At 33.6% G+C, this 72089-nt stretch overlaps 6 protein-coding genes, 1 long non-coding RNA gene and 1 other non-coding gene across 15 annotated transcripts; 4 read left to right on the top strand and 4 right to left on the bottom strand.

Moving 5' to 3' along the window:
• Nucleotides 1-615: 615 nt before the first annotated feature.
• Nucleotides 616-9810, top strand: LOC102661915 (uncharacterized). 6 transcript variants are annotated; one of them, XR_413220.4, is made up of 8 exons: nucleotides 872-944; nucleotides 1019-1540; nucleotides 2562-2920; nucleotides 3009-3269; nucleotides 3813-3982; nucleotides 9028-9173; nucleotides 9249-9440; nucleotides 9529-9810. It is a non-coding gene; the product is annotated as an uncharacterized lncRNA (long non-coding RNA). The 6 variants fall into 6 exon arrangements; XR_413219.3 differs by having other exon boundaries at nucleotides 616-1540; XR_413225.3 differs by lacking the exon at nucleotides 872-944 and having other exon boundaries at nucleotides 951-1530.
• Nucleotides 9811-12910: 3100 nt separating this feature from the next.
• Nucleotides 12911-15930, bottom strand: LOC102670264 (protein MAIN-LIKE 1-like). The gene is made up of 5 exons (XM_014772243.2): nucleotides 15856-15930; nucleotides 14677-15066; nucleotides 13904-14545; nucleotides 13171-13800; nucleotides 12911-13087 (listed from the first exon to the last, which is right to left on the bottom strand). The coding sequence occupies exons 1-5, from the start codon at nucleotides 15928-15930 to the stop codon at nucleotides 12911-12913; spliced, it is 1914 nt and encodes a 637-aa protein (XP_014627729.2).
• Nucleotides 15931-25653: 9723 nt separating this feature from the next.
• LOC100780033 (putative disease resistance protein RGA4) lies at nucleotides 25654-30511 on the top strand. Of its 3 annotated transcripts, none has more exons than XM_014768155.3 (4): nucleotides 25654-28323; nucleotides 29091-29261; nucleotides 29996-30064; nucleotides 30149-30511. In XM_014768155.3, exon 1 carries the CDS (start codon nucleotides 25687-25689, stop codon nucleotides 28285-28287), a length of 2601 nt encoding a protein of 866 aa, XP_014623641.1. In that variant the 5' UTR covers nucleotides 25654-25686; the 3' UTR covers nucleotides 28288-28323; nucleotides 29091-29261; nucleotides 29996-30064; nucleotides 30149-30511. The 3 variants fall into 3 exon arrangements, with proteins under 3 accessions (XP_014623641.1, XP_014623640.1, XP_040863577.1); XM_014768154.3 differs by having other exon boundaries at nucleotides 29987-30064; XM_041007643.1 differs by having other exon boundaries at nucleotides 29947-30064.
• Nucleotides 30512-38759: 8248 nt separating this feature from the next.
• LOC100788235 (zeatin O-glucosyltransferase) lies at nucleotides 38760-40950 on the top strand. Its single transcript, XM_003519026.5, has one exon. The coding sequence runs from the start codon at nucleotides 38922-38924 to the stop codon at nucleotides 40305-40307; it is 1386 nt and encodes a 461-aa protein (XP_003519074.1). The 5' UTR covers nucleotides 38760-38921; the 3' UTR covers nucleotides 40308-40950.
• A 1320-nt stretch (nucleotides 40951-42270) lies between these two features.
• On the bottom strand, nucleotides 42271-47044 carry LOC100786801 (probable glycosyltransferase STELLO2). The gene is made up of 3 exons (XM_003519023.5): nucleotides 44918-47044; nucleotides 43695-43821; nucleotides 42271-43047 (listed from the first exon to the last, which is right to left on the bottom strand). Exons 1-3 carry the CDS (start codon nucleotides 46597-46599, stop codon nucleotides 42577-42579), a joined length of 2280 nt encoding a protein of 759 aa, XP_003519071.1. The 5' UTR covers nucleotides 46600-47044; the 3' UTR covers nucleotides 42271-42576.
• A 4891-nt stretch (nucleotides 47045-51935) lies between these two features.
• On the top strand, nucleotides 51936-54228 carry LOC102669988 (uncharacterized). The gene is made up of 4 exons (XM_041007380.1): nucleotides 51936-52068; nucleotides 52179-52401; nucleotides 53167-53549; nucleotides 54024-54228. The coding sequence occupies exons 1-4, from the start codon at nucleotides 51956-51958 to the stop codon at nucleotides 54121-54123; spliced, it is 819 nt and encodes a 272-aa protein (XP_040863314.1). The 5' UTR covers nucleotides 51936-51955; the 3' UTR covers nucleotides 54124-54228.
• A 10309-nt stretch (nucleotides 54229-64537) lies between these two features.
• LOC102669862 (uncharacterized) lies at nucleotides 64538-65143 on the bottom strand. The gene has a single exon (XM_006575939.1). It carries the CDS (start codon nucleotides 65141-65143, stop codon nucleotides 64538-64540), a length of 606 nt encoding a protein of 201 aa, XP_006576002.1.
• Nucleotides 65144-71690: 6547 nt separating this feature from the next.
• Nucleotides 71691-71873, bottom strand: MIR10407C (microRNA MIR10407c). Its single transcript, NR_161673.1, has one exon. It is a non-coding gene; the product is annotated as a microRNA MIR10407c (primary transcript).
• Nucleotides 71874-72089: the final 216 nt, after the last annotated feature.

Here is a 72089-nt window from a genome sequence, read left to right as displayed (position 1 = left end):
AATTAAGATAACTTTCATTTAAAAATATTTTTTTTATATTATTATTTAGAGTGATTTTATACTTATTTAATAAATTAAGGTTATAAAAATATTTTTTTTATCCAACATCATTCCTTTAAAAAGATTGATTTTATATGTTTCATTATTTAGAGTGATCTCATAAAAATTAAATAATTCAAGGTCATAAAAATAACTTTTTTTAATCCAACATCATCCAATTGATTACATCTTACAAAATTAATGTATTTTTTCTTTAAAAAATTGATTTTATATCATAGACAATAATGTACTTTGTTATCACGTTTTGTTACTAACACTTACTTGAAACACATTCAAAGCAGGATCTAGGAGCTTTACCATTGTGGAATTTTAGAAAAAAATCATGTAAAAAATGAGAGGCACCTTGAAAATATAAAACACTTTAGTTTCAAAAAGATACAAATGGATATTTGAAAACTAAAATATCAATTATAATAAAACTTTACATATCCAACAATAATCTATGTTTGATATGTGCACCACTTGAGGATAACGTCCAAAGGAGCTGTTCCATGCATCTTCATTCGTGTGAGAGATAATATTTAGGAAGAATAGGGAGAATGAGGAATGTAAGATAAAATGCATGCACGGAAGACTATATATAGTATCTATATCCGCAGTATAGTAAAATTACTGGTGTGCCTATGCTTAAAAATTAGACAGCATCCCTTTTAATGGTTTTTTGTCATTTTGGGTGTGCAATTCCCACTCCTCTGGTTGTGCCACGTTGGTTTGTTTCAGCCATTTTTCATTTTGTGGGTGTGCCACATTGCTTGGTGTTTTAAGCTTTCCGGTGGGTTGAGATTTTTTTATTGTTCTTTGCATTTGTGTGTCCAATTCCAACTGCCATGCTTTTCATTTTTGGGTTGTGCCACGTTGCTCTGTTTGCTTCTGGATTCTGAGTTGTGAGTTTTAAAATTCCCGTAGATGCCTGTGTTACCTTCCAGGGCGTTTGTTTTATTGTTTTTTGTTGTGCCAGGGTGTTCGATGCTTAAAGCTTTCCAATGGTTTGGTGTTTTGTATCATCCTGTTATCGTGGTTTGCGGGTGTTGGGAATTTTTGTGCATGTGTGTGTTATGTTTTTTCAGTGCTTTTTGGTTTCATTTTGGTTGGCTTGATTTTCCAGTTCTCTTGCATGGATGTTTCTTTTGTCTTTGTTTGTTTGTTGACGCGTAGGTTGAGGGAGCTGGTGCCGGAGCAAGCAAAAAGCCATGCCTCAACTACGCGGTTGCCTCATAGGTTCCGCTATTGTTCAAATTCAGGTTTTCCCTTTCTTCTTCTTCTTATTATTATTACCCTAACCCTAACCTTAGCTATTCGAATTCCACTCCTCTTCGCGAAATCATGGCGACGACTTTGGTGAGCTCTGTGGGTGGGATGCTTGCAATGCTGAACGAGCCACATCTCTCGGTGAAGCTTCACGCTCTCTCCAACCTCAACAACTTGGTCGAGACCTTCTGGCCTCCTCTGGTGGATTCACTCAACTATGCTGTAAGTGCAGGTAAATTTGAGTCCTTTTGCTTTGAATTTCATCGATTCATTTGTTTTGGGGGGATTGGATGCTGCAAAGGGTAGTTTTGGGGATTATGATTTTGGGACATGTTCATATTGATTATGTTTTCAAAATCAGAGATCTTTTTGGGTTTTAATTTTGATGTAATTAATCTCGTGGGGGGTTCCTATTGTAATTTTAAGGTTTGGTCTTATTTTTATTTTCCCTTCCCAGGATTTTCTAGTTTTAATTTAAGTCCTAATGTTAGATGCATGTGGTTCTTGAGATTTAAGGTGATAGATTTGATAGCTAGCACTGCAAAGTTGGGTTCTCTTTTGTTAATGTGAACGACCCATTTGTTGCTTTTCATTTGGGGTGAGATAAAGGTTGGTTTTTTGGTTCTGGGGTTTTATTTTTTTACTATCCTTTGGTTTTTCCCCTTTGTAAATCTTGAAACTTTGTGCATGGGTATGTATGGACTCTAGGTAATTTTAGTGTGTGATAGGTCTAAATTTATTGTTGTTGTGGTTTTTGGTTTAGGGATTTTGATTTTGATTTGGGTTTTGGATTGTGTGTGGCACACCACACAGAATTGACATTTTACCTACAGCTAGGAATACCAAGTATGCTGAAAACCCTCACAAATTGGCAAATTTCCTTATTGTATGTAATTACTTGCTTATATAGAAATAAATATGAACTTCAAATATGAAACTTGGAGCTCAAACTACAATGGTACATGGACTTTATTTCTTGAACAATTAACAAGATATTGAAATCATCGAAGTTGTGTACTCAACTTAACAATGATCATTGACCATAATCTGTAACTTAGGGTAACAGATGTATCAAAAATAAAATACAGGTAACACACAACAATCTAAACTTGCTTTCTAATTGCTACAATGGTTGATTCCATTCAGAACAACAAAAGTACAATACTAAGGGATTGTAGCAACTATACAAACTGGAGAATTTAATAAACTGAAAAAATTTAAGAGGGGGTTGATGAATATCAAAATTGGAACAGGTATGCATATTCCAAGGGAATCCAGAAACTCAAGGACTCAAAGCAACTTCAGCGAATATCAACAATGATCAGTTTGGTCACAAATTTGAAATTTCATGCAAAGCACCAATGAAAAAAGGTGGGGAAATAAACAAAAACAAGTGAAGGCAATTTGTACCAAATATCAGTGTTGATCAAAGAACCCAATACAGCAAAGCACCAAGAAAGGAAACATTGGTCGGAGGCTGTGAAAACCTGATAGTGTCATCATATCACAGGCTTAAGGTTGGAAAACAATCTCCGAGGTGCTTCTGATATGTGATGATTGAGGACAAAATTGGCTTTATCCTGTGCTGAGTTGTACACATAACTTAAAAATGGTATGCAAATAAAAATATTATATATATATATATATATATATATATATATATTTCAGCTTCTAAAACTGTGATACTAATTCGTTGACAGAATGTAAGATTATTCCTGATGTGGTGAACCTTCTCCAACAAATACAGCTGGTAGTTTGGGCTGAGGCAGGCCAATTTCATTACCTAACATCATAACTACAGATGACATGTTTGGCCTGTCATGTGGATGATGCTGCAGACACAGAAGACTGATATGGATGCAGCACAGAGCTTCGGAGAGATTGCAAGAATCTGTTCAGCATTCACTAATCAATTCTAAAGGCCTCCCTTCTTACCACAAATCCCATGCCTAGAACACAAAGTAATGTATCATTCACTGGAATGTAAATTTATTGATTTTATATTATCATCCTGTCATAAACTGACATGTGTAGTAAATTTATTGATTTTTTTAATCATTACCTTAAAAGTTATATCATATTTTTAATTGATTGACAATATTTTTTTCCCACTAACAGTTCATAGAAATTAAACTTCAAATAAAATAACAGTTTATTAATGATTTACACGTACATGTCCAATAATGTTTCTATTTTTATCTTGTTGATTGCTTCCTGCATTTTTATTTACATAATATATTTCTGATTTTCTGTGTATTTTAATTATTTCCCTTTATATTTATGGGTGAAAACAAATTATACTCAAAATTTCTTTTTTCCTACTTTCTGAACTTGATATGTTGTTAGTTTCCTTTTTTATGTGCATATCAAATAAATATAAAATGTATGTCCTCCTAATGATCTATATTCTTGCATCTTATATACATACTATATTATAGGTTTGTTTGTGGTGTCTTTATACTTTGATCTTTTTTAGCATTGATGGGCTTCAATTTTTCTAAAAGGTCGATGAGGCCATATGTGTTGGTTTAGAAGATTTCTGATGAATAGCTCCTTCAATTCCTATCATTGCCAATGTCATCATTAGTGAACATCTTTTTGAGGTGCTGAGTTCATCAACTGATGGCCGCCTTCAGTTCCCCATCTATGACAAGTACCTCGTTGGCCTAGAAAGGTATCAACCTTTACCTTGAAATACATTGTAGCTTTCTCCTTTGTCTAACTTCCAAATTTCTTTCATGTAAGCCACCTTTCCTTCATTTTGTGTATGTTTATGCATCTATTTTTAATAAAACAATCTCATAATTTTTTTTCTTAAATATATTTTTCATATCTTTAATATATCTTTTTTTTAGTTTATGACCTATAAAATGCTTTATTTTACTACATGATATTTTTATTTTACAATCAGATTTAGACTAACTACATATATTAAAAGTAAAAAAATTGAAAATATCATATAGTAAAACAAAATATTATTTAGGCAGTAACCTAAAAAATAAATATATTATAGGTATGAAAAACATTTAAGCTTTATTTTTCCTTTATTCATTTTTTTGGTTGATAAATTGCTAGAACTAGAATATCCTTAAATTGATAATATATTTTCTGATTTTTTGTGCATTTTAATTATTTCCCTTTATATTTATCGGTGAAATATTATATCCCCCCAGTGTCAGTGATACATGTTTAGTGTGTTTGAGGAGCTATAAGAAACTAAAAATGTGCTACAAGAACAAGCTAAAATAGCCGTGATAAACAGGTCACTATAATGGTTCAAAGGGGAAGCAAGATTTGATTAAAGACATCTTGGTGTGTGGTAACTATGAATAGATGTTGATATAAGTTTGATCTCCAAATCAAATTCTTGCATAGTATTTGATAAACATATTTGATTTGACTATCGGAGCATTCTTGCATGTTTTCTCCAGTGATTGTCAACAATAACAAATTTTCATACATGATATTTTTTTTTCTTTTAAAATATCTAATATAAAAATCCTTCTTAACATGATTTTTGATTGGTATTCTTTGGGCTTAAAGGCCCAACCCAAGTTACATTTTTAGCCCTTAGTCCTTCATTTCTAGACAACAACACCTTTAGTCCATTTTTACATGTTTTGATAATGAGTGTTGCTAGGTGCACCCAGCAAAGTTTTTAAATGGCAAAAATGCCCCTAGCTTCTTTCTTCCTTTAAAACGTATTTTTTTTAGAAATGCAGTTTACGTCATTTTTGTTGGTTGTGCTTCTCTCGTTTTCTCTTTTTCCTGTGGCATTGTCTCTGGTTCGTGGGTTCGTTGGGAACGGTTAGGTGCGGTGAAGGTGAAGGTACCGGTGTTGAGCGTTGCGGTGGTCGATGGCAGCAAACGAGGCACGCAGAAGGTGGTGACTGTGTCGGGAATGTACGGATCACTTACGGATCAAGTTGGTGTGTTAATCTTATGGATCAAGTTGATCAGTAAGTGACTTACGGATCAACTTGATATGTAAGTGTAACACACCAAGTTACGGATCAAGTTGATCCGTAAGAATAATTATTTTTAGTATTTGATGTTTTTTGAATTTAGTTTCCTTTTTTTCTTTGAGTTGATTAGATGGACGAAGATGAGTGGATGTATGAAATAATGTCTGGACAAGCGGATATAGATTATGAAAATGCAGAAGCATGTGGTGCAAATGAACCACATGTTGATTGTTTCAATGCATTCAATACTTCTCAGGTTATAATGTTAATGTTAGTCACAGATTTAATAAAATGAATACTGGTAGAAAACTTAAATTATGTGGATTGCTTTGTAGGTATTTGAGTGCCAAGAGGATGTTTTTTGATGGGCTCGATCCATTACTCATGAAAACGGATTTGTGGCGGTGATTTTAAGGTCGGACACAAACACAAGTACTAAAGGAAGGACTATGTTTGTGTTAATTGGATGTGAAAGGAGTGGCGAGTATAGGTGTAGGAAAAAAGAATTTATCAGAAGAGACACTGGGACTAGGAAATGTAGGTGTCCCTTCAAGCTTTGTTACAAGCCAGTGATTGGAGGAAAAGGCTGGATGGTGAAGTTGATTTGTGGAGTGCATAATCATGAATTGGCCAAGTCATTAGTTGGACATCCATATGCGGGGCGATTGACTAAAGCTTAAAAAACACTTATTGCTGATATGATGAAGTCCATGGTGAAGCCAAGAAACATTCTGCTAACTCTGAAGGAACACAATGCCAATAGTTGTACGACCATTAAACAGATGTACAATGCAAGAAGTGCATTTCGTTCTTCCATAAGAGGAAGCGATCTTGAAATGCAACATCTGATGAAGCTTTTTGAACGTGATCAGTATATTCATTGGCATAGAATAAAGGATGAACACGTGGTTCGTGATATCTTTTGGTGTCACCCTGATGCAGTGAAATTAGTCAACACATGTAATTTGGTGTTTTTGATAGACAACACCTATAAAACACACCGGTACAAACTCCCATTGCTTGATTTTGTTGGGGTGACACCGATTGGGATGACATTCTCTGCTGGTTTTGCATATGTGGAGGGTGAACGCGTTAATAATTTGGTCTAGGCTTTACAACGATTCCGAGGCCTTTTTTTAAAGCGTGATGCCCTCCCTGGAGTTATTGTCACTGACAGAGACCAAGCATTGATGAATGTAGTGAAGGCTGTATTCCCTGACTGTACAAATTTGTTGTGCAGCTTTCACATAAACAAGAATGTGAAGGCCAAATGTAAATCACTAATTGGGCAAAAAAATGTTTGGGATTATGTCATGGATTGCTGGGGATGTCTGACTGATTGTCCTTCAGAACAACAATTTGATGAATGCCTGAAGAAATTCGAAATGGCTTGCGCACCTTAGCCAATGTTTGTTGACTATGTCAAGGAAACATGGATAATACCACACAAGGAAAAATTTGTTTCCACCTGGACTAATAAGGTAATGCACTTAGGAAACACAACAACAAACATGTATGAAACTGTTCAACTATTTCTATTAATGTTGATGAATTGATGGAATTGTATTATTGTATATGTTTATTTTTATTTGTGTATTTGAAATGTAGGATTGAATATGCTCACTCGTCTTTAAAAAGATTGTTACAAAATAGCCTTGGAGACTTATGCAGTATGTGGGATGCCATGAACAACATGATTACGTTGCAGCACACGGAGATTAAAGTATCATTTGAAACAAGTACACATGTCGTTGGACATATGTTAAAAAAAACCTTATACAGGAGGCTTCTTGGAATGGTTTCAAGGTATGCTTTAAATCAGATTGCTACTGAATTAGAGCATGTTGACTATGCAGGCAAGAATCCCTCAAGTTGTGGTTGCATGGTGAGAACCACGCTTGGTCTTCCATGTGCTTGTGAGCTATCCAAATATGTTGGTGGTTGCATCCCACTGGATTCAATCCATATATTTTGGAGGAGACTAAGTTTTTCAGACCAAGGATTATCTGAGCCCGAAGTGAGCATCAAGGTAGAAATAGAAACAATATCCAAAAAATTCGAAGAACTTGATGTTTGTGGCAAGTTTACTCTGAAGACTAAACTTTGGAAAATTGCATACCTTGATCAGAATTCGATGTGTCCTCCTCCAGCAAAGGTTAACACAAAGGGGGCACCGAAGAAAGCTATGAGCAGGAACCCAAGGTCAACAAAGCGCGATCCATCTTATTGGGAGTATGTAGATGCCTTTGAATCTATGCAAAATAGCAATGCGTCGGTGAGGCGTACTGCATCATCCTCTGAGCAAGCAAATCAAAGAACGATGATACCCATGTTGGACTAGTTTCAGCCATTTATGCACAACTTCATTGATAAGATTGTTGATTGTTAACTCGTTGGCAAGTGTACCAAATTGTCACAAGTAGTAAAGTACTCGGAAGTCCGAGTGTCGAATCCACATGAACTTTGTTTCTACTTAGATTAATGCAAACCCAATTTAAAAGCAATAGATAAAGAATTTAAAATAAAGATAAGAAAATATAGTAGATAAGATAAAGATTTAAAGATGAAAATAAAAGATTTAAATTAAAAGATGATAAAGATAGAAGATAAAGATAAAAGAAAATAAAAGTAAAAGATGAGAAAAATAAAAGATTAAGATAAAGATAAGAAAATATAAGATAAGAAAAATAAAAGATAAAAATAGGAGATAAAAATAAAATAAAATCAGAATTTGATAAGGTTGGGACCTGGTCTGCCTTGTTTGCCTAGGATGTATGCGTTTATGATTTTTCTTTATCAATTTAGGTGATTCTATTCTACCCACATATGTTCAATTACCTGCCTCTGATTTCTCACGATGACAAACCTATTTTATTTATCTATCTTCCAAATTCCTTTGCAAAGACTCAACAAATAAAATGCATGAAGTATGAATTCTAGATGTTTGCAAGAATGCATGGGCATAAAATTATCATTCTATTCCTAGTAATGATTTTTTTATGAAATCCTTTCTTTTTGTTCTATTAGAAGTTACCCTCTTCCGAGCGTCTAACCCCTAAAACCAATGCATGCATATCTTCTTTAAATCTTATTTAGAAGTTACCCTCTCTCGAGGGTCTAACCCCTAACAGAATATAAAGATGAATAATGCAAGATAAAAGCAAAAAAGATAATAGAATAAAAAACACCTTTGCATTAATAAATAGTGAGTACATCATACATCGCTTGGCTCTTAGGCCTACCAGGCCCTAACTAGGGGTTTAGCCATTCATGGCCATTGAGGGCTTTACAATGGATGGGGTATAAGAACTGATAGGATAAGAGGGGTGAAAGAAAGAAAGGGAGTAAATGAAACCCCTAGGAGAGGGTTCTGTCGTGTCTGTCTTCTCCTTAGCTTGACTCTCTTTTTATAATTGTTGGAGTGGACTTGGGCTGATGCTAGAAATCTTTCTTTTTTGATATTTTTGATATCTTTTGGATTTGTTTTGCTTTTAATCATATCTTCCTGAGACTTCCTGATATTTTGGATATTTTCTCTATCTTTTTCTCTTTTAATCTCTCCTTTTCATATCTACAAGCCATAAATAAGAAAAATATCAATTCTTATCATTTAATACAAAAATAACTGCTAAATAAATATTTTTAAAGATATTTTCAATATATTTTTATCATCAAAATAACTCATATTTAGCAGTTATCATTGATGTCAAAGCTGATGGTAACTGTGGATATCGATCGGTTGCCGGTTTATTAGGTATGGGTGAAGATTCTTGGTCGGTGGTTCGCAACCATATGCTTAAAGAACTTGCCAAATTCTCAGAAGACTATATCAAGCTCTTTGGTGGCACAGAGAGATTTGAGAAATTAAGGATGTTACTACTTGTTGATGGGTTAACCAAGGTATGTAATTTATGTATTTGATTTTTAAGACTTAACTTTAAAATTAAGTTTGACGTGTATATTTGTTTCATTTAGGTGACTACGGATAAGTGGATGGATATAACGGACATGAGACATGTCATTGCATCAAGGTATAACGTAATCGCTGTATCCTTGTCTAAACAACAAAGCACGACATTTTTTCCTCTTAGAAGTCAACCGCTGGCAAATTCTTCATTGCATCGTATAATCTGTATCGGTCATGTGTATGACAATCATTTTGTTGAGGTACATTGTAGATATGAAGTGTTTTTTTTTTATATTTATGCAATGAGTTTTGTAGGATTGAGTTAACACTTTTTCTCATGTACAACAGGTTTATTTAAAAGAACGTTGTCCCTTACCGCCTGTAGCATTGTTATGGTCTAGCAATTGTCATCCTCAGGCGAAGCCGTGGTCAAATTCATATATTAGCAGAATGCAACATTACAAGAGCTTCGTGATGTTCAAGAGAGACTATGTTGACATAAATGATGATTGAACATGTAATTTATAATGACTGATCGTTTTGAATTGGATATTCACATTTATGTGTCTTTGTATATTTGTTACGCCCACAACAAAATTATTACTTAATTCTAAAAAAGCATGTATGATATATCGTTGTCTGAGTTTACAACATATTGTGAAAAAACGTGTATGATAAATTATTATCTGCATTAACATAAAGCGCGTGAAAGGACCTTGCACAACATGACTACACATGCAGATCTAATGCAAGCTAAAGCATGTAACGCCATTGGTGTAGTTGACAACACATACAGAAAACATGTGTATGCGTATTTTTAATCTTTAAAAAATGCAGCACTGATATTAAAACTCATCTATATATATGACATAGCCTAACACTGTAAAAAACCACATGTTTCAGTCGTAACCCAACTCTTACAAAAAACTATGGCATTCATGGGAGAGACAAGCAGTCAGACAGTTGTGAACTTCACATTAGGTTTTATTTTTCCAAATGGATCCATTGGTCACAATGACAGTGGTGTTTCCTTTCAAGCTTCCACTCAAGTTCCTATTCGAGTACCTAATAGTTGTGATTTTCAAACGTTAAAAACCAGAATACACAATACCCTTAAGCTAACTGACAAGCAAATTTTGGATGAAATTTACTACCGACAGCCTTTCACATATGCAGGTAATCAATTTCAGTTTCAATGTATGCAACTAAAAGATGATGCTGATGTTAACACAATGTTAATGTGTAATCATGAATTTTCGTTTGTTGGTCCGATTGAGTTATTATGTAGCATTGCTATAACACCAGATGGTATTTTAAACTTACTTCAAGCCACTATGACCCCTACTCATGATGCCCTGCTATATTACAATGGGAGGTGGAACATGTCACGCCAAAATGAGTTTGTTGGTTACTTGTTCACAGGAAAAAATCCTAAAAAGTTTGACATACCCACCGGATGTACCATGGATGAACTGAAAGATTCGATCAAGCAAGTTGCGCCTTCTGGGATTCCCCCTTATGGTATTGATGAAACACAAATAGTAAGACAATTGTTTTTTCGGAAACCAAGTCACCATGAGTATTCAGAAAAAAGTTATAAAATTCGAAATAATTGAACTCAAAACCAACGATGACGTGATGAAGGTGTTGATTGAGTCTAATGACTGGAAAAAGATTGGGCCAATAGAAATTTTAGTTGTTTTCAGTAAACCTGTACCGGAAATGGAAGAAGAGTTGTCCTTGTCGCAAAATTAGCATGAGTTAATTGTAGTATTTGATGCAAATTTAATTTCGTTCGACTATATTGAAGTTAATGTACTGTTTGAATTCATGTATCGCATAATCGTTTTTTTTTATTTTTCTGGAAATGGAAGATGAGTTGTCGTTCTCTGTTAAATTTGATTTCTACTACTTTTAGTTTTTTGTCGGTCTTGCAAATTTATTTTAAATATAAAAAAAACTACAACAAACAAAAAATAACAATTAATTATTTAAAATCGAGTAGTTCATTTTTTTTAAAGAAACTACTATAAGATCGAGTAGTTCATTTTTTTAGTGTCTCAAATTAGAAGGTTTTATTGTTTAGTCTCTTAAAATAAAATATAAATGTTACGCCTAATTATAATGATGTTGTTGTTATTACCTGGCAGTGAGGGAGAGGTGTGAAATGTCGGGTCTGAAAACAGAGGAGGGTTTGATGAGATCAAGGTTTGTAGTTAAAGAGTTGGTTATGGGAAAATTGTAAACAATTGAGATTGTGTAGCCATAACCAACTGGTGTTGCTTCCAACGATGAAAAGGAGGAGCAAAAGATGAGAAAAACACCGAAGATAGTGGCGGTGGCTTTAGTCATTCTCCATCGTGTGGCCATAGTGTTAGTGTTGAAGTGAGTGTGTGAATAAGGATAGGAAATGATGGCATGATGGAAGCGAGGCAAGTTGACTTGACTATCGTTTCTCATATTAACATTACTTGTTGTCTTTTTTGGAACCAACCACCAACAATATTTTCCCACGTGTATTTGTTATAAGCGAATCATGTTTGATGCAAATGTAATTCGGCAATTTGTTCAAATTATGGCTCTTTCGCTAGATATAAAGTCACTTTGGCAAGCATCCACCATTTTCACTTCACATTAGGACTTTTCTTTGCACCAAGGAATTTTTTGTATTTTTTAATCATCCCATTCGTCAGAAAAAAAAAAAGATTTCTCATTAATTTGAAATTCAGTTAGAAGTTAATTAAAATTTGATTAAAAATTATTTTTATTAAAAATCAAATTTGTGTATTATTCAAACAATTCAACCTTAATTTTTATATTAACCATTTGTATTCAGTCATTTGAATAACTTAAAGGAATGCTTAGATTATAAATAAATAAATAAATAAAACTTAGATTCAAGTAGAACTAAAATAGTCTATTTTAGAAATAAAAATATTTACAATTTTTTAAAGGAAATATTTACAATTATAAAACCTATACTTTATTTTTAAAAGTTAAAGCTGTGAAAAAAATGAAAATTTAAAATTGAAATTCTAAAAATTAAAATGAAAAGCATTATATTTGAAGTATAAATTCACTAGAAAATAAGTTATTTTCAATGACATGTATTGGTGTAAAGAAAGCCATGATCATGATTAGATATAAACGTATTAAACCTTCTAGTGTTGGCCAAAAAATGGGGTTTTAAGTAGTATGTATAAGGTTGTAGATTCTAATTTCTATAAGACTATTGTACACCAAGAAAAAAAAAAAGATCTAAACTTATTTTAAATATTGATTCTTTTTTTTATAATGTATGTTCATCATAATTTTTCTCTTGTTTAAGGGGGTGAAAATATTCTAGAAAAAATAAACTTATGAAAAAATAAACCTATAAGTATATGGATTATATGCTACTTGGAGTAAATAAACTACACGCTGAGCTTAATTTTGATTGTTTCAGTTGACTGTTTCACTTGGAGTAAATAAACTACACGTTGTTATTAATTTACACGTTGAGCGAGTTGATCACAATCCTATAATTATACCTAGTATAGCGATAATTAAATTTTAAAACATTTTGAAAACCAACATTAAGCTAGATTAGGCAAAGGGAATACACAATTAATGGAAATAAATAAAACTAACATTACTAATGGAAATAAATAAAACCAACATTACTAATGAAATGGGTTCAAGTACAATAATTGTATATACATCGAATATCAATATAAAACATGTAAATAAACTATGTCTGATCCGTGCATCGCCTGCATCGAGACCTAACATATACTAGTTGGTCCTGTGTGACACTTTTGGCCATCCTGAGACATTCTTCGATCACCTCATATGTCGATGAGCTTGGCATGACCACCCCTAGGCTTAGATGGCGCTCCAACCTCTCAGCAATCCCATAGCAAACTTCCTGTTAAATAAAAAAAAAAACAGATTTGAAAAATTATTATGAAAATATTGACGTAAATGACGTAAATTATTTGTATTACTTACCACTGCATGTCTAGGCTCGTCCACAACGGGCCTCACAGATGTCAATGGTTCTCCTGGCTCCGACACGTGAGGGATATCTGTCTCTGGGACTTGAGGGACGACTCGGGGCGGCAGAGCATGACCATCTGGCGGAGGATCTGATGCCTGGCCTGGTGTCATGAAAGGATGCGAAATGTGGAAGAACCAGTCTATGTAGTCGCTGGCACACTGACCTGACACAGTGCACACCTCACCTGCTGCAACCATATGATCCGAATAGTGCATCCACATGTCGTGTATATCATCATACGACACCCATGAATCGACAGGCGGAGCAAGAATGGTCTGGGTGTATCCAAAATTCCGCATGACCCTCTCTGGTCGATAATACACAACAACAGGCCCCCAGCGCAGGAGACCGGAATAACATGAAATCATATGGGAGTCTCGTACTGGTTGGTGCTCCCTATATGGGATCCAACAGACATCCGGAATCCGGAGTCGGTCCAAGCGCTCCCTGTACATTGGTGTACGTATGTTTTTCACGGTCTTCTTCGTAGCAATCCACCTATAGGCCCGCGATGAATCCTCGTCATAGTCCGAATCAACAATGGACTCTGCGACTGAGGGAAAGTGCTCGTATATCCAGCACTACAGAGGTAACATGAAAATCATAAACATTAATAGTGAAAGTCTAACAAAATTTAAAGTTAAACATTGTTGAACCTTAATGAATGAAAAACATGTTTGTTACCTGCAACAGTGTGATGTAACCGCCAAACTGTCGGCTACTGCTTATAGAAGCATCATTCAAGTGGTCGTACATATGCACCAGTGCAGCTACTCCCCAAGTGTACCTCCCGGTCTGACTGAGGTCACAAAGGGCCTCCAAAAACACAACATGAACATTGATTGCATTCTTGTTAGCAAACATAGTGCAACCTAAAAGATGAAGAAGATACGCGTGAGCAGCAGTTGTCCAATGACCTGCTTGACATCGGCGCTCATAGATATCACGTACCCATTGCAGGCGTATGTACGATCCATGACATTGTCCTGTTTCAGCCCTGACAGCCTCTGCAGAGACCGTCAATAAGTCCACCAACATCTTTACCACATCATCCACGTGCAAAGGCTGAAAGGCATGCAAGTCGCCAACCACGGGCAGATGCAGAAGAGAAGAGACATCGTCCAACGTGATCTTCACCTCTCCCACAGGGAGATGGAAACTAGACGTCTCCCGGTGCCACCGCTCGACAAACAAAGACAAAAGTCCCCGATCACCAGTGTTTACCGAACACGCGATCAGAGGACTTAGTCCTGTCCCAACAACTAGCCCCTCAATGGTAGGGACAGGCCTGCCTAAACTATGCACCTTCCTCCCGTGAGAGGATAGCTTCAACTCAGGATGCTCATGAATTGAAGTTTAAAGGAACACACAATTCGTTAACATCATCTTTTAAAGGAAAACAAATTTCAATCATAAAGTATAATTAACAACTAACTAAAATTCAATATTATAAATACCTCTCCCATCCATACACTGCCTGCAACGTGATCCGCATACTCGGTCAGCACGGATGGGTCGCTCGGACCACCCGGAAACCACTCAGGCTCATCCTCAGTAGCCTGTGCGCCTGTGTCTACAGGAGTGTCTGCCCTAGTGTCATTGACATCACCTCCTGCCATCAGCTCATATGCATATACGGCAGCCCCAACCGAAGCTCCAACAGCCTCGGTCACAGGGACCACTGGCTCATCGTGCTCAGTTGTGACAGCTACTCTCTGTCTACGTGCGGATGCGGTAGGTCGTCGACGCTGTGGAGCATCATCGAAATCATCACGATTTCGTCTGCCCACACCTCTGCTAGTAACGTGACCTAAGACACGACCTAATCCTCTGGTCCTAACCATAATCTGCAAATCAGTACCGCAAATTCCATCACTGATTTCATTCACTCAAATTTCATTGGTCTAACGCAAATTTCATCGACTCAAAGTCATGCAAGTTGTCAGGATTTCATTTACTGTAGGGTTGTCATTTAGTTAATTATTTATTTGCAAGTTGCCATGATTACATTTATGTATTTGAAAAGTTTAGTTTAAATGTATATTTTTTAGAAATTTTAGACAATTAAAAATCTATCAAACCCAATGTTAATATTAGTTGAAGTTAAATTTTGAAGGTGCATTTATAATACTGGATGTATTAGAGGTATGCACCATATTAAGCGACTAGTATTTTTACTCTTTTTTTTATCAATAATTAGCTTAAACTTATACCTATCATTCATAGAGTTTTAGACTTCACACTTTCATGCATCGTATCTAAATTAATTTCCTGTTAGTAACATGTATTGTCATGGACTTGTCAAATGGACCATATCATTTAAGCTTTGAATTTAACCTCTAAAATCAGGACCTCGTCATGAAAAAACTCACAATCCTCATGTTGTTATGTGCACGACTATTTTCCCATCATATTCCTTAAAAGAGACCACTCTTCACTTCACTCAGCTATGTGTAAGACGAAAAATATTTATATAACAAAAATCCACTTTCAAACCAATTACACACAATCCAACTATCGTCACCTACATTTCTTCTTGTTGGAGTGTCTTGTAAATACTCACTTCAATTCCATTCATCAAGACAAGGCACTAGCACAAGAAGACCAATTACTAACCTATTACCAAAGAGGCATACCTCAGCTGACCTTCTAAATGCAAGGAACCCAAAGAACCTCACAGTCCTTCTAAATGCCACAGCCAAGAGTATCATCTTTCATCACAGTAGTAAGTGAAAGAAAAAAAAATAACAATAAAGCTTTTTAATAACTACCTACAATATGTGGTTAAAAAATTGATTGGATTCACTTTTTTCATGAGTGCTTATAGGAAAAAAAAATAGAACACATTAAATTTCTTCTATCAGTATGTACTTTAACTTCCATAGACACTCTAGTAGCTTTTCCAATAGCTGATACATAAATCCATAAATCCATTATGGATTCAAGAAAAAAATTCATTTCATTTTACATTCCTATTTTCTTCTATGAATATTTATAAAAAAAAAATTATTTGAATAGTGCTTAACTAGTTTTTTTTTAGTCACCAATTCAGTATATTCAATCCTGAATTTTGACCACTCAACTGTTGTAGGTTACAGGAATGAAACTAGAGCTAAGGGTATAAGGTTCATCCAGAGTAATGGCACCTTGGATGAAACCTATGAAGCATACATAAACATAGCCAAGAATTCAAGTTCAAGGGGTGATGTCATTTTGGCAGCAAGTGCATTAGGTAGTCTCCTACTTATGATGCTAAGTGGCAATTACATAAAAGGAAATTACATATTTGCATTAAATCAAATTGAAACAATTGATATTCTCCAAAATGACACTATTTATCAAATATTTAGCATAGATTCAAAGATGACCCTAATAACCAAAATTCCTAATTTAAAAAAAAAAAACTCACTATTTATCAAATATTTAGCAATTTTTAAAATTAAGATTGAAGATTACGAATCAAGGTGATCCGTAAGCTTTTTCCAGATCAACTTGATCCGGAAGAAGCTTACGGATCACCCTGATCCGTAAACTGCTCGAGGAAAGTTTACTGATCAAGTTGATCCGTAAGCATCATGCGGATCAAGGTGATCCAAAAGATGCTTACGAATCAACTTGATCCGTAAGGTGTTTAACATGCTTCCGGATCAAGTTGATCCAAAAGATGCTTACGAATCAACTTGATCCAGAAGCATATTCAACAACTTACGGATCAAGTTGATCCATAAGCATCTTCCGGATCAAGTTGATCCAGAATATGCTTACGGATCAACTTGATCCGTAACACACACCTCTCCACTTACAAATCAACAATCTACCCTATCGGATCATCCTAACTCCGGCAACAATGGCGGAAACGACATGGTTACGACGCTTACCTCGACGGTGGACGGTGACGAAGCTCCCTCAACGGTGGACGATGGCGTTGCTCTTCACGGAAGCCTCCTCAATGCACCTCGCAACCTCTTCATGGCAACCTCCTCTTCATGGCAACCTCCTATTCACGGCAACAATGGAGGCAAGCTCCTCATTGAAGAAAAAGAAGAACCTCTTCCCGCAACCTCCTCTTAACGGCAACAACAAATGGAAACGCCGGTGACGTGAGCAACAACAATACGAAAATGACAGGTGAGGAAGAAGAGAAGAAAACGTAGGAAGAAGAAGCGGAAACGCAGGCGGGGTGGGAGAGAGAGAGTCTCACGTTATTTTTTTTAAAAATAAGTCAAGGGTATTACGACCTTTTCACTACAAGTGCTGGGTGCACCAACAAAAATGCTGGTGCACCTAGCAACACTCTTTGATAATTTGTGATATGATTGTGATGATGCAGGGAATAGTAACATCAGCAATCCAATTTTACGTGCAAGACATGGTTATTAAAACCACGGGGCCAATGTTTGTGACTGCATTTAATCCCCTGCGTATGATCATAGTCACGGCCTTGGCCTGCATTCTTCTCTCAGAGAAACTCCATCTTGGAAGGTACTACCAACTGAAGCAACATTTCAATTGACATGGCTTCTCATCAATGTAAATTTTTCAAATGTATAGTCGTTAATTTCAATAATATATGAATTGAGTCTAAAAAAGATATATTGTCAACAATAACAAATTTTCATACATGATAATTTTTTTTGTCTTTTAGAATATCTAATATAAAAATCCTTCTTAACATGATTTTTGATTGGTATACCATGTAAAATTCCATAATTCTTCAGTGCAGAGATTTTGTTGGTTTTGAGGAGGAAATTATAAAAAACAGAGGAGAGAAGAGAGACAATGCGTATGCGGAGGAAATAGAATTATTCTATTCTAATTCAAATTGTTCTCAGCAGCGATACAATAAATAGCAAAAGATAAACTAATTATATAACAAGAAATTAGCAAAACGGAATATTAAAACTAACTTGCTCCTTAAAGATAGGAACCACTTATTGACTAGGCTAATCCATTAAAACTGACTTACTCCTAAAATATAAGAAACCAACTTATTTATTAAATCCTATCTTAAAAACTGAAAAATAAAATATTATGCAGTTACAAAAGTATATCTTCAACACTCCTCCTTGATTTTGAAACTGCAAACTCCAATTCTTTGAGTTCAAGTTTGTTGATAGGTAGTGACTTTGTAAACATGTCAGCCAATTGATCTTTAGACTTGCAGTAACTTAAGTTCACTTCTCCACTTTGTTGCATCTTTATCAAATAATAAACCTGGATGTTGAAATGTTTAATCTTCCCATGACACACGGGATTGTTTGCAATAGCAATGGCTACTTGATTGTCAACAAAAATTCCAGTTTTGTTCTCTTTAGAAAATAGAATGTTTGACCTTGTTGAAGTGAGATACATTAGACATCCAATCAAGCTCCCACAATATCCTTCATTAATGTTATCAACACCTTCTTCCTTGCTAAACTTCTCCTTTTGATTCATTGGTGTGCTAACAGACTTGCATTCTTCCATTTGAAACTTTTTCAAATTTTCTTTTGCATATTTCCTTTTTTTCATGTTTAGCATTCTTTCAAGATGGAAATGATCAAGTCTCTTGTGCCAGAGTTCCATGGGTGTGACTTGAGTGAAATAGGTTGTATGCTCCTCCTCTGCTAGATCAAATGAAAAGCTTTTACCTTTCATTTTAACCCTTAGAACTTCCCGGCCAAAATTGTCATAGATAAAGCAATGTTGATGTTCAAAGGACACTTTAAATCCCTTTTTAATCAACTGACCTACACTTAGCAAGTTTTGGTCAATGTTAGGTACATAAAGAACATCTGATATTAATTTGGTACCTGAACACGTTGAAATTGCAACAGTTCCTTTTCCTTTTACTGGAATATAGCCACCATTCCCAATTCTGACCTTTGAGACATTAGTTGGCTTCAAATCCTTGAATAGAGTCTTATCATTTGTCATGTGGTTCGTACAACCACTATCAATCAACCAACTTTCACTTGATTCACTACTCAAGAAGCATGTGGCCACAAACAGTTGGTCCTCTTCTTCTTGATTAGCAATCTGAGCTCCCTCATCATGGTGATTTTTGTTGGCGCAGATCACCGCTTCATGCCCTATCTGGTTGCACTTGTTACATTTTGCATCTGGTCTCCTCCAACATTTGAAAGGTGCATGACCTTTTTTGCCACAATGCTGACAAGGTGGATAATTTTTCTTTTTATCCTTACCTTGGTTGTTTGCACTGTTTTCACTGCTTGCTGGTTGATTCTTCTTGAAAAATTTTTTTTTGCTTTCATCAACTTCATGATGTTTGGTGGGCAAAGCACCTTCGACAAAGTCGGGTGAAGATTTGCTTGATGATTTGGAAACAAAAGAGAGAAGAGACAAATGTTGTGAAGCTTATAGAGGTGATTCAGTTTATCAGTTGAATGAAGCGGCAGTTGCAAAGGGATGTCTGGGGCGTATCCCTGGGGGAGAAATGGTTGGAATTATAAAGAAATTCATTAACTTAGATGCAGGAACTGATTAACTAAGAAAGTTAGGAGTTGGTATGAGACTTTTTCTTTTCTCACTCTAAAATCAAAGTGATTTCAATTTCAGGTACAAAAAATCAAATTTTGAACTTTTGTACTAAGTGTAGAATAAGAAGCTTTGTTCTCAAAATAACCAATGTAAGCTCAATTTTCTTTATGATGGGCAATTTTTTTATGTCTAAGATCAGAATTTGTTTTTTTGCTTTTTATTTCCTTCAATTTTCTTTAATGGATTTCTTGATATTTTTCATATGAGAAATCAAATGACTTTCATTCAACAACTAGAAGCTGTGGGTATGTGGTGTTTCTTATTCATTTTTTTTTCTTTTTCATTTTAACTTTCCTTCATATTTTTTTAGGAAATTTCTTTCTTTTCTCACCCTGCAAGTTCTGAAGGACTACATGTTTGAACTACATTATTTATATTAGAAGAAAAAAATAAAATAAAAAATGCATTTTTTATTCCTATCTTACAAAAAAATTGGATTCTTGCTAAATAAATAAGCCAACAACCCGTGCGTACGCACGGGTTACTGGCTAGTTATAATAATTGCTAATCATTATTATATTATAATTATGCAATTACATATCATATATTTAATGACTATGATTTGTTTATAGTGTGGTTTAGGTCAAAAAAAGCATGGAATTTGTTATACTTTTAATAATCAATAGATAGATTTTATATAAAATTTTCCTTTTTTATATTGTTTACTGTTATACATATACAATTATACATGAATGTACGATTTTATTAAAGAGTCAGTATCTATTATAAACTAGAGAAATAGGTACGTGTTGTGCGGGTTTATAAATAATTAAAAAAATATTTAAATAAATTATTTATTTGATAAATCAAATTTAAAAATATAATTATCAATAATATTTTATATTATTTTTTGTTAAAAGAGATAAAAAAATTCCGTATAAATTAAAATATTTTTTATTTATCAATATATTTATAAGGGAATATTTTAAAATTGGAGGTTGATCATTCAAGTAAATTTGATTAACGTGAAGATAAAAGTAAGCATTGTGTATAAATTTTATAAGACCAATATATGAATAAAGTGAAATTAACATAATAAAACAACCAAAAAATATATTTAATGAAAGAAAAATAGTCAATCATAATGATAAAACACATAAAAATGATATGAATAAAACACCGAAAATTATTCATTTAAATAGACTTTTGTATTTATTTCCTTTTGTTGGTGACCTGTTGTTGAATTTTGTTTTCTTTGGTGTGCTTGTTTTTAAACTGTAATGTCAGAACTCAGAACAATTTGTTTATTCGCCTTTCTCCTTAATGGACTTTCTGATATTGAATAAACTTCATTTGATGATGAAGATGCATCTTTTGACTTCTTGGATGTTTGTAGCTTTGAGCTTTTACTTATGACAAATTATTTTTTTACATTTTTCTTTAATGGACTTGCTTCTCCTTTTGATGATGAAGATGCATCATTTGACTTATTGGATAATTGTAGCTTTCGATTTTGACTTGTGACAGTTTATTTATTGGCCTTTTTCGTAAAGGACTTTGTGAGATTTGATAAACTTCTTTATTAGATGATGAAGATGCACCATAATTTCAACCAAAGTATCATCAATCTAATTGATTGTTGCATGAATTATGAACACATTATCCTATTATTTTATATATGTTAAAACTAAGAAAAAATTAAGTATTATTGAATATTATGAATACGAAGGTCATGGTAGGTTAGCATACCTGTGATTTTGATGCCCATTTCATGGACATTATATATTGCAAATATCTTCTATTTTTTGACATTCTATTGTCAAGATCAATGTTGGCAAAACTTGAAGAAGATAGTTCTTTTATTTGATTTTGTTCTATTTTTTTTCTGCAAAGTAGTTATTAAAATAAAATTTATAATTTTTTAACTACACCAATCAAAGAATTAAAATAAACTAACGATATTGTTTGTTAAATGTTACAAAATGTGTATAATAAAAAAATAAAAGAAGGAAGTTCATTTTATCCTATCTTGAACTTTACAAAATCAAGATTGTCTAGGTTGATAAAGATCATTATACTTGAAGTTGAGTTGATTGAATATTCATCTAAAAATAATTATTAAAATATAATTGTTAGTAAATTAAAATTATTATAGTAAATAAAATATATAAAAAAATTGTAAGTAAAAAGTATGATATAGACTTAATTGAATTAAAATTATTTATTTATTAAATAAGTTGAATTGAAAATAATACTTAAGATAGTAAAGAAAAATCTCAAATAAATAAATAAATATCAAATTAAATAAACATGCTAATATAAAAATAAAAAGATAAGAAATTATGGATCAATTTTTATTTAAATATTATTTAAAAATTATATATATATATATATATATATATATTTAAAACTTAATATAAAAATTAAATTTAGTAAGGAGTTCAGCTTTTATATATTATAAATAGATTTAGAATCTTAAAGTTAAACTTATTTATCAAAATTAAGTTAATGGTTCCTTCTATATAACCTATCTTCCTAATGATTTCTAATTCTCTTGAAATTTCTGGAGCAACAACAAGGTGGTGTCATTGATGAGGCAGAGCCATTTATAGGATCTAGCCATTTTGGTAATCTTATCTCTTTGACTTTTGTTCCTTTTCTTTTGGGGGGATCAGCTTGCGCATGCATCTCATTTTTCTAACTCATCTTTTCCATTTTAACAACATGAGTTTATTCACTGGAATACAATTGTGCTGATGAAAAGGAGCTTGGTTTTGTTGATCCCCACTTTGAGATCTTATGTATTGGATGATCCTATGTCTCATCATTTACCTATCTAGTATTTAACATTAAATATTTTGCAGTTTCTCATGGCAGAAGAATATTTGCTTAGTCTCAAATTGTAAAACTTTGCTTTTTTGTTGTCTTTTTATATTAATAGTGTATCACGTATGCTTTAATGTATGGTTGAATTTTTGTAGGGAAAAGATTATTTTCTCATTACTGCAATTGTTGGTTCTTTATGGTACAAAAGTGATCATTCGTGTGACATCTTTATATTAGTATTCAGCAAATGATTTTTGTCGAAAGTCGTATTACTTCCTTCCACTCAAAACTCAAAAGGCTTAATTGCGCTTTACTTCCCTCCTTGCTATTGTGAGCTCTCTCTCCATAAACATTAAAAAAATTAAACAACATCGGTTTGAAAAATAACACATTATACATCAGTTTTCTAAAACAACGATGTAGAAATCAAGATTATAAGACGATTTAAAAACCATTGTGAAAAGTGTTAACTTTTCATGACAGCGAATTCAAAGATGGTTGAAAACTATCATGAAAAGTGTAAAATAATCGTCTTTAAAAGACTTTTTTTGTTGTAGTGTGTGTATATATATATATACACACAAAGATGAGAGATCAAATTGCACCGATGTAATTTTGATAACTATTACATTATTCTATAACTTTCAATTGGATAATGTTTTCTTAACACTTACCGTTGGATTGGAAGTTCCTTTGACATAGATCACGTATGTCAAATTTCATATTAATCCAAAATTATTTGCTACTTCATTCATATAGACTAAAATCAACATAATACAAACATTTCAAAATATATTAAAATATGGATCATTTGATTAATTTATTGTTGTTGTTCAATTTTGATAAAATTTGACCCAAATGATCTTGTTAATATGTAGATATAATTCAACAATTAGATTAATAAAAAAACACATTTTATATCAAGTTATTAAATAGTGTAATAATTATCAAAATGTATACTTTCTGAAAATCATCTTAGAAAGTGTACATTCTAAGATTGTTTTTTTGAAATCCATCTTAGAATGTAGATTTTCTAAGACAATTTTCATAAAATCGTCTTAGAATGTACCTTTTTTAATATTTTTTAAACAAAAATAACACATTTTACACCAGTTTCTAAATTTATTGATATAGAAAGTGAGAAATAACCATATTTGAAAGACTTTTTTTGAAAAGTGTTGACTTTTTGTGATGACGGATTGAAAGATGGTTGAAAATCTTCATGGAAAGTGTAAAATAACCATATTTGAAAGACTTTTTTTTGTAGTGTATATATATATATATATATATATATATATATATTAAATTTATATAACTCATTAAATTTTCTATTATCTTATGTATGCACGATGAGATATTTTTTATTTATGTATACTTTGATTGTAATTATATCTTTTTATTGTCATACCTTGTGGTCCTGTAAAACTAATATAATATGTTTAATTTTGCATTCTTAAAAAAATTAAACAATCATCTTATCTAAAATCTACTTATAAATTAAAAGTTTGACATGTATATGATTTAAAAAATTTGACTCTTGGTTCATATGATTTGAGCTAATTAGCTGGAAAAAATTAAAGTTTATATCAAACTTGATTCAAATTTTGAATTGAACTAAAGGTTAACGAATTGAGTTGAGCTAAACTAAATTCGGTTCAAGCTCCACTATTTTCAATCATAAATGAAATCATGTATAACTTTATACTTTATATTTTTTTATCCTTTTTTTACTATGCAACCATTTCTTAAGCTGCTAATTGTGATTGATAATTATAGTCTGATTACTTGAGACCATCTAAATCTTTATCCACTAATTCTTTAAGACCATTGGAAATTGTAGCTTACTATGCTTTGTTTTCGGATTTACTCCCATGACTACATGGTCAACCTAATTTAGATTGGACAAGAGGGAAGACAATAGCTATGGCCATAAGTAGATGATGAAGTATATATGACGACAGATCACGTTTTTAAAATCTATTTTACTAAGATAAAAGATCAGCCATCTAATTTGCATCCAAAGATTCCAATTGACCGACAACATGAATGGGGCGATTCTCACAAGTGTAGCGAATCCAGGTTCCAGCAAATAGACATTATTATATTATGTCAAATATAATGTAAAATCATCGATTAGAGAATATATAGGCATTTTTTTTAACAGCGATGTTAAATTATTCAACAAACCAGCGGAATCCAGCTCATTGAATAGACATTATATATGTGCGAAAAAAAAATCAAATTACTCCAAAATTAACTTTAAAAAATTATTCTCCAAAATTGTTTTGACAAATAACTTATCTTTAACCACTAGAGTAAAAGAAAATAAAGAGTAGAGATGACCAATAGCTCTTAATAGTTATTTTTGGAATAAATTGATCTCTCTTCTATCCATCAATGTGTTACTATGAAGAATAGGCATTATATTTATTATATGCGCAACCAAGCAAAATCCATGAAATCATATGCACATTATTTTATATGTATGGGTGTACAAATAGTGACACCCCATCTAACCCATCTAACTAGACTACAAAAACCATAAATTTTTAGTATACATAAAGTTCTCCGTTTACTTATACTTTGTATAAATACCATACACGATACGATTCATAAAATAGTAGTAATTGGCCCAATTAAATAAACGAGTAAAGGAGTTAAGTGCATAAAAAATATTTCACAACCACTTTAGCCCATATTTTACAAGAGCTATTGGTCTTTTACTGACAAATTACTTCTGGACAAATAAAGATTTCGTATTTCTCGTGAAATATAATCCAAAGTCTAGTTTGTTGGACATCCTGTCTTTTAGAAATTTCTTGGCACCCTAACGAACATAGAAAGATGAAATTGTTTGCAGTTTAGGCTTATAAAAGCTTGTTAGTTTATCATGATGTAATAAAGCATCTTGTTGACTTTTCGTAAATCAACTGGTTCCCCTACTTGACTTTGGAAATTTCCTTTTATTTGCACACGTTTAAATGAAGAATGATTTTCTTCTACCTGCTACGGTAAACATATAGGTACATGTCATATCAACCCATCAGATTCGTATTAAATTCCATCTTCAAGAAAACAAAAAATCTAATGGATATTTGCAACGGCCGGCATAGCTCTCCATTGACTAGACTTTGCATAAATATCTATCAAAATGGCTAGATATGATTCAAAATAGAACCATTCCAGCAAGTTTATCACTGCATTCCTATCTACCTAAAATCATGGCCGAATCACTCCTTTTCTCCGTTGCAGAGTCACTGCTAGGGAAGCTTGCTTCTCGTGCCGTTGAAAAAGCTTCTCTGGCCATGGGGGTGTACCATGATCTACAACAGATGAGAGTGACTATGGCACTGGTCAAAGCCTTGCTGTTAGATGCTGAGCAAAAGAAGCAGCAGAACAATGCATTGAGCGAGTGGCTGAGACAGATTAAGCGCGTATTTTCGGATGCCGAAGACATAGTTGACAACTTTGAGTGTGAAGCTTTGCGGAAGCATGTTGTCAACACTCATGGTAGCGTCTCGAGGAAGGTACGTCGTTTGTTCTCAACTAGTAATCCTCTTGTTTATCGTTTAAGAATGGCACGTGAGATAAAAGGCATCAAGAACAGGTTAGAGAAGGTTGCAGCTGATAGGCACATGTTTGGCCTTCAAATTAATGACATGGATACTCGTGTCGTGCATAGGAGGGAAATGACTCATTCCCATGTAAATGCCTCAAATGTCATAGGAAGGGAAGATGATAAAAAGAAAATAATAGAGCTTTTGCTGCAAGATGGTAATGACACGAGTCCCTCTGTTATTTCTATCGAGGGATTCGGAGGCATGGGAAAGACCACGCTTGCAAAGTTGGTGTTCAATGACTTGATCATTGATGAATGTTTCCCGTTGAAGATGTGGGTGTGTGTCTCTAATGATTTTGAACTTAGGAACGTGCTTATTAAAATCCTTAATTCTACTCCTAACCCGAGGAATGAAAACTTCAAAAACTTTGAGATGGAGCAACTTCAAAATCGTTTGAGAAATACTCTTCATCGTCAGAAGTTCTTGCTTGTCTTGGACGACGTATGGAACGAAAATCGTGTTAAATGGAATGAGTTGAAGGATATCATAGACATAGGTGTTGAAGGGAGCAAAATCCTAGTGACTACTCGTAGCCACGCAATAGCTGTCATGATGCGCACTAAATCGTCTAACTATTACCGTCTAGAAGGCCTTTCGGAAGAACATTCCTTATCTCTATTTCTCAAATCGGCTTTTGATGATGGAGAAGAGAGAAAACATCCACAATTGGTGGAGATTGGGAAAGAAATTCTGAAAAAATGTGGAGGGATACCGTTGGCAGTAAGAACACTAGGAAGTTCTCTAGTCTCAAGGGTTAATAGACAAGAGTGGGAGTCTCTAAGAGACAATGAGATTTGGAATTTACCACAAAATGAACAAGACATTTTGCCTGCTCTTGAATTAAGTTATGATCAACTACCTTCGTATTTAAAACGATGCTTTGCATGCTTCTCCCTTGCCCCTGAGGACTTTGATATTTCTAGTTTTTATGTTACATTACTGTGGGAGGCACTTGGTTTTCTTCCACAACCAAAGGAAGGTGAAACAATACATGATGTTGCCAATCAATTTTTGCGTGAACTATGGTTAAGATCTTTTCTTACAGATTTTCTAGACATGGGAAGTACTTGCAGATTTAAATTACATGATTTAGTGCGTGATCTTGCAGTGTATGTTGCAAAAGGTGAGTTTCAAATTTTATATCCCCACAGTCCAAATATATATGAGCATGCCCAACATTTGTCATTCACTGAAAATAATATGCTTGGCATTGATCTCGTTCCCATAGGTCTGAGAACTATAATTTTCCCTGTGGAAGCTACCAACGAAGCTTTCTTGTATACGTTGGTGTCGAGGTGCAAATACTTGAGAGTTTTAGACTTAAGTTATTCTAAATACGAGAGTTTGCCTCGCAGCATTGGAAAGTTGAAACACTTAAGATATCTTGATCTTTCGGGTAACCAAAAACTTGAGGAACTCCCTCATTCAATGTACAAGCTCCAGAATTTGCAAACTTTAGACCTCAGAGGATGCATAAAGCTACATGAATTGCCCAAAGGAATAAGAAAATTAATCAGCCTTCGTCAGCTGCTTGTAACCACAAGGCAACCAGAATTTCCAGATAAAGAGATTGCAAATTTGACTTCTATAGAAACATTAGAACTCCATTCTTGCAATAATTTGGAGTCATTGTTTGAAGAGATACAAATTTCTACTCTTAGATTTTTGAATTTTTCTGGTTGTGGGAGTCTAAAGTCTTTCTCGTTTCATGCCATTAAAAATTTAGAGAGTTTGGTTATCTTCAATTGTAGTAAGTTGGAATTGTCAATGGGCCTTGGCAATGAAATCCCTGCTTCAAGGTTAAAGTTACTTGTTCTTCAAAGTTTGTCACAACTGGTCACTTTGCCTCGGTGGTTGCGAGGATCTGCTAGCACATTGCATTCCTTGTTAATTGTTGGCTGTAACAATCTCGAAGAGCTTCCTGAATGGCTTTCTAATTTGAATTGTCTCAAACTACTTATGATTGAACATTGTCCAAAGCTGCTCTCACTCCCTGATAGCATGCATCACCTCACAAACCTTGAACATTTAGAAATTAATGATTGCCCTGAATTATGCAAAAGATGTCAGCCAGGAGTTGGACTAGATTGGCACAAAATATCACATATCAAACAAGTTATCATCGGTGAACCAGAAGAGTAGAAGGAATTCTCACACAAACACATTCAAAAGTTGAAGGTATTATTTTTCACTTTTTGGTTTCCATAATGTATTGTTTTAGACAACTTATTTTTGCTATTTTGAATGAAAGGAATTTTCTTCTATACACATCAAATTATATACCAACAATGTCCTATATAGTTAAATAAAAGTTTGACCTCTTAAAATGTTGACAAGGCCAAGGGTTCGATTACAGACCATGTATATTTTCTTCTATACACATCAACAAATAGTAAAAGGCTTTTATTACCCACTCTTCACCTCCAAAGGGACTAGTCTCTAATTGTTAGCCTAGGAATACCTTTAATACATACAAAATATGTATATTCTATGATTTGATACTTTTTGCAACTATAAAGACAATGGTTTTGTACGCATTATGATAATTTTTGTAACAAATGAAGATTAAACAGCTTGGCTAATTAAACCATTATTGAAAAGTGTATTCGGATACTTTTATAATAAATTTTAATGATACTTCTTTATTATTGTTGTTATTGAAAAGATAACATTGGTATAACAATTGAAGGGGACCCATCTAAGTTTAATTTAATGTTTTAATATTATTTTAATTTTGTGAAATTTTAAGAATTTTTTGAACTATTATTTTATACTTTATCTTCTCTGTTTATTAATTACTTCCAATTGATAATCAAGTCATAGCTTTTTTATTTGAACCCGGCATGACTCTAAGTGGAAAGACCGATGCAGATAATCTTCTGGAAATATGTTTGATACATTTTTTAGGACAATATTCTAACTTTGTTTATTTCCCTTTGTTGTAGAGTTTCTGTTAATGTTGTAGATTTTGACTTTCTCGTGGCCTTGTCCGCATCCTTAGCAGCAAGGCAAGGATCAACAATGGTTCTTGCGTACTTGTGTTGTAATCTACACACACATTTGAATGACAATCTCTTTTCTTAATTCTTGCTGATGGATTATCTGTTGATGGACAAGTAAGAAATTACTTCTTTATGAAAATATATTTTTTGCAATCTAGATGAAAATTTACTATTTTTTGTCAAGCATAAATATTTCACTAAAAGCTAAAAATGAAATGATTTCTAAAACTCAAGATTAAATATTATCGAACAGCCACAAAAATGAAACATGCATATCATCTTTGTCATCCGCAAGAATTGAAGCAGCAAATATATATTAAAACAAATATGAAGGGAATACATTCCATGAAAAAGCAACGGCAAATGATAAATTTGCCAAAAAAAATACTTCTATAGTTAATGACAGGCAAAGAAAACTTTGATGATTAAAAGTGGTATCAAAGATCATTACATGACTGATGACTCTAGCACAAACGGTGTTAATGATTTCAAATGGATATATCATATATATGTGATAATAGGGTACTATTAAATTTAATAGATGTTTTTCACCATCTTATGACTCATGCCAGCAAACCCTGACATGTGTCTGAAGGCACCATGATACTGATTCATGAATCTTCTATACCATGAGTGTCCTATTGGAAGCATGTACAAATTTCATAGGTAACTTCATTTAGAGATTTTTTGCATGCTTCTATATTGCCTTTGCCTCAGAATTAATTACATGAATTATCGCATGCTCTTTGTGATATATTATCATTCATTCACTCTAGATAGTTTTATTTATTCGATGTAGACCATGTGAAGCTGGTATTTGACATAAACCATGCATAAAGACTTTTCAGGTCAATCTTTCAAGTGCATTTGCAGGAAGAGAATATAAGGTCGTCACATCTGCTTTTCAATTGTTGCAGGTATTTGAACTTGTTACCCTTCATATTATTTGCTTAGCTTTTCATGCTCTTAATTCACTTGACTTGAATCGTTTGATCATGCAGGCTTTGTCGGATTTGTCCAGCCAGTGTGAATGATAGAATTAGTGCATTAACACGGTGCAAGTGAAACATGTTGTGGAATTTTTCCACCAAGTAAATATGAAATGGTGCAAAGGAAGGTAGAAAATTTTCTACTTCCAACTACATTCATTAATTCCACCAGGTGCAAAGCCCTCTATAAATTGAGGAGAGCCCTACAATGCAAGAGCACACAAGCAAGAAGCAAAGTGAGAAGCACATCGTCACATTTAGAGAGAAAATGTGAAAGAAAAATAGAGAAAGCCTAATAGAATTTCTCTCAGAAAATTAGTGAGACAATTTGTAAATTGTGTTAACGCATAAAGAAATAAAGACTAGAATATGAAAGATGTGTTTCTTTGTGTTATTCAAAATAAGTAAACTCATGCCTATTAAATAGGCTACTACATAACAGAATAACAAAAAAATAGGAATTAAATTCAGCATAATCTAAAACTGAAATCCTAATGTTTAAGGAAAAACACAACCATTATGCTACGTGGAGTAACACACTCCTTAAAACTAGGATAATAACTGAACTATTCAAGAAAAATATTTTTTTTTTTAATTTTCTTAATAATCCCTCCCTTAAACTGAACACTACAGTACTTTAATTTAATGTTGCAACAAAAATATTAACATCTTTCAAAGAGCAGACTTTCATCAATTTTCTCAAATTTTGGAAAGGTGAAATTTTGAGAGATTTTGTGAATATATCAACTATCGGATCCTTGCTTTTACAATACTATAGATCAATGGTGCCATCATTGCTTCGTTCCCTTAAAAAATAGTGTTTCACATCTATATGCTTGCTTCTTCCATGTAATACAGGATTCTTGGACAATTTAATAACTGAATTATTGTTACAAAATATTGTGGTTGCACCTGGTTCTTTGAACTTCAGTTCTTCAAGAATTCTCCTTAACCAAATGGCTTGACAAGTGTAACATCCCATTTTTGGTGAATTAAATTAAAAAAGTTTTTCATTTAAAATAAATAGAGTTTTAGCTAGAAAAAAAATGATAAGATTTTTGTAATTAAATAAATAAGAAGAAATAACTTCATTAAAATAATGGTTTGAAGGAAAAAAAAAAAGATATTTGATTTATTTATTTGATAGGAAATAAAAATAGGATATTTGTTTATAAAATAATAAAAAAAATAAAAATAGAGTAAATAATAGGCTTTGATTACCCCAGCTATAAATATAAATAGAGACATGCTAGGTCAGTTTTGAGACTGACGACGCCTCCTCTTCTTCTCAATTTCGTTTTCTCTTCTCCTTCTCCCAAAACTCTCTCTTTTCTCGCATATCACAAAATTTGTTTCAGAAAAACAACGATCTTGGACTCATTCACCGTTGGATCATCGTGAAATTTAAACACCAGGTTTGGAACTCATTTCCAAACATTCTCACCACTGGAAATTACGAAAAGATGTCGGAGCTGCGAGAAATACCCTTTGTATCGCAACTTTTTCTTTTCCCACAGAAACTCAAAACTGTCTCAGTAAAACTATGATCCCGGACTCGTTAACCGTTGGATTATTGTGAAATTTTGATATGTGGTTCAAGATTCATTTATTCACATCTTCACCGTTGGGATTTGCAAAATAAGGTTTATGAAGGAAGAAATACTCATCGCACGTAGACAGGAGAATGGAGACTTCAATCCCTTCTCCTTCACTCTAGTGTTTGGAAACCCTATCAGAGCAATCAGAGGAAAAACTTGAGGAATCTCAGGAAGCCGCTAGAGATGCCACTATTATTGTCACAATACACACGTGAGCCCGGTTAAAGGTAAGGGATGAGTTTATCGCAATTGGGATTAAAATGAACATGTGTAGGAATTATTAGGGGATCAAAATGAGGTTTATTTTGGGATGTTTATTGTATTGAAATTCTTGTTGTATGATTATGTGAAATTGTTTGAGGGGTTTTACTCCCCATGGATTGAGAAATATTTTTGTATAATTTGTTTGTGTTTTGAATAAGATTAGTGTAATAAATAGTTATATTGGATTATGAAATTATTATGAATTGTAGAATAATATATTACTTTGAGATTATAATATTGTTATGGAGATTGAGTATAAGTGTAAAGTTGAATGTGTTAAATTGCGAGATACACGTAAACATGAGATGGTTGATTGTGACATTATGAGATGTGAAATTGTGAACATGAGATTCAGTTGTGAATAAGTGTGTGGTTAACACTTGATAAGAAAATACTTGTGTTGTGAGTTGTAAATTATACAATAACCCGACCAGTGTTTACCTTGAAAAAAAGTGTTTATGTGCAGTGTTAAAGGGAAAGTGTAGGTTACCTAGTTAGGAACCAGTGTTAAATTGTAGCGCAATGTGTTAAATATGTTTGAAACTTGAGTGTGAGGTTGTGGGTATTGTATAATTAATGAGCAGTGTTTGCTTATAATATTGTTGTTGAAATCAAGTATAAGTACAAAGTTGAACGTGCGATAATTTGTGAGATACATGTAAACCTATGATGGTGGATTGTGACATTGTGAGATGTTAAATTGTGGGTATGATATTTGATTATGAATAAGTGTGTGTGTGTGTGTGTTTAACACTTGATGTGACAATAATTGTGTTGTGAGCTGTGAATTATACAATAACCCGACCAGTGTTTATATTGAAAAAAGTGTTTATGCGCAGTGTTAAAGAGAAAGTGTAAGTTCCTAGTTAGGAACCAGTGTTAAATTGTATCATAATGTGTTAAACGTGTTTGAAACACGAGTGTGAGGTCATGAGTATTGTATAATTCATGAGCAGTGTCTGCTTGTAAAAATTGTTGTAGGGGTTAGACCCGAATCAGGAAGGTGAGACCCTAACGGATTCTTCGAAGTCTGGGCCTTGGGGGTAAAGACACTCGATTTGAGTGCTTCTTTAAGCCTACGTTGATCTCATATGGTTTGAGCATTCTCGCAAAACGGAGTGACCCTGATTGGTCACCTTATGATTTTACTTAGTGAGAGTGACCTGACATACTCATTGTGTGGTGCGTCTTGTTATGTATTCCTAAGCGCCACAGGATGGTTTTTCACTGATATGGTACCACATTGCATATAAGCTTTAAGTCTTAACATAATTGTTGCATAACGCTTGCTAATTGTTTATTATGAAATTGATGAGTGTTATTATGTCTTGATCAAAGTGTGTGATTCATGTGTAATATGATTAATGATTAAAAAGTGAATTTTAAATGACAGTGGTGGAATTACGTGAGTTATGTTTAAGTAAGTTGTATCTCATTTATATGACTCACTCCCTGTGTGCTATTTGTGTTTGGATCCTATGATGATCTCGAACTTTGTGTTCGGGGGAGCAGATGACTAGGTGAATTGCTTTAAAGAACCTTATGCTGAAGGACGTCGGGACACAATACTCTGATAGGATGTGACATTGGGGCATAAGTTTCTATATTATTATTTATTCCTTATATTATTAGTACATATACGTATGGGGTAGAGGGTGTCACAACAAGCACAAGCTATAGCAACAAAAAGTTCAGCTTCTATGCTTGACAAAGTAACTATTGGTTGCTTCTTAGATAACCATGAAATGACACCGGTTCCCAACATAAAGACATAACTAGAAGTACTCTTTTTATCATCTTGATCTCCTGTATAATCATTGTTAGTGAAGCCCAATAAATTGGATTTTTCACCCTTTTATAGAATAGCCCAAATTCTCTGGTTCCTTGCACGTAGCGAAGGATCCGTTTAGCAACCAACAAATTAATTTTGTAGGTTCCTCTATATATCTGCTAATCATACTTACAGAATACATTATGTCGGGTCTCGTTGGAGTTAAATACATCAAACTACCAAAAATTTGTTTGTAAAGTGTGTTGTCAACCTTATTTCCTTTAAGATCCTTGTGAAGCTTTAAACTAAACTTCGATGGTGTGTTTGCTAGATTGCAATCCTTCATCTGAAACCTATCCAAGAATTCTCCCTCATATTTCTTTTGACAAATAAAGATTCCATTAGTTGTTTGATTCACTTCTTTATCTCCACTTTTAACAAAGAGTGTGTGCTCATAAGGACATTTTGTGAAACAAGCTTTAAGAAAAATATGCTTCAATGCGACTATACCATGCTCGTGGGGCTTGTTTCAACCCGTACAAGACCTTTTTTAATCTGTAAACTTTATGCTCACTTCCAATCTTGACATAACCCGGTGGTTGTTCAATAAATACTTGCTCCTTCAAGTATCCATGTAAGAATGTTGATTTAACATCTAGTTGGCAAATGGGCCATGAATTTTATGCCACTAAAGCAATCATCAATCTGATCGTGTCATGTCTTGCAACTTGAGAAAAAACTTCTGTATAGTCAATCCCATATTGTTGCTTGTATCCCTTCGCCACCAAACGTGCCTTGTACTTGTCAACTTCACCATTTTCCTTCAACTTTGTTTTAAAAACCCATTTTACACCAATGGTTTTGTGTTCTTTAGGAAGATCACACAACTCCCAAGTATCATTTCTTTCAATTGCATCAATTTCATCATTCATCGTTTTTCGCCACTTCTCTTCTTTGACAGCACTTTCAAAAGTTGTAGGATCACAATCTGAAAACAAAGCAAAGTGAGTAATTGAATTTGGAATTCTAGTTACAAGAAAGTCATCCATCCAAGCTGGCCTTTTTCTAATACGGGGAGATAGTTCTTCTTCATTGTCATTGTTTGTTGGAGAATTTTCAGTGACTATTGGAGCAATTTTTTCAAATGTACTAGAGGCTAAAGTTTGTCCTTTTTCGTCATTTTCATCAAGAAATACTTGGGTAGGTTGTTGCCTATTCCAATCCCTAGTGTTTTCTTCATCAAAAACAACATCCTTGCTGGTCACAATATTCTTTGTACTGGGATTAAACAATTTGTATGCTTTGGAGGTTTCACTTACACCAATAAACACATTTTCCAGCTTTATCATCAAGTTTCTTTCTTTTCTGATCAAGAACATGGACAAAGGCAATGCATCCAAATTTTTTGAAGTGATTCACATCTAGTTTTCTCCCACTCCAAGTTTCTTCAGGAGTCATGTTTTGAACATCAAATGTTGGACTTCTGTTCAAAATATGAACACTCCAATTTACGGCTTCTGGCCAAAAATTCTTTGGAACCCTTCCTCGTGTCATTAAGCTCCTCACCATGTTAAGAATTTTCCTATTCATCCTCTTTGATACACCGTTTTGTTGCGGTGTATAGGTTGTTGTGAGTTCTCTTCGTATGCCATGCTCTGCACAAAAGTTTTCAAAAACCTTTGAGCAATATTCACTACCACGATCTGTATGAAGGGTCTTGATATTTTTTCCAGCCTCATTTTCAACACGAGCTTTAAGAAACTTGAATGCAATAAATGCTTTAGATTTTTCCTACAAAAAATAAACCCAAGTTTTTATTGAAAAATCATCAATGAAGGTAATTAAATAACTTTTACCTCCATTGGAAGATGGACTTGTTGGCCCATATATACATGAATGTACCAACTCTAGAGCATCTTTTGCTCTCCATGACTTGTTTTTAGGAAATTGAGAACAATGTTGTTTGCTAACAACACAATCCTCACACACTTGGGAAGGGGCTACAATTGGAGGAAGTCCTGTCACCATGTTCTTCTGGTTGAGAGTCTTTAATTCACCAAAACTCAAGTGGCCATAACGAAAATGCCATAACCATGAAGGATCTTTGATTCCAACCACTAATCAAGACTGAATAGTTTCAACCTTCAATGGAAACAACCTGTTGGAACTCATTTGCACAATAGCAATAGCACCTCTAGTAGAATCATAACTTTCACAAGCACCATGTTTAATAGTAATGACATATCCCTTCTCTTGTAACTGACCAGCACTCAACAAGTTACTTTTTAAGTCAGGTACATACAATACATTAGAGATTGTTTCCACAAAACCATTCTTGGTTTTATTTTAATATCACCTTTACCCTTTACTTGTATAGAGGAAGAATCACCAAAACTAACAATTGAATGAAAATCTTCATTTAGATGAGAAAAGGAGGACTTACTTCCACTCATGAGATTACTGCAGCCTGTATCTACATACCAAACATCTGGTTTTGGTTCCTTACTATTTTGAACAGCCATCAATAGCATTTCAGCCTCATTCTCTTCAACAAACTTTGAAATCACTTCATTTTCTTTGTTGCTTGACAGCTTTGTATAACATTCAGAATGACAATGGCCAAACATGTGACACCGATAACACTCAATCTTAAATTTATCAAATTGATTTCCTCCTCTTCCTCTGCCACTGTAGTTGTTTTGATCTCCCCTTCCACTGTTGTTGTTTTGATCTACCCGTCCTCTGCCTCTACCACTTCTCCCTGTGTCTTTACCTCTGCCTCTTGAAGAGGTAGATTCCTTCAAAGCTTGCTCTTCTGTAATTGTATCTTGATTCATCTTTTGCTCATGAACTAACTAAGAACTCTGGAGCTCGTCAAGGGAGAATGTATCAACATTTTTGGATTCTTCAATGGAACACACAACATAGTTGTACTTTGGTGCCATGAAATGCAAGATCTTCTTGACTATAACAACATCTTCCATCTTTTCACCATGGAATCACATTTTATTTGCAATTGTCATGGTTCTTGCAAAATAGTTGGTTACCGATTCATCATTCTTCATGCGTAACATTTCAAATTCCTTTCTCAAGGCTTGAAGTTGTGCATGCTTTGTTCTATTAGAGCCTTGATATTTTTTCTTCATTGAATCCCAACTATCTTTGGAAGTTTCTTTGTAAAGAATTGTTTTCAAGATAGAGCGATCAATGGCTTGGAACAAGTAATTTTTTGCCTTTAAATCTTTCAACTTCAGTCCCTCCAACTCCTTTTGTTGTGTTTATGTGAGTGCTACAACAGCATTAGGTGTTTCAACACCACTTTCAACAACATGCCAATACTCTTTAGACCGCAGGAAATTCTCCATCAACATGCTCCAATGGTCATAGTGATCATCAAAGCATGGAATAACAGGCTGCACAAAGTGCTATTCAGATGACATCTCTTTTGCTTGTTGTTATCACAAAAGCTACTACCTTTGTTTTTTTTAGGTCCCGTTTAGCTCTGGTACCACTGTTAACGCATAAAGAAATAAAGACTAGAATATGAGAAATGCGTTTCTTTGTGTTATTTAAAACAAGTATACTCCTGCCTATTAAATAGGCTAGTACACACCAGAATAACAAGTAAATAGGAATCAAATCCACTACTGCATAATTTAAACCTAAAATCCTAACGTTTAAGGAAAAACACAACCATTATGCTACGTGGAGTAACACACTCCTTAAAACTAGGATAATAATTAAACTACTCAAAATAAATAATTTTTTTATTTTCTTAACATTGTGAGTCCACAAATTGAAGATAAATTATTGTTGTATTTTTGTATCCCGATTATTGTTGTAGTGGAAGATTTAAAAGGCCTGGGTCCCGTGGTTTTTCCTTGCTCACATTGAGAAGGCTTTTCATGGCAAAAAAATTTGGTGTTATTGTTCTACATTTTCTGCTCAGTGCCTATTTTGAATTCACAGAGGAGGGAAATTATGATGGCATTTACCAACAGACTTGATTCTACAGTTCATGCTCTGGTGGCATAGACCAGTACCCTATACTTCTAGGTTTCTTCAATATTGAGAGTCTAGTCTAGGAGGAATAATGAACAAGGGATTTAGGAATGTGTTAGCCATTAAGAAAGTTGTTATCTGTTACTATGATATTCTAAGTGCTGATTATCTAGGAAGCTTGTTATTCTTTCTTTCTTATTCTATTATTCTCAATTCCAGGAGTTTTTAGGAAGAATATTGAAAAGGTATGGGCAGTCTGTTGAGGGATCAATAAATTGGCACTTTTGGATCCATCAAAGAAATTCGGCAAGAAAAAAATGAAGTGAAGATAAAACAGAAACTTTCCAAAATAAAAACTGCAATAGTTGAAGGTGGATGAAGAAAATTATGATAATTAACATCGGGATCAATACATGATTAATGGATGGTCTGGCATCAAAGACCAGTGATTACAGGATATTGTTTATTATAACCAGAAAGTGTTGCCACTGAGAAAGTCACAGTAACTTTTCCAATTTTTAGACCATTAGATTAATATGATGGTTTAAATTGTGCCCCTTGTTTAAAAAAATACTTTAATTATTAATTCATTTTTAAAATTTATTGTATACTTTAAAATCATAAAAAAAAAATACTACTAAGCATGTAGGTTACTGAGTTATTTCATATTAACCAGTAGTCCTCAAGGAGAATTTTACTATCCATAGCAGTGTTATTTTCCTCGACTAAGATTGTTTCCGGTAAGAGGTCATGTGTATAAAAAGACAGTAAATTTTTTTGTGAAAGCTCCTACACTGTCAGAAATTTATTTCTTGGTAAACAAAATTTGACAGTTTAATAACAGTCAGAAATTTTCTAACAATTTAAACAAAATTGAGATCAGTGGTTAATTTAAAATAACTATGTAGTATTTTTAAAAATTTCCTCAAATCATATGTTAGTCAAACGGCTTTTTAAAATTTATTACTTTTAAATGTTAAGCTGACAAGGACCTCTCACTTTCAATGACCAAATTCACAAATGATAAAAAAAAAAATGACCAAATTGACAGGTAGAAAATTATTTCCACTCCACCGAAATCCTATGAATACCACCTGCCAAATCTGTTGCCAAAATTGAACAATAGCTTCTACCTACCTAAATTTTCCCAATGGCTTCGAGTGGAAAATTCCTTCCTCACCAAACCCAAGTGATGGCAGTTCTGATACCTTTCCCTGCACAAGGCCATCTCAACCAGCTTCTTCATCTCTCACGCCTAATCTTATCACACAACATACCAGTCCATTATGTTGGCACTGTCACACACATTCGCCAAGTCACACTTCGAGACCACAACTCCATCTCCAACATTCATTTCCATGCCTTTGAAGTTCCTTCCTTTGTTTCCCCTCCTCCCAACCCCAACAATGAAGAAACCGATTTCCCAGCTCATCTACTTCCTTCCTTTGAGGCCTCTTCGCATCTTCGGGAGCCTGTGAGGAAACTTCTTCATTCCCTCTCTTCTCAAGCCAAAAGGGTCATTGTCATCCATGACTCTGTAATGGCATCAGTGGCACAAGATGCCACAAACATGCCAAATGTTGAGAATTACACTTTTCACAGCACATGTACATTTGGCACCGCCGTTTTTTATTGGGATAAAATGGGGAGACCCTTGGTTGATGGCATGCTTGTCCCAGAAATTCCTTCTATGGAAGGATGCTTCACAACCGATTTCATGAATTTCATGATTGCGCAAAGAGATTTCCGCAAAGTCAATGATGGAAACATCTACAACACAAGCAGAGCAATTGAAGGTGCTTACATTGAGTGGATGGAGCGTTTCACTGGTGGCAAGAAGCTTTGGGCATTGGGACCATTCAACCCTTTAGCTTTTGAGAAGAAAGATTCCAAAGAAAGGCACTTTTGCTTGGAGTGGCTTGATAAACAAGATCCAAATTCAGTCCTATACGTGTCTTTTGGGACCACAACAACTTTTAAAGAGGAACAAATAAAAAAGATTGCAACTGGGTTGGAACAAAGCAAGCAGAAGTTCATCTGGGTGCTGAGAGATGCTGATAAAGGAGACATATTTGATGGAAGTGAAGCAAAATGGAATGAGTTTTCGAATGAGTTTGAGGAGAGAGTTGAAGGCATGGGGCTAGTTGTGAGAGATTGGGCACCCCAATTGGAAATTCTGAGTCACACTTCAACAGGGGGGTTTATGAGTCATTGTGGATGGAACTCTTGCTTAGAGAGCATATCCATGGGGGTGCCAATAGCAGCATGGCCTATGCACTCTGACCAGCCAAGAAACAGTGTTTTGATCACAGAGGTGCTCAAGATTGGCTTGGTTGTGAAGAATTGGGCACAAAGGAATGCATTGGTTAGTGCTTCAAATGTTGAAAATGCTGTGAGAAGGTTGATGGAAACAAAGGAAGGTGATGATATGCGAGAAAGAGCAGTGAGGCTTAAAAATGTCATACATAGGTCCATGGATGAAGGTGGAGTTTCTCGCATGGAAATTGATTCTTTCATTGCTCATATCACTAAATAGCTGTATCAAGTGATATTAGTGTGGTCCTAGTTGAATATGACAGAATTTTACAGTTCATGAAGTTGATGCAAAATAGGTTTGGCATGAAAATACACACATATTTATGTTTCTGGAGACATTATCTGGCAAAGTTTTTGTGATCAACATGCTAAGCCATTTTGCAGAATTCTTATCTATGTATTTTAGAACAATCCTTGTTTGGTGTCAATAATTGTTTATCCACACGCAAATTAAATTTTTGAATTTATATATATAATCAAAGACTTCAAACAATATTTAAGATATATACACTATTTCTAGTCTGGAAGATTCTCCTTGTTCTTACTATTTTTCACTATGTTTTTTTGTTTCTTATCGGTTCTTTGAGCTTCTCTTTCGAAGATAAATATGTATCTATGATACATATAAGTATATTTGTTTTTCTTGCACAAAATTGTGTCTATGCCCTATTATAGTTCGCGGGAAAGCAATTAATAATGTTATTGTTCTTGAGATTAAGTTGCAAAACAAGTTGTCCTTCTTCGCTCTTGATTTAGTCGTAAGTAATAAGTCCCAAGGTAATGTAAATGAGAGAATATTAGGTGTTTCAGTAGAATAAGTTATATTTTTGTATATATGTTATTATATTTATATTAATAGTATTTATCTTAAAGCATGTATATTATATTTTTCTAATTTTATTTCTTTATTGATGATATAATTCCATATTCAAACTCACATGCTTTGAAAAAATATCTTTGAATTATAAAATCATGGAAAGAACTTACATTTTTCTAGATGACAATAACTTATGTTCGGGTTAATCTTTTCAATTATAAGATGTCGATGTCAGATATATTTAAGTTGAAATAATTTCACAGATGGAGACAAAAATAAACACCTTGCATCAATAGCATATTTAATCCTTGAATTATGCATTTGTTGATAATTTATTACCTATATTTTTAAATGATAAATTTAGTTCATAAATGTATAAATATTACAATAAATTAGTCTAACCATTAAATTATAAGTGGATGACACTTATCAAAAGTTTTCTTGAAAAATTGTCTCAAACAAATGTTAATATATCATGAACTCAAAACAAAAAAAAAATATGTTAGCGATTCAAAATAAAATTCGATCATTTATCAGGAATCTTAAACATATTTAAGTGTATTTTTATTTTTTTTGGAAATTTGTATCTAGGATTTTATTGAAAAAAATTCTAAAATTCTAAATATATTAATGCTCATGGGTGAATCTTGCACTTCCATGGATACTGCAAATATTGCATAACCAATTTGAGGAGTTCGCATGGGGCTAGTTGAGGGATTGGGCATCCCAACTGGAAATTCTGAGCCACTCTTCAACAGGGGGTTTATGAGTCAATGTGAATGGAACTCCTGCTTAGAAAGCATAACCATGGGAGAGCCAATAGCTGCATTGCCTATGCACTCTGACCAGCCAAGAAACACAGTTTTGACCACACAGATGCTCAAGGTTGGTTTGGTTGTGAAGCATTGAGCATAGGAATCCATTGGTTAGTGCTTCAGTTGTTGAGAATACTGTGAGAAGGTTGATGGAAACAAATGAAGGTGATGAGATGCGAGAGAGAGCAGTTAGGCTTAAAAACGCCATCCATAGGTCCATGGATGAAGATGGAGTTTCTCGCATGGAAATGGATTCTTTCATTGCTCATATCACTAAATAGTTTTATAAATTGATATTTGTGAGGTTCCTAGTTAAATATGTGGCAGAATTTAACAGTTCTTGAAGTAAACGCAAAATTAGGTTTGGCATGAAAATACACACATTTTTGTTTCTTCAGACATTATTTTGTAGTGTTTCGGGGATGAATATGTATGCTAATAAGCCTTTGTACAGAATTCTTATCTATATGTAGGATTATGGTTCTTTGATGTCAATAATTGCATCGACATGCAAATTCCCTGAAAGCACTGTATATGAGACGCTCAACAAGTTGATCACAAAAAAGAATCTCTTAATGGAGAGCTTGAATTGCAATATTGAATACAAATACATTTTCATTTCATTTTTCACAAAAAAAGAAGGGGCAAAAAATCAGGAATGATACATTTTCTGTGGAACAAATCTGCACAATAAAGGGGAGGGGGAAAGAGAAGGGTTAAAAAACCACCCAAGAAACAAAAAAGACTGTAACACTGTTTTTGATTAAGAGACCATGTAGGAGCGCTATCTGAGTGTTACATGTTTCTTGCATCCTCTCTCGTCATGTAGGTATTATCAAGAAGAAAGAGTTCTACTTTCAAACTAACTCCATGAGGAGTGGATCCCCTTCTGCCATTATTCTGATAAGCTTTATAAAGTCTTGCTCACTTGATACACTCAATGGATGAACAGCAGGGACTTTGGCAGAATAAAGAGTGGTGGAATTTGCAGGGGGATTTTGCTTGTAGATCATTCTATCAAGAACGGGGTCAAAATTCTGAGGAGAATCTAGGGAGACAAAGAACATAGGAATTGCAACCTTCTGATGGATTTCTAGGTCCCCCACAAGGTTAACAAGCTCAACAAAATCGCTGATAAGGCGCTGAGGAACATAGAACAACTCAGAACTGCATATTAGGAGGTTCTTGTCATTGTCACTTGTTTCTTTGTAACTGACTTGAAAGTGGGCTGGCATCATGCTAACAACCTTTTGTACCATTCTTGCTTGTTGTGATAACCAATCTGAGTCCTCACCATTTGTTAATATAGAAGACCATGACTCCGATACCTGAATCCCCGAAAATGTGTAAATTGTCAGAGAGAAGTGCTATACTGGCCTTTTAAGGGTTAAAGCTATGCTTTTAAAGTTGACTTTGACTAGGAAAAATAACATAAACAAAAGACAATGAAACAAGGATTTAATTCGGATCAATTTTTTGGCATATAAAATTTTCATGCTGACATTGTCCTGAATGAATTTGAATATGATATCAATAATGGTGTATGATTGGATAATAGTGTAGAACAAGTGAACAACTTCACTGACAATAAATTGAAGAGTAAATCGCCATTTGTGTCCTTAAAATTGTAGGCGTTAGTCACTTTAGTCTCTGACTATACAAAATCCTAATTTCTAGTTCTTGGATTTATTTTCCACTATATTTTCCACGCTCATTTTGCCCTAAAAACTAAAAATGACAATTAAATGATGCTGGGCAAAGTCAAGGACTAAATTGACCAATGCTTACAGTTTTAGAGATTAGAACGAGGTTTACTACTCTAAATTAAAACTACTCACAATAATTGTACATGCATTCCTAATAGGGGCCAACGAGCCTTATATTATCAATTTTGGAAGATTTTGTATTGGGGGAGTATCTACCATGTGAAAATAAGAGTCCATACTGTAGGTGAGAGAAAATATAACAGCAATACCTTATTAGTGATCCAAAGTTTAGTTTTATCTGCTTGTAGTAAGTTCCAGTAATTAAGAATGGTATTATCCTGAACGAACAAAAATCCTTCTGCACTGCTAAATTGATCAAAAATTTTGGGCAGGTACCTGAAATCAGGAGATGGATAAAATTCAAATTATATCAAGAAGGAAAAAGATAAGCAATCAGAAGAAATTCACAACTACAGCTCTGGTTACTTATGAGACTATTTTTCAGAACAGTGCACTTGTTTTATGTTATTAAAGATGAGGATCACACACTAATTCAATAAATTATTCTTCATTCCTTCCCTCTCCACCTAGATAGAGTCTACCATCTCATATTTAACATATGCATACTGTATGGTTGGAGGAGAGGGGAACAGAGGGATTTTGATAAAAATCTTCCGTTCAGAAGTTTAAAGGGGGAAAAGGAAAATAGGAGGGCTGAAATCCCTCCCTTACAACTTTTGCCTCCCTCCAATATCAGGCAGATTTTATTTTCCCTCCCCTCTCCTCCCTTTGAACGAAACAGTTCAACATTTAACAATCAATCTTTTTCCAAATCCTCACACGATTAACCAAAAAAGTTTAAAGAGACAGAAATAAATGCTTCACCGTAAAAAACAAATAATATTTCTAACATTCCTCTCCTAAAATTTCCAATGCTAGAGACTTAAGCTACATAACATCTCAGAGTTCTGGACCAGAATGAGGACCTGGACCATGGGCATTTGGGATGAGAAAATACTCTTCTCTTAGGAGCTTATGCTCTGGACTCATGTAAGGAGCTTAGGCTCTGTTTTGTTCCCTGACTTCTAAATTCTAATAAAGTATTTCTTCGTTATTCATTCCTGGATCTCTATTACCTAAAGTGAAGGAAAGTTTCATTTTATCTGCTGTCTAACTATTAATCACATTTCACAACAGCTGAGCACATTTATCTGCATGTTACTTCACCAAACAGCCAATGACCCAAAGCAATTACTTGAGATGGTTTCATTTCATTTTATTTTTTAAACAAACTTTAGTCTTTTATTGCCTCTCAATCCTTACTCTTACTGATAAAAGAGAACCATCTCAGGTAATCATGAGAGGCCAGCATTCAGTTTCAGAATTTATTAGGATAAAATTACAAGACACCATTAGTAAGTAGCCTAGTAACAAAGTAACAATCATATATGACTTAATGATAGAGGGAAATGTAAAATATAACCAGACTTACCTGTATGCATAGTCCAAATGGCCCTCCCCTACAACAAGATCAACATCCTTCTTTTCGGACAAAATAACTACAGATCTGAATATCCTCCCATAAAGCAACCTCCATTCAAGAGCAGTTCGTTCCACTGGCCCATTGCAATGCATGATAAGCACAACATTTCCAAAAGTTTTCCTCCACCGGATTAAATTAGAAATCTCATAATTCACTGTTCCCGTTTCTTCAACACCAAGATGCACCGATGGCAACTTTTGTGGAACAAACTCTTTCTGATCCCCATGACCAATATTTGCCCTCGGACGTCCCAACTCCAACGACATCAACCTCGGCTGCTGATAGCCAACAGCCAACAAATCCTGCAGCCAAGCAGCAGTAAGCTTCACATCCTTCTCAGTCCAAAACCCCTCCTCCGCCATTGCAAAGCTCAAATCCAATATCTTCTCAAACAACCTATGCTTATCCGATCGCCATGAAATCAAATAATTAATCAACCTTCCAACATTCACATGAAGATCCTTCTCCTCCGAAAACGGATACGCCTCAATCCTATCATACCTATGCACAGTTGGAGGGTAAACCACAACATACCCACCAACCTCCCAAAGCAGCCTCTGCCCCCAGTAACCTCTCAACACATCGGACGCCATCGTGCTGACCGACACCGGGAGCATCAAGGCCCAAAACGCAGACGAATGGTACATCGTGTTAAACGAATTAACCGGCACCATCATGCCCTGCGGCAGCGCCACCTTCGGTGCATGCTCATCAAACCGGATATCAAACGTCTCCAACACCGACTTCCTAGTAAAATAAAATACCGAATCAACATCCGGCAGGCCATTGGAAATCCCCTGCTGAATGAACTGCATCCCTCCAAAAACCTGAGTGTAAAACTCCTCATGCCCAATCTCCCCCACCTTCTCCAAGGGCAACCCTCTGGGCCAAACCGAACGCTGCCCAAAATGCACATAAGGGTTCACGACGGTTCGATTCGGGTTATCATGACTATACTGCAGCAAAACCTCTTGCCTAGCACCTTCCCCTACCAACTCCACATCAAAATGCTTCCCCAAATCATCATCTATCACCTCCCCTCTATCATCAGCATCAAAAATCTTCTTAGCACCGTGCTGAATCGCAAACAAATACCCCACGCTCTTCCTAACAAACGAATCATAAGGAAGGTAATCCACAACCCTAAACCCTAAATTGACCTGTTCCTCCAGGGACAAAAAGATCGCACCTTTGAGGGTCCAATCCGACGGCGTATTGGACCCTCCAACCGCAACCACCTGCCACCCCTTCATCTTCACAAGGCGCCGGAGCGCCTCGCTCGGGTAACCCGACACCGACACCACGATCCATTTCTCCGACCGGAAGCTCGAGAACTTCGAGGTCTTGTCTGCGATCGGCGCGATAGCGGACCAGTCCACGCGCGGGTACGCGATCCTCTCGAGCTCCCGCGCCTGGTTCTCGAAGCAGAGCAGCGCGGCGGTGTCGCCGACGTTGCGGAGGAAGAACAAGGCGGCGACGGTGGCCACCAGGAGAAGCACCGCCACGATCCTGACGAGGTTGTCGGAGACCCATGCGGAGAAATCGAGGCTCTTCGTGGAGGCCAGTGCCGCCGTTCGCGTGTGGGGCTTCGGGTTCACTGATTTGGGAAGTGAACGCTCTTGGACCATCATTGAGTTGAAAAATTGAATTGAAACTTCTAAATGTGTATTTGGATTGACCTGAGTCTTGAGCTGAATCGGTTTCAACTCAACACAACAACGCTATGTTTTTTTTCTTTTTTCCTCTGAACAGAAACATAGAATGTTGCTAAGTTTTTTTGGGGTTTCAGCAACAGGTTTGGAATTGGAGTGAAGTGTTTTTCCTTTCTCTTGCTTAGTGTTGGGGTTGCCGACAGGTGTGTCGGTTCCTTAAGCTTGAATGCAACTGCAAGTAGTTTGGTGGAGTGGAATCTTCTTCTGGTTCAGTAGTAACATCTTCCTTTCCTTTTTTTTTTTTATTTCTTTTTAATTTTTTATGGTGTGTGATGAGTGGTTTTGCTGTTGGGAAATGGATTTATTAGGTAATGCTTCACGTTCGGGTATTAATTGGAAGTTTTTATTATAATGTCGTTGATTTCTTTATAAGTCGCGATGTCAATACATTTTTATAGAGTATACCAATTATTTCATGGCACTTTGTTATTATTTAAATTTTGAATTCGAATTTTAATGGATTATCAATTATTAATGTACAAAAATTATATTATCAGAAATTATAATAGATATAATTTTTAAAATAATTATTGTAAAAATCAATTAACTTATTATATACAATGATTTTTAATTGGAAGATATTTTAAAACATTTTTACAATCTTTTTTATATGAACTATTTACTCTTAAAATCATTTAAAAATATAAAATAATGAGTAGATCTTGTTAAATAAGAAGTGAAATCTTTAAATATTGTGATTTTTAATTAATTTTAGTTAAAAATAAAAATATGGTAAAAATATATGTGTAATATTTTGAAGAATATCTATATTTATTGAAAGAAATGAATTGTTTAAATAGATTTCATTAGCTTGAAAAATTAGTTTCTAGATCTGGGTTTCGCCCAAAAAAAAATACTAATGTCTCGTTACCACTTTATCTTGATTTATTGGAGACAGATGGAACTTGGGGGGGTTGTTTTGTGGGTTTGCTTGGCTGGGCTGGGCTCTCATTGACTTGTGTTACTAATTAATTTCTTTCCAAAGTAGAGGTGACTTGAGAAAGCAGTTAAACCCGATGTGGTGACCACTTTTTTAAGGTTTGATGGGTTTCTGTGAAAGTGACGCCAGCGTAGTTAACAAGTCTATTTCGATTCAATCAATGCTTTGCCATATGCAGCAAGTTTCTATAGAAGTGGTTATGGCTCGTAACAAAAAGGAAAACCCTGGATCTTGGGTGTTTAGTTTGGAGAGGACTGAAATGCTATCAAAACATTCCGTTAAACACTTATTTTTAGCATTTTTTAAAGTGTGAGACCTGATTATTATAGGAGTTATTAGAAATAAAAATTTGTTCTGATGACTTTCTGCATTTACAGTTCTTGTGTTTGTGGAATCAGTTCGCATATAACAATTGGATTTTTATATAAAAATTGAAGTAAATAGTAGTAACTTATAAGAAAAGGGAGAGCATTTTTTTCTGCTACAATTGTAGAATGCTTAAGAACTTAAAAATTATGGTATAGTAGATTAAGAAGAAGAAACGAGAGAGCATGAGCCTGTGTCATTTTATAGAAGAAATGAATACTAACTTTAAAGGACAAAATTTCATAATAGTATTTTCTTTTTTATAGGTGTTAAGCTAGTTTTGATATGGAAAATTTGTGGCGAGATTAAAACGTAACTCTTCTTTTTTTCCTTTTAAAAAACTATTTTTTGTTTTCTGGAAAAAAGGTTTCACTTGTCAATTCTATGAGATTTCATGAAAATTATGATCCCATACCATTATTTGGGTTGGCATTATTGATTATTGATAACAAAAGAGGGAAAGCAGAAAGTGATTAAAAAAAAGTCTCTAAATATTTTCTATTTTCTATATTATAATAAGGGTGTATGAATTAAGATTTTAAAAGATTATTTTAACATTAAAAAGTCTTATGAATTTTAAAATATTATATAAGGATGTTATGACTTATCAAATTTTTAAAAAAAAACTTTTAGGATTAAAATTTTGTAATTTTAATTTTAATTTATATTATAAGAATTTGGGGCTCTTTACATTTTTTTAAATAAAAATAAAAGAAAAGGGAAACAAGATTTAGAAGTTAAAAAATAAAAAATAAGACTAATAAAAAATAATTAACAAGATGAGAGTGGTGGATAGTTATTAAAAAAGAGTAGTAAAAGTTAAAAAAATTGAAAAAAGATAAAATTATCTAACATTTATGGACACCAGATGGAGGTATTCCCTTAATTAATAGTATAAATTTAAAAGATTTTAAATTTTTTTTTATAGATTTATAAGATTTGAAAAGACGTTAACATTGAAGCTTGCATACCTAACTCTGTTGAAAAATTGAAATATTACCCTTTAAAAGAATCAGAGAAGCTCGGGACTATGATCATTGGAGGAGCTGTTTATCTACTAATAGTGGACAAATTGGAGTATTACCAAATCATGCGCCTATTGCCACCGTCATAGATATAGGTATTTTGAGAATACATCTTAAAGACCAATGGTTAACGATGGCTCTAATGGGCGGTTTTGCTAGAATAAATAATAATGAGATTATTGTTTTAGTAAATGATGCGGAAAAGGATAGTGACATTGATCCACAAGACGCACAGCAAACTCTTGAAATAGCAAAAGCTAATTTGAATAAGGCGGAAGGCAAGAGACAAACAATTGAGGCAAATCTAGCTCTTAGACGAGCTAGGACACGAGTAGAGGCTATCAATGTTATTTCATAACAAGTTGATGTGTCCGAATATCGGAATAATTAAAAAATGGAAAATGAAACAGTAAGAAAAGATAGAAAAAAATAAAAAGATGAGTAGAGTCAGTCATGCTAAAGACATAAAAAGTCATAGATAATTATGAAAGGTGACAATGACATAATTGCTATAGATATATGCATAATGGTTTATACTTCCTGAAAGGTGCAATGTAACTATCATTTATTTATCACACTTGTAACATATTGTTAACACCACAATTTTTTTATTGCATCAAAAATTGGTTTAGGAGTCAATTTTAGTATTGAAAGTTGATCTTTTGAATGTTTTGATAATCAAAAGATGAAAATCACATATTGACATTGAAGATTAAAGATAAAGTTATCAATAGTAGAGATTGAATACCAAAGTCATTAACAATGAAAGTTTAAAAAAAGTTTGTAAAATAAACACTCTTATATCCTATAACATCTTTCTTTTTTTATATCTCTTTCTTCTTACGGTGTCCTCTTCTTTTACTTAATATGTTTTATTAATTTGTTTGATTATGTTTTTAATTATATTTTTTATATCAAACATAAAAATTTTAATACATTGACTCATGATAAAGGATCTATTCAGAATATAAAGGGTCTCCAAATCAAGAATTACCCCCTTTCTTAAATTTTGTGGGATTATATTTGTTCACAAAAATTAGTGCAAAATTTATCATCAAGACATATGTCTGGGATCACTTTAGTATTGATCTTTTGTTTGCTGAGAGGTGGAGAGGTGGACTACAATGCCATCGTAAGGCTCATAGTTGTGTTTTACGTGCTCTTGTGTTTGGTGTTGTGTGTCTTGTACGAGGCATTCCTTATGCTCCACAGGTCTGTATTCTTCATATTTTCATATTTATATATATAGGCTTATAAAAAAACGTGAATTTCTTTACTAGAAATTCTTTGGAACGACCTTCTTTGCTAAAATATTATGAGAAGTCTATATTGTCTTTAATAAAGAGAGAAGAGGTTAAATGTGGTGAAAATTAGAAAAGTAGGTAACACAAAAAAAAAGTCTAATATCAATTTTGGTCCATTATATTTTAAAAAAGAGTGATTTTTTTTTCTTTTTTGTCTTATATCTACATTTATGGAGATAGAATTTATGTCTTCAATTAAGATGATAAAAAGTTTTTGCATTGGAATTTTAGGGGGTTCTCTAAAAAAAGGTAGTGAAAAAAAATAATTCCTAAAGTCGAGTTTGCTAGTTAAATTTTAAAAGTTTTATTCTAATCCTTTATGTTTTAAAAATCATTTTGGTTCTTTTTTCAATTTTTCATTAGAAACATTAGTATTCTGTTAATTTTTAAATTTTAAAATAGTTTAATGTCACTTTGAATCTATTATATTTTGCAATCGTTTTGTTAAAAGTTTTATTCTGCTCTTTTAAGTTTTTTGAAATATATCATTTTTGTTCTTTTTACAATTTTTCGTTAGAAACTTAGTGTCCATTAGTTTTTTAAATTTTAGAATAGTTAAGTTAATATAAAGGTGGTTAAAAATCATCATTATTTATTTTTTTTTTAAAAAATTAAAATTACTAAGTAAATGAAGAAAAGATGGATCTGGAATTAAAAATACTATCCATTAGTTTTATTCTAATTTTTTATATTATAGAAGTACATCATTTTGATCATTTTTCAAAATTTAAAAGTTAACACAATACTAGCATTTCTAATGGAATATTGAAAAAAATGATATATTTTAAAAACATAAAAGATTAAAATAAAACTTTTAAAACTTTATATTTCAAAATAAAATAATTGTAATACATAATAGAATTAATGTGACGTTAAGCCAAAAAAAAAAAAAAAGAATAAGAAAATCTTAAGGTTTTGGATAAGATTATTTAAGAGGTATTTTCTACTAAAAAATCATATGAAATTCATCTTTAAAAAAATCAATTAAAATTTATAATTTTTTAATATCTAAAGATTTTTTTAAAGTTATAAAAAATCATTTTGTTAACTTTTTAAAAAAAATCCTAAAAATCTTAATTAAATATTACATTATATTACCAGATTTTTTTAAATCATAATCCAATACACGAAAAAAAGGTGTTTTTGGTACTTTTTCTTCGAATTTCCAAATTTGTTCTTTATCATTGATCAAGATTCAAGAGTAAACAACGGAAAGACTTTATCTTAAATTAAATAAATAAAATATCTCCCATTTCCTCACATAAGCATCTAACTCTAAACAAGGCAACAATGACGATTAAAGTCAACTAGTAAAGTTGAATACCCTCAATAAAAACATCTTGTGTTCAACTCTTGTGCACATTAATTTATTTATTTTCTTACACACACTCCTTTAATAGTCGTATAGTAGTATTATATTATCTATGTAAGCATTAAACTATTAAAATTTACTATATGTTCTCGTGAAATAAATTTTCTAAGCTTGTCTGAAAAAGGCTAACAAAAAAAATGAAAAATTAAAAACTGTTAGTTAGTAGTGTACACACGCGGCACACGCTGACAGAGAGAAAAATTTGAAAAGATTTTAATAAACCCGCGAAATTTTCAAAAAGCTTGAGAGAGAAGAAAAAGAGTGAAGAATGCAACCCAAGGAAACAATGTCTTCGTTTCCGAGCTCCGTAGAACGAACGGTTGCATCGTCTCTGCTTCTTCTCAACACCACACCTCTCTCTCCCTCGCTTTCAACTCCAAAGTAACATTAACATTCTCGATTCGCATTACATTTCTTAGTTTCTCATCTTCGTTTCGATCTTCACTCACTCGCTCACTCTGTTTTCATAAAATTTTCTGGCTCTCTGAAAGGTTTCACTCTGATTATTCCGGCGATGCGCTTCTAGAGAGAAGAAGTGGAAGCAAGAGGTTCAGAGAGATCTCGGTTTCGTACGGTTCTTATAAATCTTCGTCTTCCTCGCTCACCGAGGACGACGACGACGATGACGACGATGGCGATTCCTCGGAGAAAGACATCAAATCGGGCAGCGTGTCGTCCTCTGCTGTCACGCGTTACGATCAGATGAAGCTCAAGGTCGATTCTACTTTTCTATGTGCCTTCTCATCGATTCTTATTTTGTGTTTGTTTCGCTTCGTTATGTGTTTGTGTTTGGAAGCACAACGAAAACAAACAAATATGCGTGATCTGAAAATTCACTTGACTGATTCTTCTAATGAGAATCATTCTGTTTTTTTCATTCTCATCGATTCTAGTTTGGAGTTTGTTTCGCTTCGTTATGTGTTTGTGTTTGTAAGCAGAGCAAAAGCAAAATAACTCTGTGTGATCTGAAAATTCACTTCACTGATTCTTCTAATGAGATTCATTCTGTTTTTGTTATTGTGTATGAATATTTTCTATGCTTTTTCGGTTGGATTTTGTAATGCTCCTTCTCGTCTATTCTAATTTAGAGTTTGTTTCGCTTCGTTATGTGTTCGTGTTTTGGAAGCAGAACGAAAACAAACAACTCTGTGTTATCTGAAAATTTACTTCACTGATTCTTCTAATGAGATTCATTCTGTTTTTGCAATTGTTTCTGGATATTTCCTATGCTGTTTTGGTTAGATTTGATAATGTTCAACTGAGTTTCAGCGAGATCAGTGTTAAAAAGATCAGAGATCTAAACATTTGATTGATAATTGCGATTTATGTTACGAATTTCTCAATTGTTTTATTCAGTTCACTTACGATATATACATTTGGTTGAGAATTTGAAAATTGCGATTTATGTGTTATGAATTTCTCGATTGTTTGATTCAGTTCACGATGTAATTAAAACTGAGAAGTTTTGGTTTGTGAAAGATTGCGAGGAAGATTCGGACCAAGGTCGCGTGGACCACGTCGTGCTCCGGCGACCGGAAGCCGAACGTCGGCGAGGCGGAGAAGGTGCTGTCTCCGGCTTCGGTCTCCGGCGAGGCCTCGTCGTGTTTGTCGAGCAGCTCGAGCGGGATCTCCAGTGAGAGAAGCTTGCGCTACGCTAAGAGATGCAGAGGCGCAATTGTGAGTGTGGCCGGAATCAATCGCGAGACGGCGGCGGCGGCGAAGCGTCGCGGCGCCGGTTCGCCGCACCTGCATCGGCGCGGCGAAGCTATACTGAAGCTGCTCTCTTGTTGCGGTGGCTCCTCTGAAGTGAAGATCCGTCAAATGCTCGGTGACAGCCCTGACACTAGCAAAGCTCTGCGAATGTATAATCTCTGTCTCTCACTCTTTCTCACACACACGCAGATTGTGGCATGCAACATAAACTTTTACGAGATTTAAATCCAATAGGTTTAGTTTGTTTGATTTCAGCGGAATGAAGGGCGATTTTGGTTATATTTACGAACTGAATTCAAAATTTCAATCGATCACTAACCGTTTGATTTTGTGATACTGTGATCACTCGTGGTTTGAAATGTTCCAGTGAAAACAAGCATGGACTAGATAACACTGAAAGTGAGTTAAACTCTTCGGATTTTTTGTACACAAAAATGTTTAACAAACACACTGTTATTCAAAATTGGTTAAAAATTGAGCCTCACTCTCAATTTCTTTGATTTTAAATCTTAATTTCTGATAAATTTCAACTAATAGAATCTACCAAATAATTTATGTATAATGTTCTTTTCATATAAATCTACTTAATTTTGTTGTCTCATGCTACGAAGAACTGTGTGTAGGTTGTTGAGGGTGGATGCTGTGAAAAGATCAGGCTCGGGCGGGCGTTATGATCCCTATGTTTACATGGTACACATTTTTATTGTTCACCAATTAATTTGAGTTTAATTTTTATAGTATGAAATTCGGTACCATCATTTAATCATGATTCATGCAAATATAATGAATTATAGGAGTAATAACTAATTGAGAGTCATCTATGATTATAACAACGTACAATTTAAATATTTCACACTTCATTAATATCCTTAACTTTTCCCCTGATCACATGTTAGATGTTAGATTGCTTCATTTGTGTTCCATTTGAGCTTATTTAATAAATCTTATTTATGTTAAAAAAAAAACGTTAGATTGCTTCATGAATATTTCTCTACTTAGAGGATTTTATTTCCTAATTGTGTATCGTATTGCTTTTGGAAAACAAATAATATTTTTCTTACAGATAACTGGATGAAGTTAGCATAAGGAGGTATATGTTAGCTAGAGTATAGTGGATTAAGTATACTCACACCACACGGATAGGTATATCATATTTCGGTGCAAATTCAGGTATATATATCCCTAAAATATAACAGGGAAATTTTGCTGTAGCCCAATTATTATATAGTATTCTAGAGGTTTTTTATGTTCTCCATATGAATAACGATCGTTTTTTTGGTCTTATATAATGCTGTGCTTGCTGTCCGTATGTAGTATAGAAATCAATAACCATCGTTTAACTATATATTGGTTTAGTTCTTGGTATTTTCAGCTCTTGTTATTCTCCATATTCAATATGTCCTGTTGTGTGATGAAAATATAAAACTCAAAGGTGGAAGAAATAGAATATATTGAAAATGTGCGGAAGAAATAGAATATATTTAAAATGTACGGTAAAAAAAATATTGAAAATGTTAAATTGACGACTTTTGCGCGCCCCCTTACATATTAAGTTATGACTAGTGTCTTGAAATTGACATTTAAGAGAAGTAATTCGTTGAGGATATCTTACAAGATCGTGAAATGTATTTTCCTCTTAATTTCATGAAATCTAATAAAAGCAAGAATTGAGTCATCCGTAGTTAAAAAATCAATTAGACGAGAGGTATGGTGTTGTGACAGGAAAAAATGTCTGATTTTTACAGAACATTTTTGTGAAATCTTTTACAAATGTTTGAAGCCGTTGAATAAAGCAATGGGATATTTTCTAGAAAGGAAGAAAAAAGAGAAACATAAAATACAATGAATAAGGTGATGGAGAGATATAAAAATAGTACTAAAATTTGTTGTAAAAATATTATTATTGATGAAGATACGTTCAAAAAAGTTCTCCTCTAGCATTGGCATATAATTATTTTTTTGAGTTCTTTTCTGTGAAAAATTATTTGTAGTTTGTATATATTAAATTTTATTTATTAACATCAAATTATATAATATTGCTTGAATGATCTATTTTAAATAAGTCACATACTTATAAATATATAATATAACAATAGTAATTTATATATATTTTAAATAATAGTATACATTAAAATACAGAAAAATAAAAAATTGTTAATTAGTTTTTAAATTATATCAAATTTATTTATTTAATCTACTTCATAAGAATGCGACGATTTGATTGATAAAGTTTATTTGTTTTAAAAGTTATTAAAGGTGTAAATTTGTCGAATTTAATATCTAGTATATATTGACTTTTTTTATTATTAACTAAATAGTCTAAATGTTCTTTGTACGTGGATATTCTACTGTTACAATATAAAAATAAATCTAAACTGTTAAATTTATAAAATAGACATAAACTAGTTTATTTCCAAGTTTATGCAATTCTTTTTGCTTCAGTGTCTTTTATAGTAAAATATAAGAGAATTATAATTATCTTGAATCAAGTAGTAATTTGTCAAGTTATTATAAACAGGAATTATAAATGTGATTTTTTTATAATGTAAATATTTATTATGAACCTGTTTTTTTTCTTAAAAAAAAAATTGGGTGACAAGGAAACAATGATCCAAATTATCAATTTAATATGAATATCTTCAGTAAAAAAAATAATATATGAATATCTCATGTTATTTGATATTTTAAAAAATGTAAATTAACAAGTGATATCGTATAATAAAAATAAATAAAGAGAAACAAGAATTTTTAAATAAATATTTATAGTAGAAAATTCTCGTTGTCTCGATCCATTTGTTTCGGATGATGAAATAAATTGATAGCGTTTGAACGTGAAAAAAAAATGTCGATGTATTTATCATTATCCATTTGATATATACTACATTACATGGATAATTAAAGACTTTGTTATTCCTATGGGTTGGCATGGGTTGATTTTTTTATAGAAATCTTATCCATATTCAATAAAATGGATTGAATCCGCATTAAAAAATAAAATGGATTGAATTGGAAATAACAAAGCCTAACGAGGTCTACCATAAGTCCTACCAACTGACCTGGTTCTCAAAAGTTTTAGGTATTATTGTAATAAAAACAAGATGGTTTTAAAACTTACTTTAATAGTCGATTATTATTATAATTGATTAAATAAAATATTTAGTTTTAAAAATTATATAATTTTTTTGTAGTGAAATATATTAGGTAAATTTGGTTTTGAGTTGTTTGGATTTTCCAAAATAATTACTTTTTGTAATAAATTGCAAAAAGTATATAGATATTTATAGTAATTAGTTTTATACCTAAATTAATCAATTATAATGAATAAAAATGAGAAAATAGCAAAAAATAATGTTAGTTTTAACTATTTTTAATTTTATTATTGATATAAAATATTTATCGATTTGATTGATAACTAATCTTTAAATAAGTCTAAATGCTTACCTTTAATAAAATCTTCCCTTCTAATTAATCACATTTTTCATTCATATGACTTAAATATGAGATATTGATTTAATGATTGGATTCTAATGTTAGTGAGACCAATTACATATCGCTTAGTTTTAGTCATAATCTCACCAATATTACTAAATGCACTATATATACTTGCTTATGCATTGTATAATTGTTTGTATGTCGTCCTACCATGTGGAATGTGTAAAAGCATGTACCACCCGCGTTTTTTTTTTTGGCTGGCTGTGTATGTGATTGGAGCAATTGGCGAACACTCTTTGGAGCGTGCAATTTTCTCTTGATCGCACTAGCTAGGTACAATGTGATAATCATTTAGGCCAAAATCATAGAAGTCTATATATGAGCTTAGGAAGTTTTCCGAGGAGACGGTCCTTTTTTCTAATAGACAAGTTAGGTCTTATTTTGTGGATGTGTATGCAGGGGTGGACTCAGGATCTAATAACTTGGGATGCTAAGTATGAAAATCAAAATTCATCTAATAAATATATTAACTAACATCTAAATTTATATTAAGTATTTGTGTTATTTTTGTTTGACCATGTTTTTGTCTTATATATATATATATATATATTGTGTTCAACCTCTGATAGTTTTTTTTTTTTTTACATTTGCTCTTTGATATTTGAACAGTTTTACTTTAGATCTTTGTCGTTAGTTAAGTTATGACATTTCCGTTAAATATTTGATAACATGATTTGTGGTTGCTAAAAAATCATCAATATTTATTTTAAAATCAAATTAAAAATGAATTTCTTTCTCTCTCTTATTCCACCCTTCTTTTTCACCTCTGTCTCTGTTGCCCTCTTCTCTTTCTTCCTCTTGGGTGGAAATTCAAAAAACCACCCCAAAACTATATCGACACCAAAATTGGGTTTCAAATGTGGGTTGCCTTTGTTGGGTTAAGGGTGCGGTAGGCTTTAGGTCGTGGCACAGTGGTTGCAACACAACGTGAGACTCAGTGGTTTCTACCGTCAACATTGACTCTATCTCTGCCTTCGACGCTGGTGGATTCTCTGCCCTCCGTTGATCTTGATATGTGAAACATGCTCCAACAATTGGTTGAATCTTAATCCTAACAAGAACTTTGACATGGTGGATGGCAACAGGCAGAACCCTTCTCCATTGTAGTATAACTCAAAGTTGCTCTCCTCGTCCTCCCCTGGTCCCCTAAGCATGATCGCTGAGATGAACGATGAGTAGTTCCCAATGTTGTGGTGGCGGCGGAAGCCTTGCCTTGACGATCAGGCAACAATGACCTTTTTGATGAAGTCGTTGTGGCAGCACAGACAAACAACGTCGTTCTATTCGTGGATGTGAACAAAGCATGGGCAACTGTAGCACCAATACGATAAGTCGGGTCTGAGTTTATTTTTGCAACGCAAAAGTTTAGCAAGAGAGGATATATGAAGTGAAATCTTAATTATCAAAGGGATGAGGAAAAGCCATCTGCTTTTTTTTTAAAAAAAAAATTGAGATTTGTTTTCGAAGATGAAGGTTGAAGGGAGAAGAAGGTAGATGAAGGGTTGGTGGATGACTCGAAAGAGAGTTCTCAATATTTGATTGATTTATTTTTTACTTTAATTGATTTTGACGGTATTTAACCTCCAAAAAAATTAAATTTGATTTTGAAATAAATACTGACAGTTTTTGAGCTGCCACAAATCGTGTTATCAAATATTTAACGGATACGTCATCACTTAACTGACGACAAGGATCTAAAACAAAAGTTTTCAAATATCATGGAGTAGTGCGAATAAAAAATTTATCAGGAATTAAACATAAAATTCAAATATATATTATGGATAAAAAATATATATAAGCATTTTTTTTCACAACAAAAAATGAATATATTAATAGATGGCTGAGATAGATACAAGGAATATCAACGGAAACCATGATAGTACAAAGGTTCAATTATAGATACTAGGTGATATACTTCCTTTCCTACAACACTGCATTGACAATTATATCACATGCCATTTGCCCAGCGCTTTCAATATATTGGCTGAGTCGCGGACAATATCGCTTTCTTTAAGACGTTTCGTGGCACTGCCAAAAATTGTGCAAGCAGACTATCAACCACGAAGTCCCCAAGATAAAACAGCCCAGATCACTGTATAAGATTCCCACTGCACTGAGGGAACCTTTTTAGAATTACACCCTCTTGTATGACTTGAAAAGTCACTCTAAAGACACCCAAAAATATGACTTGAAAAGTCACTCTAATAGCCAACCGAAAAATATGACTTGAAAAGTCACTCTAATAGCCAACCGAAAATTTAGTGCGATAGAAAGAAAGAGGGAGAAGTTTGTCGGAAATGCATCGACTGAAATATGGGAAGGAGAAAAAAAAGTTGAGAAAATGCTTCTCAACCGAGACAAGAAAAAATGAAGAAAATGGCTTTCTATATATAGGGAGTGAAACACTATTCAAGTGTTTACTCTGAGCGATGTGGGACTTGAAGTTTTTTTTTTCTTTTCTTTTTCCAACTTTCACCCATTGTCTCATTTGTTCTAACAATCCCCCACTTGAAATTTGAAAAAAAATATTTTCGAGGATTTCATAAAATTGTGCATAAACAAAGGTGTCATACAACTTGAACCTTTGCATAGTGAGTAAGATTTAGATTTTACTAGAGTGAATCGAAGTCTTGAACTCTATCTCCGACATCAAACCACACACAACCTTTTCATAGGTGTATTCTATAAAGCCCGTGCGTTAAAGGCCATGCACGTCTATCTCGGTATAGTGAACGCTCTAGAAATTTTTGCCCAAAATTTCATATGAAGCGGCCCTCACTTCCACATTCACATAGGTGAGTCTATCAAGAGTACTCGTGTAGCCTAGGTACTCCACTCAACATAGAGTATAGATCTCATTAAGAATTAAGAATTTTTTCATAACTCATCCTCTTGTTACTTCAGGAATCATGCTACTTTCACTTATAACAACATGTTCATCTCATATCACTTCATAACTTGTTATTACCCATTGAACCTAGTTCTTGGGATCTCCAGTCATTTAGGTCGAGTTACCATCATGAATGATCATCACAGTAAGGGCAATAGTCCCATTCTTTTAGAAGTGTTATGGACTTTTTCTCTAGCTAATCCTTTCGTCAAAGGATCTGCTAAATTATCATCAGTGCGTACATGATCCACTCTAACAGCTCCTGTTGAGAGTAATTCTCTAACAGTGTTGTGCTTACGACGTATCTGTCGTTTCTTACCATTGTAATAATGATTCTCAATTTTTGCAATAGCCGCGGTACTATCGCAATGGATCAACATAGTTGGTATCGGTCTTTCCCATAAAGGAATCTTTGCAAGTAAGCTTCTCAACCAACTTGCTTCCTCACTAGCAGCTGCTAGTGCTATCATCTCAGATTCCATAGTGGACTGAGCTAAGATAGTCTGTTTCTTTGACTTCCAAGAAACAGCCCCACTAGCTATGCTAAATATATTGCCGCTGGTTGCTTTGGAATCATCTGAAAAGAGTGTTCCAATCTGCATCGCTGTATCCTTCAAGTATAGCGGGAAAACTTTTATAATGTAATCCAAGGTTTATGGTTCTTTTAAGGTACCTCATTACCCTTTCAATAGCGTGCCAATGCTCTATACTAGGTCTACTGGTAAACCTGCATAATAATCCCACAACATAGGCTATGTCGGGTCTAGTACAATCAGTGGCATACCTAAGGCTGCCAATGATACTTGCGTACTCAGTTTGTCGTATACCTTCACTAGTGTTCTTAAACAGTTTTACACTTGGATCATATGGTGTATTAGCAGGTTTACAGTTAAAGTAGTCATATTTCTTTAAGATCTTCTCAATGTAGTGAGATTGATCCAGAGAAATTCCCTCTTTTGACCTGGTAATCTTAATACCAAGGATTACACTTGCTTCTCCAAGGTTTTTCATATCAAAGTTGTTACACAATAATGATTTCACATTGTTCACTACATGAATATTTGAACCAAATACGAGAAGGTCATCGGCATATACACATATGATAGTGCAAATATTATTTACAGATTTGAAGTAAATGCATTTGTCTCTTTCATTCACCTTAAACCCATTCGAGACTATTAAGCTATCAAACTTTTCATGCCACTACTTAGGTGCTTGTTTTAGACCATACAAAGATTTATCTAACTTGCAGACTTTACCTTCTTGTCCATGAATCACAAACCCTTCAGGTTGCTCCATATAGATTTCCTCTTCCAATTCACCATTTAAAAAGCAGTTTTAACATCCATTTGGTGTACCACTAGACTGTGAATAGCAGCAAGAGATATTAGCACCTAAATAAATGCTATTCTAGTGACTGGTGAAAAGGTTTCGAAGAAATCCACATTCTCTTTTTGCCTAAAACCCTTGGCTATAAGGCGAGCCTTGTATTTATCCACAGTACCATCAAGTTTTAGTTTCTTTTTCAAGATCCATTTACAACCAATTGGTTTGCAACCAGGAGGCAAGTCTACTAAATGTCAGGTCTTGTTAGATTCTAAAGAATCCATCTCATCATTAATGGCTTCTTACCACAAGTTAGCATCCAAAGAAGACAAAGCTTCTTGGAGGTTTGATGGATCCTCCTCTAATGTATAGGCCATATAATCGGGCCCATAGTCTCTAGTAATTCTTGCTCTCTTACCTCTTCATGGCTCTATTTCTGGTTCTGGTTGTGCAAGATTTTCACTACTAATAGTAGGAAGGTGACCGGATGAAGTACCCCCACTATTCCTTAATTTAAAAGGAAATTTATTTTCATAAAAATCAGCATCATTTGACTCTATGATCACTTTTGCGTTTAGGTCATAAAACCTATACACTTTGCTATTAATAGCATAACCAATGAACACACATTCATAGGCTCTACTTGCGAGTTTAACCCTCTTGGGGTCTGGGATCCTTACATAGGCCAGACATCCCCAAGTTCTCAAATAGGACAACTTTGGTTGTTTTTTCTTTAATGTCTCATAGGGAGATGTCTTGCTTTTTGATTTGGGGATTCTATTTAGCACATAACAAACAGTTAATAAAATTTCACCCCACCAAAAAGATGTTGCACTAGAACTCAACATAGTAGCTACAACTAATTCTGTAAAAGTTATGTTCTTTCTTTCAGCTTTACCGTTCATTTCATGTGAATATGGAGCAGTTGTCTCATGTATGATTCCATGAAAATTATAAAACTCATTAAACAAACTAGAATCATACTCTGTGCCTCTATCACTTCGAAGTTTCTTAATTTTCTTATTGAATTGATTTTCAATTTCTATTACATATAACTTAAACATGTCAAGCGCTTCACTTTTATTTTTCATAAGATATACATATGTATAATCAGAGCAGTCATCAATAAAAGTGATAAAATATCGTTTTCCATTTTTGGTCAACATTACATCAAATTCACATATATCAGAATGTATTAAATCCAATGGCTCAGATTCTTTAACTACTGATTTATGTGATTTCTTAGTTATTTTAGATTGACTGCAAAAAACATATTTTTCAAAGTGATTTGAAGATAGCTTTGGAATAAAACCTAAGTTACTCATGTTAGATATGCAACGACTATTTATATGACAAAGTCTAGAATGCTAGATATTAAAATCACACAGCAAGTAAGTAAAAGGAGAAACTTTATTAATATCAAGATTCAATTTGAACATGCCATCAGTGGCGTACCCTTTCCCTACAAATAACCCATTCTTGGTCAAAGTAAATAAATCTGCACCTATGGTCTGAGTAAACCCAGCCTTGTTTAAAAGAAAACCAGAAACCAGATTCTTTCTCATCTCTGGAGTATGCATCACATCTTTGAGGATCAAAGTCTTTCCAGAGGTACACTTCAGTTCAACATCTCCAGTTCCAACAACAGTAGTGGTGTGAGAATCATCCAACAACACTTTCTTATTTTCAACATTTGTGTATGTTTTGAACATAGCACGATCATAATAGACATGGCGGGAGGCGCCAGTGTCTACCCACCATCCATATGATCCTCCAATCATATTGATCTCAGTTATCACAACTATGTATGGCTCTTGAGTCATGTTAGCCTGGGGAGCACCTGTCATTGAAGGATTTTTGCATTTACGTGCCATATGTCCTGGTTTGCCACAATTGTAGCAGAGGAATGGTTCACCAGGATTATTCTTGGCAGGTGGATGTTGTCTAGCATGTTGGACCCTTGGAGGGTTCTTGTTGCGGTTGGAGGTATTGTTCACATTGCGGTTCTGATTCTTAAAGTTTTTGCCAGTAGGCTTCAGAACTGCACCTGCATTCTTCCTTTTAGTGTTGTTGTGAGACACAACCAACACTTCATCTTTCTGATCTTGTCTGTGTGCCTCTTCCTCAATGCGCAGACGTGTGATCAGAGACTCCAAAGAGAATTCTTTGGTCTTGTGTCTGAGAAGGTTTTTGAAATCCTTCCAACCAGGAGGCAGCTTGTCTATGATGACAACAACCTGAAATTGCTCATCCAAAGCCATACCCTTTGATATGATATCATGAGAAATTTTCTATATCTCATGGGATTGAGACTCTACTGATTTATCATCAGTCATTTGATACTTGAGGTAGCGGCTAACAACATACTTTTTAGTCCCAACTTCCTCAGTATCATACTTCTTTTCCAGAGCCAGCCAAACTAATTTGGCAAACTTATATGGGCTATAATAATCATAGAGATCATCAGCTAACTCATTCAAAATGAAATTCTTGCATAGGTAATCATTTTCATTCCAAAGAGCTAATTCCATAATCATTTTATCCTTCACTTCCTTCTCAGCATCCTCAAGTACCATTGGAATATTAGTGTTCAAAACATAGGCAACTTTCCTCATAGTTAAAGAAAACATCATCTTTTGTTGCCAACATTTGAAAGGATACCCTTCAAACCTAAAAGGTTTGTTGAGGTCATTGCTGTTCGAGCCAGTAATATCTACGGTAGCCATGGCAGAACTGAAACCTGTCTTAAAATTGTTGTAAAAATAATTTATGATAAACAAAAAAATTACTGGCTGAGTCGCGGACAATGTCGCTTTCTTTAAGACGTTTCGTGGCACTGCCAAAAATTGTGCAAGCAGACTATCAACCACGAAGTCCCTAGGATAAAATAGCCCAGATCACTCTATAAGATTCCCACTGCACTGAGGGAACCTTTCTAGAATTACACCCTCTTGTATGACTTGAAAAGTCACTCTAAAGCCACCCAAAAATATGACTTGAAAAGTCACTCTAACAGCCAACCTAAAATATGACTTGAAAAGTAACTCTAATAGCCAACCGAAAAATATGACTTGAAAAGTCACTCTAATAGCCAACCGAAAATTTAGTGCGACAGAAAAAAAGTGGGAGAAGTTTGCCGGAAATGCATCGACTGAAATATGGGAGGGAGAAAAAAAATTGAGGAAATGATTCTCAACTGGGACAAGAAAAAATGAAGAAAAGGGCTCTCTATATATAGAGTGAAACACTATTCAAGTGTTTACTTTGAGCGATGTGGGACTTGAAGTTTTTTTTTCTTTTCTTTTTCAAACTTTCACCCATTGTCTCATTTGTTCTAACAATTGGCATGCACGAATGTGCCACTAAGTATCCCTTCTACAAAGTATACTGCAAGCTCACCCTTCACACACCATAGATTGGTTATAACCATTATATAAGTTGCGCCAAATAGTTAGCAAGGTCTAGGGACCATACATACAGAGATGAATTGAAGCCATGAATGTTAGCTTTGCACCATGTCCATGCTCTATGCTTGAGAGCATCCATAGCAACCCCTAAATTACGACTTACCCCATTGAATTTAATGTCATTTCTGTGCTTCCACAATGCCCAAATGACAGATGCCCAAACTGCTCCCCATGCTAAGATGGTTTTCTTGCCATTGATGTTTCCTCTATGTTGCCAAAAATGATTGAAATAGTCAGCTGGTAGAACTCTCTCATCACCATACCACTCATAGCACCTTGCCCCTATAGAATATGAAAATTTGCACTTAAACAATAGATGAGTTGTTATTTCTATACTTGAGTTGCAGGAAATGCATTCAAAGCTAGTAGTATCATCAATGATTTTTCCCTTCTTCAGATTGCCCATAGTTTGGAGGTGGTTATGTGTGCCTCTCGAAATCAAGCCCTTCACTTTGGATGGGATAGGTAGTTTCCACAAGTGTTTATAAAACATTCCTTCGCCCAACTGGCCCTCTCCAGGAAGTATAGCATAGACCTCCTTAACCACAAACTTCTTCTCCTCATTCATGTTCCACTAGCATCCATCCTTGACATCTTGTTTTGGCTTTGTTGTTCCAATTACATCCCACAATTGTTGTACCACACGGTTTTCCCATTGAAATCAAGGTCGTCACCATAACCCACACCCCCTACACCACTTGCCCATCTCCAAAATGCTTCCATTTTTTTGTTCCAAATGTAAGTACATTCAATTAAATTTCTTGCCCAAGCTCTCCTTACCAACCCACTTTGAGTTGCAAAAGCTTACTTCCCTACCTTCACCAATCACTCTCAATACATTTTGGGAACCACCCCAACCTATTATCAAACATCTCACAATTGCTTAAAAATCACTCTACCATTGAGAACCTCTCTTCACAAAATTACACCTAACTAGGCTATCCCAACTCGATATTTTATATTTTTCCTTCAACACATCTCTCCAAAGACATTTTTTTCTCTCAACGACCTCTATAGCCATTTGCCCAACTAAGAGCTTATTGAAAGTCTCTAAATCTTTTATACCCAAACTTCCTATCTCAATGGGTGAGTACACAACATACCACCTTACCCTTTTTATCTCCTCACCTATTGCTCCCCTAAAGAAAATTCCTTTGAATACTATTGAAAAATTTCTAGGGTGCCTTAAAGAAAGAGAGAAATAGAGAAAGTATAGGGATAAAGAGGAAAGTACCAATTTAACCAAGCAAATTCTTCCACCAAATGACAATTGCCTCCTCCTCCATGAAGTTAATTTCCTTCTCAGTTATCAATCACTGGTTGCCATGTGCTCTACTTCCTTGCATTCGCTCCCACCAGTAGGCCCAAGTAGACGAAAAGAATTGTCATAGTAGTGCAATTCACCATTTTGGCATTAGTGTTGATCCAATTTTGATCTACATGAATACCCCCGAAACTACTCTTGAAGAAGTTTACTTTTAGGCCGAAAGCCAACTCAAAGCATCTAAGAATTTCTTTCAAAGTAATAGTTTCTTTCATGTTATCACCAATTAAGGAAGAATATCGTGTCATTTTCGAATTGTAGGAGAGGAACCTTCAAATTTCCATCACTAATGACCACCTTGGATATTAACTCTTTTTCCTCTACTTCCCTCATCAAGCCGCTCAAGCCCTCCACAATCACCAAGAAGAGAAAAAGGTGCTAACAGATCTCCTTGTTGGAGTCCCTTTTGTGGCATAAATGCTTTCGTCGGGCTTCTATTAACAAGAACGGAGATAGAAGAAGTTTGTAAGCAACCACATCCACTTAATCTAGTTGTGACAAAATGCCAATCTATGCAACATGTATGTCAAAATTCTCCATTGAATCATAAGCCTTCTCAAAGTCTACCTTAAAAATGAGACACCCCTTTCTTTTTGCATTTGCCTTTGCCTCATGCATAACTTCATTGGCAATTAAGTTCCCATCTGAAATATTTCTTTCCCCCCAAAAAACCTGATTGTCTAGTATCAATTATGGCCCCATGACCTTCTTTGGAATGAGAGTACGGAATAAGGCATTAGTACCCTTTGGTAATTTTCCATGAGCATATAATTCATTGAGAACCCTAACGATGTCAACTTTTACCACCTCCCAACATGTTTTGAGGAAGTTAAAATTAAAACCCTTCGACCCCGGGCTCTTACTATAATCACAATGCCACACCGTGCTCTTGATTTCTTCTTTCGAGAAAACATGTACAAGAATACTATTATTTTCCTCGCTTATAGTCTTAAACCTCACCCCTTCCAACAACATTGGCAACTCATCCTCCCCTTTGAATTTTTTGTGATAATATTCCTTTATCTCTTTCTTAACTTTCACAAGATCTTCGCACCATTCCCATCCACCTTCACCCCTTTGATAAAATTACACCTCTTCCTCCAATTTACTATGGTGTGAAAGTATTTTGTATTGGAATCACTATCCTTGAGCCATTGCACCCTAGACTTTTGGCACAAAAAATATTCTTGCATTTTTTATGTTCTCCAAAACTCCCTAATCACATCTTCTCTTTCTCAAGCAACCTCCAAGGAGAGCCCTTCAATTTCCTCTTTCAAGCCCAAGTTGTTGATGTTATCCACAATCATATTTTCCTTTGAACCCTCAAATTTCTCCTTGCTCCAATTCTTGATCTCTAACTTTAATATTTTCAATTTCTCCTTAAATACAAAAGCTCCTTATCCCTAGACATTATAAGACTCATATTTCTTCTTCACAAACTCCACGAACCTCGGATCATCAATCCAATGATTGAAAACCTTGAAAGGTCTTGGTCCCCTATCAATGAATTTGTGTTTTAGTGTAATAGGGCAATGGTTGGAGATTGACCTATATGATAGTTACATAAAAGTGTTCCTAACACTTGCAGCGAAAAAATTAGGATTTATTTTGCATTTAAAATATACAACAATAATAAATAGAAAAATAAATTGGTGTACCCAGATGCGCATTCTTGAAGCAACAATTTTTTTTTTCAATAGTGTGAAGACTCTACTTGTATCCGCATTGAGACCAATGTTTACTATCAACTCTTTGATGAGTGGAACTATAAAGAACAAATTCTCTTTCTACTTTTTAGGTCTAAAACTAGATTTGAACTTTTCTAGTTTTTGTCTTGTGCATTTTGCCTCTGGTAGATGTTTCTATTTATAATGTTAAAGGATATTGATTAGTGCCTTTTTCAAAGAAGAAAAGGAAAGATTTAAAATAATTTCATATCTCTTTACCTTTATACAAATAAACATTATCTCATATATTTTATTTTAAGAAACTTCCTTATTTAAGACAAAAATAATTCATAATTAATCACATTCCTGATACGCAACAATTGAATATTATTCTTATTTTATGGACAACTTCCACAATTATAAAATAATATTCCTTTTTATACGTTAATTATGTTCTTGGTGTTAACAAAAAATATAATAATATTTCACTAAAATATTTGATTGATTAAATTAAATTCTCTAATTTAATTGTTAAATAAATTATTTTTTTTGCAAAGATTGGAACACTCGTTTATGTGTGACCCTGTAGGTTCAATATTAAATCGGTAATAAATTAATCATAATTAATTTATCAATTAAGGTAGATGTCTAGCAACACTCCTTAACATCCGGATAACATTAAGTGACATCTTTTTCCTTCAAGAACCAATAGAAGAATAATGTAATATTTCCTTTCATCATTTATGGCTCAAGGTTAACTCTAGAGTATAGTATCATTGCCCACTCTAATAAGCTAACACATTTAATCAATGAATGACTTAACAAACTTTTTTGTTCTTTCATTCAATTGTCCTGACCAAGGTTTTAATTCTATCATAGAGCTCAAACTCATTTACCTAGAGTTCATTGATTCCTTCTTGATTAATCATTAATTCTACAAGTATTTAATTATATCTAATATTCATTCAACTAATGTCCTAAGACATTAGGTGTCAGAAATTAAAATATAATAAATAAATTGTTAATTACTATGATAATCTCATGTCAAAAGAAACTATTATATTTCTTTTTGGGAACTTCCTATTGACATATCAAAGTAATATTAACTATTAGAAATTTTCTATTGAGTCAGTTCAATGATGACATCCACATGTACATCATTTATATATGCAATTTAATAAATAAGATCTATTAATCTTTATCCAATAAAGGCCATTACATATATATTGATCTATCCAGATTATTGATGTCCTATTTACAATAATCATATGATCAAGAACAATTTAAATTAAAATTATAATGGATTTGTTTCTCATTATCATAATCTTTATCATAATAACAAGTCTCTAGTTTTAATCAAAGACTTGTCAAATTAACTATTTAATAAAATAAAGAATAATTTTTTTTACTAAAATTGATAATATGATGAATTTGATCTTGAATATACATATTTATCCCAAGCACTATAAAGGTCATGTTGCATAGCCTCGAGGCCTTTTTGAAGCCACTTTACCCTATCAAGCCTATTCAAGCCACTTTACCCTATCAAGTCTATTCATAATCACCCCTACCGCCCTTACCCATGTGAAACTTCTTCCTACCAATAGAACATCAAGTAATTCCATGCTATCAATGAAAGCATTGATTTCTTCAATATCTCTACCACCATGTTGACTACCATTCAACCTCCCTATTCTCTCCTCCAATCTTCTCACAACATTAAAATCTCCCATCACACACCAAAGCCTCCCTCCTATACTCTCATTTTTAATTGTACAATCTCATTCCACGTCACTCTTTTTGGCTAAAGCACATGGTGAATATACATTAACAAGATTGATAAGTATTCATAATTATACATTTTTCAAAATAATTTAAGAACTATAATAGAGAATATAATTACACGCTAGATAAATTAAACATTTTTTAAAAAAACTTAAAATTATAAATTACAATCATCAATTTCATATATATTCCATTAAGAATCCTGATGAATTTGTAACAAAAATTAGCATTTAAGTTGAACTTTTTTTTTACGAAAAATCTTATTATGTTAAAAAAACTACTAATTTAATTAATAGATTATGTTATAAACTAAATCACTATCTCTTGTGACAATAGTAGCTAACAACATTAAAGAATGATTTGCTTTCAAATAGTTAAGAAATAGAAGAAAAATGCATAACAAAGATTACAACTTTACAAGTAAAATAATATGACTTGTCTTTGATGCAACTTGATATATAATATTTTTCTTAAGATTTATGGTATATAAATATGGACTCTTGCACTCATGATCGAAAAACACGTTGAAACCTCAAACAATAGTAAGAAAAACAAAGACAAAATATTTATAGATATGTTTCAAATTTAACTTATCAATCTCTTGTAAGTTTCACCCACTGACAAAGATTAATAAATTAAATTTAAAATTCTCAAATCAGCATAATTATCTCTACAATAAATACTACAAAAGAATAGAATGTTTTGTTAAAAAGTAGAAAAACCATTAACACTTAAATGACTTTTTTAGATGAGTGCTATATGGTACGAAGGACTTGAATACGAAACGCACGAAACAATTTCTCATAACAAATAATAAATTAAGGAAAACACTAATTAGTACGAAAGTAATTTCGTGCATATTACACAAAGCGTTGTTTTTTTTAATCAAAAGTTTTTTTTTTTTAATTTAGGATTGTTTTAAACAAAAGGTATCCGTCCTTCTGTGAATTTTGTGTGTTTCGTGCCTTTTTCTTTTCGTACTAAATAGCTGTCCTCGTAAATTAAAATGTTAACAAGAAAAATAAAATAAAAAACTTTTGATTATTTTTTTTTTACAGCATAATAAACTTTTGATCCTATCCCGCTAATCATGGAAGCTCTCGACTTCTCCATTGGAGCAATCTCATGGAGCAAATATTCTAAACTTTTCCTTTGATTAAAAGGTAAGATGCTTAATTTGTGTTGAATTTGAATGTAGAGGTTTCTAATGCTTTACACTGCTGCACCGGGGGACTGTTAAAAGCCTAAAACATTATTTTATTGGACCATATGAGAAGAGGAGGGTTAAAAGATTCTAATTTTTTCATTTATAATCTTTATAAATTTGTATTTATAATGTTTAAAATTGAAAAAAAATACAAATTTACAAGATTAAAAATGAATAAAATATGTTACAAGAGTCAAAATTAAAAAAAAAACTTACAAGGAAAATAAACTTACAGGAAAAAAAATGCTAACTTAATAAAAACATTATTAAGCATTTTTTAATTAATCGACAAATGTTAATCATTAGTAAAAGGGATTCTAACCCACAACTCTTCTCTGTAAATATTTATATGGTAGGTATGTCTTGGCATCACCTTGGATGTTCTTGGCACACTTAACGTTTGGGTGTTGTATATATATTTTTAGTCCTCGTACTACGTGTGAAGTTTCTACTAGGTTCTGCAAACTCTTTGAAGAAGCCATACTTATATTTTATTTATACAAATGCAACCTATATATACACACAAAAAAATAACTCGTTCTTTTCCATGTTTTGCCAAGATAGTTTTCCATGTGAGTTAATAAATAGAGCTCAAAAATAGGAAAAAAGGGGTTAAGACAAATTGAAATATGTACACTACAATACGCTAACACTCCAACTCTCAGAATCTCTTAATAAAGTGTGAAGACAAATTTATACTTAATCAAAATTCTAATTTTAATTGTTGGAACCTTTTAAGAATTATGTAACTCACATAAGTTTTGTGAAGTTTTTTATGTTCGATTGATGTCATCTGATTAGGGAGTTGGTAGATCATTTATTTGTAGATTCACAATTATAAGTTTGTGTTAAGGATATACGGGTATTCAAGTAGCCACCCCCCTTGCTTGTGTAGGAGTATGTTAATTAAGGAGAACGACCGAATATTCATTTGGTATATGATCTTCCATGAGTTAGACAATTCACTTCGTGTCTAAGAGATTTTTTCTTTCATGTGACCTAACTATAAAAGTGTTGTCCCATTAGATAATTATTTATAAATAGGGTAAATAGTCACTTTTGGTTTGGAATATGTAATTCGTTGATAAATGTGCCCCTGGAAGATGAAAATATAAAATTTAGTCTCCGAAAGTGTAAAAAGTGCGATAAATATATCCGACTGTTAACTTTCATTTGTAATCATTAATAAATAGCTTACATTACATAGAGGGACGAATTTGTCATTGAAATGATTACCAACGTGATCATCTTTAATTGCCAACATAGGGACATATTTGTCATATAATATTTTTTTTTGGTTTTTCGTCTTTTCACTCTCAAGGAATAGGAATAGGATAAATAATCATTTTTGTCATTGAATGTGTAATTCGTTGACAAATACATCCTTAAAAGATGAAAATACAAAATTTAGTCTCCGAAAGTGTAAAAAATGCAACAAATATATCCGGCCGTTAACTTTCGTCCGTCATCGTTAATAAAATAGCCTAGATGACACTGATGAATGAATTTGTTACTTAAATGATTGCCAATA

The sequence above is a fragment of the Glycine max genome, chromosome 2 (assembly GCF_000004515.6).
Source record: "Glycine max cultivar Williams 82 chromosome 2, Glycine_max_v4.0, whole genome shotgun sequence".
In the NCBI taxonomy this organism is placed as follows: Eukaryota; Viridiplantae; Streptophyta; class Magnoliopsida; order Fabales; family Fabaceae; genus Glycine; species Glycine max.
Note: the sequence above shows the minus strand (reverse complement) of the source record. Positions and strands in the feature narration are given on the sequence as shown.

What these genes read in the sequence shown, in the direction of transcription:
- LOC102670264 (XM_014772243.2), bottom strand. Translation starts at nt 15,930, where the DNA reads ATGATACTCTTGGCTGTGGCATTTAGAAGGACTGTGAGGTTCTTTGGG. An exon ending in GTTACATCACACTGTTGCAG is followed by an intron (nt 13,801 to 13,903) that starts GTAACAAACATG and finishes TTACCTCTGTAG; the next exon opens with TGCTGGATATACGAGCACTT. An exon ending in ACGAGCCTAGACATGCAGTG is followed by an intron (nt 13,088 to 13,170) that starts GTAAGTAATACA and finishes TTTATTTAACAG; the next exon opens with GAAGTTTGCTATGGGATTGC.
- LOC100780033 (XM_014768155.3), top strand. Translation starts at nt 25,687, where the DNA reads ATGATTCAAAATAGAACCATTCCAGCAAGTTTATCACTGCATTCCTAT.
- LOC100788235 (XM_003519026.5), top strand. Translation starts at nt 38,922, where the DNA reads ATGGCTTCGAGTGGAAAATTCCTTCCTCACCAAACCCAAGTGATGGCA.
- LOC100786801 (XM_003519023.5), bottom strand. Translation starts at nt 46,599, where the DNA reads ATGATGGTCCAAGAGCGTTCACTTCCCAAATCAGTGAACCCGAAGCCC. An exon ending in CATTTGGACTATGCATACAG is followed by an intron (nt 43,822 to 44,917) that starts GTAAGTCTGGTT and finishes TCCTGATTTCAG; the next exon opens with GTACCTGCCCAAAATTTTTG. An exon ending in AACTTTGGATCACTAATAAG is followed by an intron (nt 43,048 to 43,694) that starts GTATTGCTGTTA and finishes TCGGGGATTCAG; the next exon opens with GTATCGGAGTCATGGTCTTC.
- LOC102669988 (XM_041007380.1), top strand. Translation starts at nt 51,956, where the DNA reads ATGCAACCCAAGGAAACAATGTCTTCGTTTCCGAGCTCCGTAGAACGA. An exon ending in CCCTCGCTTTCAACTCCAAA is followed by an intron (nt 52,069 to 52,178) that starts GTAACATTAACA and finishes GCTCTCTGAAAG; the next exon opens with GTTTCACTCTGATTATTCCG. An exon ending in ACTAGCAAAGCTCTGCGAAT is followed by an intron (nt 53,550 to 54,023) that starts GTATAATCTCTG and finishes AACTGTGTGTAG; the next exon opens with GTTGTTGAGGGTGGATGCTG.
- LOC102669862 (XM_006575939.1), bottom strand. Translation starts at nt 65,143, where the DNA reads ATGAATGAGGAGAAGAAGTTTGTGGTTAAGGAGGTCTATGCTATACTT.